The 69,518-nt window shown below is 42.9% G+C and overlaps 6 protein-coding genes and 1 long non-coding RNA gene across 14 annotated transcripts; 6 read left to right on the top strand and 1 right to left on the bottom strand.

Annotated features, from left to right (window-relative positions):
- The first annotated feature begins 11,562 nt into the window (after nucleotides 1-11,562).
- On the top strand, nucleotides 11,563-15,077 carry LOC117842098 (probable folate-biopterin transporter 9, chloroplastic). The gene is made up of 2 exons (XM_034722449.2): nucleotides 11,563-12,235; nucleotides 13,740-15,077. Exons 1-2 carry the CDS (start codon nucleotides 11,680-11,682, stop codon nucleotides 14,798-14,800), a joined length of 1,617 nt encoding a protein of 538 aa, XP_034578340.1. The 5' UTR covers nucleotides 11,563-11,679; the 3' UTR covers nucleotides 14,801-15,077.
- Nucleotides 15,078-20,612: 5,535 nt separating this feature from the next.
- LOC117845060 (WAT1-related protein At5g64700) lies at nucleotides 20,613-23,107 on the top strand. Its single transcript, XM_034725940.2, has 7 exons — nucleotides 20,613-20,947; nucleotides 21,056-21,118; nucleotides 21,343-21,459; nucleotides 21,550-21,793; nucleotides 21,903-22,061; nucleotides 22,397-22,548; nucleotides 22,664-23,107. Exons 1-7 carry the CDS (start codon nucleotides 20,649-20,651, stop codon nucleotides 22,869-22,871), a joined length of 1,242 nt encoding a protein of 413 aa, XP_034581831.1. The 5' UTR covers nucleotides 20,613-20,648; the 3' UTR covers nucleotides 22,872-23,107.
- A 4,299-nt stretch (nucleotides 23,108-27,406) lies between these two features.
- Nucleotides 27,407-30,754, top strand: LOC117845059 (uncharacterized). Of its 2 annotated transcripts, XM_034725938.2 has the most exons (4): nucleotides 27,407-27,813; nucleotides 27,895-29,527; nucleotides 29,628-30,583; nucleotides 30,681-30,754. In XM_034725938.2, the coding sequence occupies exons 2-3, from the start codon at nucleotides 27,956-27,958 to the stop codon at nucleotides 30,555-30,557; spliced, it is 2,502 nt and encodes an 833-aa protein (XP_034581829.1). In that variant the 5' UTR covers nucleotides 27,407-27,813; nucleotides 27,895-27,955; the 3' UTR covers nucleotides 30,558-30,583; nucleotides 30,681-30,754. The 2 variants fall into 2 exon arrangements, with proteins under 2 accessions (XP_034581829.1, XP_034581830.1); XM_034725939.2 differs by lacking the exon at nucleotides 30,681-30,754 and having other exon boundaries at nucleotides 29,628-30,661.
- A 109-nt stretch (nucleotides 30,755-30,863) lies between these two features.
- Nucleotides 30,864-34,544, top strand: LOC117845064 (uncharacterized). Its single transcript, XR_011897485.1, has 4 exons — nucleotides 30,864-33,907; nucleotides 33,996-34,071; nucleotides 34,149-34,259; nucleotides 34,342-34,544. It is a non-coding gene; the product is annotated as an uncharacterized lncRNA (long non-coding RNA).
- An 11,110-nt stretch (nucleotides 34,545-45,654) lies between these two features.
- Nucleotides 45,655-46,122, bottom strand: LOC140221826 (uncharacterized). Its single transcript, XM_072291797.1, has one exon. The coding sequence runs from the start codon at nucleotides 46,120-46,122 to the stop codon at nucleotides 45,655-45,657; it is 468 nt and encodes a 155-aa protein (XP_072147898.1).
- A 4,152-nt stretch (nucleotides 46,123-50,274) lies between these two features.
- On the top strand, nucleotides 50,275-53,679 carry LOC117845061 (WAT1-related protein At5g64700). Of its 6 annotated transcripts, XR_004637996.2 has the most exons (8): nucleotides 50,281-50,669; nucleotides 50,827-50,889; nucleotides 51,234-51,350; nucleotides 51,428-51,671; nucleotides 51,776-51,934; nucleotides 52,192-52,343; nucleotides 52,459-52,710; nucleotides 52,819-53,679. XR_004637996.2 is itself a non-coding variant. In XM_034725945.2 (7 exons), the coding sequence occupies exons 1-7, from the start codon at nucleotides 50,485-50,487 to the stop codon at nucleotides 52,510-52,512; spliced, it is 966 nt and encodes a 321-aa protein (XP_034581836.1). In that variant the 5' UTR covers nucleotides 50,278-50,484; the 3' UTR covers nucleotides 52,513-52,756. The 6 variants fall into 6 exon arrangements, 5 of the variants coding, with proteins under 5 accessions (XP_034581834.1, XP_034581836.1, XP_034581835.1 ...); XM_034725945.2 differs by lacking the exon at nucleotides 52,819-53,679 and having other exon boundaries at nucleotides 50,278-50,669; nucleotides 52,467-52,756; XM_034725942.2 differs by having other exon boundaries at nucleotides 50,282-50,669; nucleotides 52,459-53,679.
- Nucleotides 53,680-53,834: 155 nt separating this feature from the next.
- On the top strand, nucleotides 53,835-58,498 carry LOC117845063 (WAT1-related protein At5g64700). 2 transcript variants are annotated; one of them, XM_034725949.1, is made up of 7 exons: nucleotides 53,835-56,633; nucleotides 56,753-56,815; nucleotides 57,005-57,121; nucleotides 57,211-57,451; nucleotides 57,535-57,693; nucleotides 57,900-58,051; nucleotides 58,157-58,498. In XM_034725949.1, exons 1-7 carry the CDS (start codon nucleotides 56,449-56,451, stop codon nucleotides 58,338-58,340), a joined length of 1,101 nt encoding a protein of 366 aa, XP_034581840.1. In that variant the 5' UTR covers nucleotides 53,835-56,448; the 3' UTR covers nucleotides 58,341-58,498. The 2 variants fall into 2 exon arrangements, with proteins under 2 accessions (XP_034581840.1, XP_034581839.1); XM_034725948.1 differs by having other exon boundaries at nucleotides 58,154-58,498.
- The last annotated feature ends 11,020 nt before the right edge of the window (nucleotides 58,499-69,518 follow it).

Here is a 69,518-nt window from a genome sequence, read left to right as displayed (position 1 = left end):
CAATTTGCTTCTTTAATTAGTAGAATAATGTATTAAGTGGGATGGCCTCATCCTGGATGAGTTGGTCCAATTCACCCAAACAAACAAAAGGATCATTATTATTTTGAATCATTTCATACATGAATCAAATGATACAACCAACCAAACACACCCTTATTTTTTAGGACCAGCCCCAAACCAGCAGCGTAACTGCCCTGTTCTGGAGAAAATCTGGCAGTCAGGGAGTGGTAAGTTCGATCAGCGGTATATGTTTCACCGAGAGAGAGTTCATATTGCAAAATTGAAGTTAATTGATTTAAGCTCCCTACCTCTGCCATGAAGTCTTGGGTATGTAGTGGATCGTTCTGTATGGGCATGCTCAAGTGTGGTACGCTGGTCTCTAGTGGATCCTTCTGTATTTTTTCACTTCATTTTGAAACACTGGAGAATTGGGAAGCAAACCATGCATAAAAGAAGTCGAGACCTGTGGTCACAACTCACAACTCTTTCAGCGTGTCAACTTGGTCCACAAGTATTCCTCATATCCTGCCTTACCTTCTTGAGAAAAATGAAAAAACAAAGGACCTGATCGACCAGCCCGTTTGCTACCGAGAACAAGAAGTCAGATGACGCGAGCCGGCTATCTTATCGATGCAAATACCATTCGAATTACTCGCACTTCTTTTCTTTCTCTGTACAATCTTTCCATCAAAGTTTTTGAACCATTCCCCTCCCGACGACTCCTCGGCGCGCCTCTTGCCTCTCTCGCCTGCTGCCAAAACCCACCCGACGGCGTAGCTCGCTCCTGCGCCTCTCGTCTCCTGACACGTGTGGTGCAAGCACCAGCAGCGAAGTACTCCTACATGACGGTACCAGCGGATGGTGGACAGGGCCTTCCGGCTGCGCTGCGCACAATCCGTGCCCGCACACGGAACCGGATCCGACGTTCGGCGTCGGCGCGCTCTCGCTCGCTCGCCTGGACCCAGCAGGAAGAAACGGGGGCCCGCGCGACGGGCCAAAGAAATGCTCCGTACTACATGTCTTCTCCAGGCGAACGCGCCACTTTCTTCCACACGAAACCTCGAGAGCGGCCAAAAGCACGGGTTTTCTTTTGCATGGCATTGCCTGCCTCACCTGCAGGGCAACGGCTGGGTCCAATTTCAGGCGGGACTTGTTTGCTTGAGATCCTGACAAAGTTGCTCAGCTCTGGCAACCATCTCAGACGTTGAATTTCAACAGCCTGAAGATGGATGGTGCTGCGGCCTTGCTGGTAGCAACCCAACAAGCCTCTAGTCCTAGTGCCCAGGAGTAGTCCGTAGCTACTAGATTTGGGCATATGCATGATTTCTTGGCTAAAATTAAACTGTTAGCATGAGTTTGATTTTGGGACCATGTGGGTTGGGTTAGAGCCAACCCACTTTTCTAGGTTGGAGCTAACCCATCTCTTGTTTGATTGCAGGGATGGGTTGGATCCAGTTTTTTGTTTGGTTAAGGGGGTTGAGAGGATTGGGATGGATGTCCATTTAACACCGTTAGTTGTAGGCCCCACCTATCAGCTGCAGGGCCCACATGTCATCCTCTTCTTTTCTTTTCTTTTTTTCCCTCCATTCCTTATCTTCTTCGGTCCTCCTCTCCACGGACTGCTGCGGCCGGCGGCGAAGCTCCCCCGAGCGGCCCACGAGCTCACCCGGCTAGCCCCGGCGAGGGAGCAGCCCGGTGAGCCGGTGAGGAGGCGGGGCGGAGGTCAGGGGCGGCTTAGGTGAGGGGCGCCGGCAGAGGTCAGGGGCACGGCAGAGGTCAGGGGCACGGCAGAGGTCAGGGCCGCCGGCGGAGGTCAGGGGCGCTGCGGATCTGAGCGGCGGTAGAGGTCAGAGACGGCGGAGGGTACGGTGGCGGCGGACTTCAGAGGCGACGGCGGCGAGATCCACCCGGGAAACTTGGCGGCTGGGAAAAGCTGTGGCCGGGAGAGGGACGGCGGATGGGACCGGCGGTGGCGGAGGTCAGGGGCAGCTGCGACGGAGGTCAGGAGGCGGCGTTGTGCGCCTGGCGTCGGGGTGACGGAGCGGTGGCGGAGTAACGCGAAGAGAAGTGGGTTAGGATGATCCCTCCGATTTGGTGGAATGAGATGAACCCGGATCAACTAGGAATATTCCCATCTGGGTCGGATCCAACCCAAATAGGAATTCAACCAAATATGGGTCGAAGTGGGTCAAACCCATTCCAACCCACTTCGACTCAGTAACCAAACACACAGTTAGTAGACCAGTGAAATTCTGAAATACGGGCGGAAGAAACATCAGGCTAACACAAAGCAGCGTCGTCCGTTCCATCTAACTTATCTATCACGACTCTTCTGTCCAATCTGTGTTGTCATCCCGTTTTTGTATATATCTATCACCTCAAGTCAAAGCACGTCCAATATTTTAGCAAAGGAGAATATATAGAAAGGTTGACAGTATGGATAAATATTGTTTACTTGTGTAGGACTAACAAAATAAGCATATATGTTGCGGCTATATAACTATTTTATTGCACTAAAATGTGTATGTGCGTCGTTAAATGTGATTTTAAAAATTAAGAAAAAAATAGTTGTACAATTATTTTAACTTCAGGAGATACACTACTGGAAAACTTGGCATTCGTCTCGAGACTCAGTACCGGTTGATTTTTGACCCGGAACTAATATGAGCATTAGTACCGGGTCTAACGGCTAGTTCCCCAGGAGCCCCCTGACCCCTTTAATACCAGTTGGGGGCTCCAACCGGTACTAAAGGTCACCCATTAGTACCGGGTGGAGGCACTAATATGCCTGAGGGATATTTAACATAATGACGCATTGTAATGATATGTAATGTATTGTGGTCAAGTGATAAAGTTTTGTGGTGAAGTGACAAAGTAATATAATAACGTTCTATGGAGTTAAACGAGAACTAATTTTTGCATGGTTAAAATATTAATTATTTTTATTTTTTAGCACCATTAAGTATTAAGCGATAAATTTAGATACAATTAAACAAGTACATAACTAAGTCATGGTAAACATTTTAATAACACTACAAGCACTATTTTTCTAGATTTTTGCATGATCAAAAAATTACTTTTTCTAATTTTTAAGTTAACATAAGTATTATGACCATTTATAACCTATTACTAACTTAATATTACTGATTTTACTATGTTTGATATTTAACTGCACCTAATATTTTTATTGTGTAGATCTAATCAACATCAAGATAATAAACTTCTTTTTGCAATTTTATGAATATTATTTGATTTACTACGTAATAAATAAATATAATAGCAATTTTAAAAGAAAGAAAATAAAAAATTGTTCTCGGTGGGAACTAAAATAGTGGGCTACAACCCCTTTAGTACCGGGTGATAGCTACACCCGGTACTAAAGGGGTGCGCCACCCGGTACTAAACGGGTGGCCTTTAGTACCGGTGGTAACCACCACATGGTACTAAAGGACATTAGTACCGGGTGGAGGTTACCACCGGTACTAAAGGGGGATAAAAATCCCATCCCCTTCCTCCCCAACACTTAGCCGCAATTGTCGTCCCCTTCCTCACCGAATCCTCCGCCACCGCCCCTCCTCTACGCCGCGCGCTGTCATCGTGTCGCGCCCTCGACGCCTTCTCCGACGCCGCGCGCCCCCATCACCCTCGTCACCGTCGTTGCCCCCGTCGCGCGCACACCTCCGTCGCTGGCACTACCCCTCCTCGACCAACGCCGCCTCCACTCCGCCGCCGCCGGCCGCCCGCCCGACACAGGCGCCGCCCCAACCCGGCCGCCAGCACCTCCCACGCTGCACCGCCCCTCCTCCACTGCCGCCGCCCCTCCTCCACTCCACACTAGCCTGCTCCCCGTCGACACGCCGCCGGCCGGCCTCCTCGACACCGGCACCGCCCCCGATCCGACCGCCCGTGCCTCCCCCACTCCGCCGCCCCGACACCGTTGGCGCCGCCCCCGACCCGTCCTCCACGAAGCGCAACCGGCCGGCCGCGGCCTTCGCCTTCTCTGCTAACGTAACCCTGCGGCCGGCTGACATCATTTTTTTTCTTTTTTATTTCTAGAAATATTGAATTAGCTAGAAAATATAGAAATAATGTTGAAATAGCTAGAAAATATAGAAAAATGAATTAGCTAGAAATCCTATTAATTGTAAATTGTACAACATGCCATGTTAGAAAATTGTATTAATTGTTAGAAATGTTTAGAAATACAAGAAAATTGCTTTGATACTTTTAGAAATTACCAAATTATTTTAGAAATTGTGTTAATTTTTGTAGTCAATTATTGTTACAAAATGTAGTCATTCATTCCATAATAAATTATTGTTACAAAATGTATAAATATTAGTCGCCGTAGTCAATTATTGTTACAAGATGTATAAGTTTTATCTACTCATTCCTTTTTTGTCATTTACTAGCAATTCACAGTAAATATTGTTATAGTCATTTATTGTAGAAATTGTATAAGTGTTTAATTCTTTTTTTTTGTCATTTATTAGCAATTCACAGTAAATATTGTTGTAGTCATTTATTGCAACAAATTGTATAAGTGTTTCATTCTTTTTTTAGTCATTTATTTTTTGAAAATTTGTATAAGTTTTAGTCATTCTTAGAAGAATTCTTTTTATATTATATTAGTTACAATGGTACGATCAGAGGACGAGCAGGCACGATTGGACGAGGAATACCTAATGGACATGATTGCTCAAGGTCGCACGAACGATTCGCCAAACGAAGAGGTCGATCACAACCAGATTGACATCTACCTTCAACATATCTGGTGATGGCAATGAGGAGAAACCAATTGTCGGGGGAGGCAATGATGGACAACAAGGCAAGGTATAGCAATTATTATACGTAAACATGATTTGAATTCTCTACTTATCAAGATTATTGAGAATTAATAGTTCTTTCATTTTTCAGCCATTTGGATCGAGCAGGCCTAAATGGAAATGAGGCCCGAATAAGAAGTTAGGGGGTCGTATCATCATCACGGAACTTAATAAAGAGGCTGAACCAACTGCTCGAAACTATGCTAAGATCAAATTGGTGAATCAAATTAGGTTTCTTGTTAGGGATAACATCCCAATAAGCTTTCAGAATTGGAAAAGCCCTGAAATCAATGAGAGCGTGGTCCCCACAAGCATGGTCCCCATAAGCACAGTCCCCGAGCAAGAGAAGGAAATGATATGGGAGCAGATAAAAGAAAACTTCACATTCAAAGGTATAGATGAAGAAAAAGTGAATATTGGGGCTTTCGGAAGGGTGCAATTACTTTTGAGATGTACAAGAAGAACTTGAACAAAACCTACATCAAGAAGAGCCTTACACCAGATTTCACGAAGCACCTGAAGTTAAGAGATCACTGAGATTCATTTGTGCAGTTCAAGTAGTCGCAAAAGAGCGCTAAGGCAACTAAAACCAACACCGACAATGCTCGTAAGAAGAAATACTTTCATCGTCTTGGACTAGGAGGTTACAAGAAGGGATCATCAAATGGCAGAGGATGGAAGATGACATAATTGCTAAAGGAATAGTACCGGCGACTCTCGAATGGCCGGAGTGAGCAAAGCATTGGTATTATGCTCATGGCAGCACGTTCAATCCCGAAGATGGATCATTTGTCAAGAATTAAGAGAAGCGGCTACGAGGTTTGTTGAGTTAATAAAGGCTACAGTCGAAAGATCTTTCATACCTGATCGAGAGAAGGACAAGCTGACTATGGCACTAGGTAATCTAGAACACCCTGGACTTTGCCGAGATAAAGGAGTAATTTCATGGAAGTTTGCCTTTCGTGAGCACATTGATTCCTACAGAAGTCGCCAAAGAAGTAAGGCCGAACACGCACGACAGCTGCGAGAGTTGCAAGAACATGTAGCTTTGACAGAGGCAAGAATGGAGCAAGCAATCGACCGGCGTGTGGCTCTACCTCTTAGCAAACAAGCCGGTGAACAAGCAGTTGCATCATCAGGGGCTAATGTCGACGTAAGCCCCTCTCAGCGTTGAAGCAGCGTCGCTTCCACGAAAGCCCCAGCTGGAGGATCTTCTGACATGGTTGAGGACAACCAACGCCACCCCGTAGACGACATCACTAGGAGGTCCCCTGTGAGCTTGTTACTCTTGTGAAAAACAAGCTCATCGTGGTAGCTTTGTATGTCCCAAGCGTATAACTGACCATGAGTTTAAAGTACGTATACAAATTTCTTAACAATAAATTAGTTCTAATTGTGCAGATCCATTGATCTAATATAAAGACCTTTACTAATGATATAGATTATGCACATGAAGGAAGAACTCCTCGAGATGGAAAAAATCAGGGCAATTCAAGAACAACTCAGGGGATTTCTTCTAAACGAGGTAGTAAATCCAGCGGGAGAGTTTTATAATGATGGATCAAATCTGCATCACCGTCAGGACTCGGGTTCAGAATAGTTGATCCAAAATATTGAACTTGGAGAGTTGATGCAATGTAATATTATTCATGTATGTGTATGCACAATATGTCTATGTATAATATTATCTCAAATGTAATATTATAGAACAAATACAACTTTATATATATTGCGTATTAGAACTAGTATACGTAAAGGAAACAAATACAAAATACTACTATAGAATAAAGAAATAGAAAAGAAAATGAGAAAAGAAACAAAAGGAAAAAATTTAGTACCGGTTGGGAGACCCACCGGTACTAAATTGGCCTCAGCCACGCGCGACATGGTCACCAATTTAGTAGGGGTTGGTCTCCCCAACCGGTACTAAAAGATCCCCTTTTAGCAATACCGGTTACATAACGAGTACTAAAGGGGGATTTGGATCTGATACTGAAGACGTTTTCCCAGCAACCCTTAGCTGCCCCTGTCCACATCGTAGGGCAAAACTCATGCTGAAATCTTCTCTCTCTTCTTGGAGCATCAAGGCAAGCCATTGCAACAAGGTTGCGATGCCGAGATGAAAAAACCAAGCTTTCGGATCATGCACATGCACCGATGTTTGGTGGGTACAAAATTGCACGAGAGGGGGGGGGGGGGGGGGGGGGGGGGGGGGGGAATTGTTTCTATGACCAAGAAAGCAACTCGCCAGCAATGGTTCCGACAAAAGTAGGCTCAGATGAGTTTGGGCATCGGTGCTGTACGCTGCTGCTGCCTATAAAGAAATGAGCATTGATAGGTTGCAGATGAAAATTTTGAGGTATCGTCCAACGCTGTGGGCAGTCTAATGTTTCCATCCTAGCTTCATCCCTGGCTATACCTGGCTCCTCCTCTGCTCTAGTTTGCAACCTGACGACCCTCCCTCGAAGCCAAACGTGCTAGAATTAATCATGCACCTGTGTTCTTTCAAAAATCTTCACATCGAGTAACGGTTAAGAATATTAAGTAGCGGCGACTGAGAAATACTAGATACGAAAGAAGAGCGAAATCTCTTACGACTGTTTTGGCCTATCCCAACACTCAATTTCCTTTGTGCCTGGTTTGCATCGAGTAACGGTTACGTATGCTGCATGCGTCGCTGTGGCACAAAGTTACGAGGGAAGAAGATGAGGCCAGGGGTGGCAGGAACCTGAACGGACAGCGTTCCATCCCCCCAGCAGTTCTACTGCTACAAGCGGTCTGTAATTTTTGGACCGTTATTCCTTTTCCCACTCCCTGCCTGCGCCGCTAGTCACCTGACGTGTGTCCTCTGTGGGTGCCGTCCAGCTGTGCAATGAAACGGAAAAGGACCCGCGACGGAACGGTACGAGCCAGCGGACAAAGGGCCGGATCCTTCTCGCGGCGCACAACGCGTGCCGGCCCAGATTCGGATTCGCGAGCCGTCCAGGTCGGGACCCCACACCCGCACCCGCGCCACCTGTCCTGGACCGAGCAGAGCTCACGCTCGGTCGCTCAACTACCGGTCTCACTGGGGACTGGGGAGAGAGCGCCAGAAAGCAACAGCGACGGGCCAAAGCAGACACACGAAAGCAGCCAAACTCGCGGGTTTTGCCTGGCCTACCTTTCCGTCCCCCGCAGGGATGCGTCAATGGGAATGCTCATGGCTACTCCTGTACGCTCGAGAGCGGCCATGAAGGAAGGGTTTTGCTACGCTGCTAAAATTCGGCGTGCACAGATTCGTTGCAGAAACCACCGGTGGAGCTTCATCCAAATATTGAGGAGGAGCCAACACACAGTACACACGGTAAATAATACAAGGAAATTAAAGGGAATCGATTCGGGTATAAAAGACGCCGTAGGCGCCGGGTCCAAGTTCCGGTCATGATCGAGCACATGTATTCTGGCTCTCATTTGTGGTCGGAGGCCAAGGTTTGACTATGCCAAGCAAATTTTGGCAGCACAAGTAAGAACGAAGCCAAATGCTGGTGACCCTGGTTTAGCTTTGTCTACGCTGTTCGTTCGATTAAAAACTTGACAGGGAAGGGCAGACCGTCCTCATTTTGTTTTAAGAAGAAGCATGGCTTGAACCCGGTCTCCAGACTGAGAGCGAGCTCCGGTAACCAGTCGCCCGCGAGAGCACCTACACGGTTCCTTGGTAGGTTTTAGTTTTAGGTGCACACAAGCTAAAAAATGGCAATATTTTTCAAACTATTTATCAAATTTAAGATTCATTCGAACCATTACACAATCTACACATTAACTCTATATATACAGTTCAGGATCCATGCAGATATACTTTGACATAATAAAAATATATGGCACACAAGGCCTACTGCCATACTAACAATTATTTTTTTAAAAAAAATCATTGATTGGCTGAAACCTCAACATCATCGATCGTGTGATCGCCTCTTACAAATATTGCTTGACTACAAGGTGAACGGAATTTTGCTATTGTCCGGACTTGGCCATGGGCATGGGCAATATTCTTGTAAAGCTTGCTAATAAGGGCTCCATTAAACAGGCCATGAAATGCACACCCCCTGATAATGTACTCTATTCCTGGAATTAGCCATCCCCTTCTTTGACTATTCGACCTGCTCCTCGAAGCAAGGAAGGGAATTCAGATAGCATTGGATGTGTCCCTATCGCATTGGCCGTGCTTGTCTCCTCCGCTAGTCCATTTTACAGTCGTTCTTTAGTCCAAAGTTTAGTTATACATCGAATGTTTAGATACTAATTAGTAGTATTACATATATGTTAATTATAAAACTAATTGCATAGATGGAGGCTAATTTGCGAGATGAATCTATTAAGCCTAATTAGTTCATGATTTGACAATGTGGTGCTACAGTAAATGTGTGCTAATCATGGATTAATTAGGTTTAATAGATTCGTCTTGCGAATTAGCCTCTAGTTGTGCAATTGGTTTTGTAATTAGTCTATGTCTAATACTCCTAATTAGTATCTAAATATTCGATGTGACAGGGACTAAACTTTAGTCCGTGGAACCAAACACCTCTGTACATCCCAATGACCTCTTTGCCTCCTTAGCAGAAACCCGCCGGCAACAATAAACACACCGTGCTCTTCACCTCACATTTCACAAATGTTGACACCGATATACCTATATATAAGTGATAATGAAGGAGTATGGTTTTAGATAAATAATAAATATTTATTAGAATCAAGACAATTATATCAGATTGATTCATTGATATAACTATTGTAATATCATTTTCAGCTTCAACATGATCTAAGATACACAGAGCACACATAAGTTTTGACGGATCACTATAACTATCAATCTCTCTTGAAATATAAGGGACTCTGAGATATCCATGTTGAAATATGAAGAATTATGAGCTAGCATAACTATATCTATCAAAACTTATGTGAATTTAAAATATAAGTAATGTGTTATCAATCTTCAAATGTAAAGGATTTTAAATTATCATAAATCAAACAATTCTAATTTTAACTGCGAAACGGTAAATATATTATTCGTCCTAACAATGTACGGAGTACACGACATAACCAATAACCAACGTTGTGAAATTGAAATCTTGCATCCCATGGTACGAGAGAGATGCCAAAGCACCCCAAGATGACACGAGTACAGATGGATGGCTAGGCAGGCCGCCCGACCCTAGCATGAAATAGCCCAGCATGGGGCCCGATCCACCTCGGATCGGGATAGGCTAGGGTCGGGCTTTTTAGGCTGTGTCCCGGCCGCCCATCGTGCCTGGCCCATCTAGCCGTCTATGGACACCAGCATCCTCGTGATCGTGCCCAGTAGCACGGCATGGTCACCAACGACGAGACCACCGAAGCAACACGGCCGCTCTCGGGTGTCCTTACAGAAGTGTCTCCGCCTCTCCCGCCCGCCCGACCCCGTCGCGCCCCATGCGCTTCTTCCACTCCCTCTCCCTCCTCCAAAGCCCAGCCAAAGATTCATTTGAACCATTAAAATCTACACATTTAACTCTACATACAATTCAAGATCGATGTTGATATATTTTACATAATAGAAATTATGACATATAAGGTCTACGTGTCATACTCGCAATCTTTTGTTTTTTTTAAAAAAATCTTCGGATTGGCTTTAACCAGAACATCACCATGTCTTTAAAATTTGCTTGACTACAAAACAAACATAATTTTGTAGCCAAATTTTGGTATTGTCATGACTTGGACATGGGCAATATTCTTATCAAGCTCGCTAAGGGCTCCGTTAAAACAGGCCATGCATGCCACCCCGGTTTCCTTCGCTAGTCCATTTTACATCACAGTGACCTCTTTGCCTCCTTAGCGGTCAGTGGCAGGAACCCGTCGGCAACAATAACCACACTGTGCTCTTCGCGTCACCTTTCAAAAATGTTGACACCGATATACGTATATATGTAAGTGATAATGACCGAGAAGTACGTTTTTAGATAAATAATAAAGATTTATTAGAATCAAAACAATTACTCCTCCGTATCGATATATTTGTCGTTGTTATATTTGTCGTTGTTGACTTTTTTTCACAACATTTGATTATTCTTCTTATTCAAAAATCTATTGCAAACATATAAAAAAATAAGTCATTGTTAAAATACCTTTGATGATAAAGTACGTCATAAATAAATTAAATGATATTTATATAATTTTTTGAATAAGATGAATGAGTCAAAAGTCAACGGTGATAAATATTTTGATACGGAGGTAATATACAACTATTTTAATATCACTTTCAACTTTAGTATGATCTAATATAGACACAGCACACATAAGTTTCGACCGGCCACTATAACCATCAATCTGTCCGTCTTGAAAATAGCTAGCGTATCCATATATATGAAGGCGTATGTGAATTCGAAATAAAAGTAATGTGAACTATTGTAATTTAACAGCGAAACGGTAAATATATTATTCCATCGTAACGATGGACGGAGTCCGCGACATAACCAACGTTGTGAAGTTGTAGGGACAGTGATGACAAAGCTTCCCTTCCCAAGAATCAAGACGATACGAGCCGGGCAGCCGGCATCCCCGTGACCGGGGTCCAGCAGCACGGCACGGTCACCACCAAGGCAACGACGAGACCACCGAAGCAGCGCGGCCGCTCTCGTCTCGGGTTCCAGAAGTGTCTCCGCCTCTCCCGCCCGCCCGACCCCCGCCGCGCCCCGCGCGCTTCTTCCACTCCCTCCTCCAAAGCCCAGCCAGCCACACCACCACCTTCACCTCGCCACCACACGCACCCCCTCCGCGCTCCTCGCCTCCCTCCGCATTCCCCCTCCGCCCGCCCGCCCGGACCGCGGGAGCCGGCAGAATGCTCTGCCTCTCGCCGTGCGCGCCGCACCTCCACCACCACCACCATCACCGCCTCCCGCCCGCGCGACACGCCGCCACCTCCACCTCCTCCAGGACCCCGCGGGGCCTCGGCGTGACGCTATGCCTCCGGACGCCGACGACGCCCGAGGACCGGCGGCAGAGGCGCCGAGTCGCCAGGCTCCAGGACGCCTCCTCCTCCTCCTCCGCGCCTGCCGCGCCGCCGGCACTGAAGCCGCCGGAGACCGCGCCGGCTCAGGCGCTCGTTCCGGCGGCGCGCCCGGCGACGCCCGCGGCGGAGCGGCGCGGCCGGCTGCGGGAGATGCGGCGGGTGTGGTGGCTGTGCGGGGTCGGCTACTGGGTGCAGGGGTTCCGCTGCTTCCCGTGGCTGGCGCTCAACTTCCACCTCGCCCGGGGGCTCGGCCTCAGCCCCGCCGCGCTGCAGCTCGTGCAGAACGCTGGGACGCTCCCGCTCGTCGCCAAGCCGCTCTTCGGGGTCCTCTCCGACGCTGTCTACGTCGGACGCGCGCACCGCCTCCCCTACATCTCCATTGGAGGTACGCAGCCTTTTTTCCCCTGTTCCGCCCTTCATTTCGTTTCAGCCAATTTCCATTGCTCATGTTCTTGCGGGTCCAACGACGTGGGTGCCTTTGCTCATAATTCTGCCATCTTTTATGGTAATTATGCCTTCTTGTGTTCATTATTTCGAGTTGTCTATGAATTCAATGGAATTGTCTGCGTCTCCGTCAGGGGGAAGATCTTCTCAATTGAGAAAAAAAAAGAAATCTCATTTGTCAATGTTCAAAATTAATTCAGTGTTGCGGAAGGGGAGGAAAATGCAGTTGCTTTCCTCGGATCTTCATCTCGCGTCATAATCGATATGTCATGAGAAAATAAGATTGAAATTTAACCAATTAGCTATGGAAAATTCTGAGTCACTGAATACACTGAAAGGGACAGCTATTTCACGTCTCTTTCTGCAATTGCAAACGCTCTGGTCATTGGAGCTCAACAACTGCAGTGAATTTGCCATTACAATGCTGCTTTGGTTTTAACCATCTGACTGTCAGATGAAAAACGTGATAAAGCACTTGAAAGCTACTGCTGTTTAATACACCTTAGTGTTTTGTACATGAACATGGTGCCTTGCTCCATTGGCAATGGTATCATGCCCAGCACCTTTGCTTGCTGTTGCACCTATTCAGTAAAAGATGCGTTTTAGAAAAGGACATGTGTGCCCTTCAGCCCGTGGGATCGAACAGTACTCTTTCCTTGCTGACGCATGCTTCGATTTTGTTGCTAGTCACACTTTTTTTTTTGAAGTGGACTAGTCACACATTTCAAGCCTTGCCAGTTGCCAAGTTGGTTAATCCAACAGGTTACCCTTATTCCTGTGGTGCTTGAATCTTGATGCAGAGACGTGCAATATACTTGCACTACTAGTCACACAATTTGAGCTTGGTAAGCTGGTATTCTGATAATGCCCCCCAATTCTGTGGTGTCTATGAGACTATGCAGGTGGGACTGTATCTTCAGGACCACAAGTCCACAAACCACTGAAAGCTACTAACCTTAGATTTACCTAGGCTGTCCCATCAACGCTACCCAACTCATTCAGCATTTGTGCGTCACAATATTATCGTTGCCATGCTATGATATGGACGGCTTCTTGAGATGCATCCCCCAGCACAAAAGATTAGAATCCAAGTGAAATACTGTTATGATTTTTGCTCATATTATTTATACTTTCTGGGCACATCCTTCATTTGCTTTACTCTTCTCTCTTCTATTTTTGAGAAATTAATGAGTGGTACAATCAATATATGCCCATATTAAGAAAGTGCAAGCCAGCTGCTTTAGGAGCTCTGCAACAAAAGAAAAATCCTGTTAGTATAATAAGGACAAAGCCATTCAGTGGTAATTATAATAGAAAAAAATATTTAGCGAATTATTTTACAATATTTTTGTTGATTTCTGTAGTTTGTATTGTTGAAGTGATTGAGTGTCAAAGGCAAAGAGATATGTTGCTCGATTAACTTGAATAACTTTGTCTACTTTCAGCATTACTGCAGCTTATTGCTTGGGGAACACTTGCGATCATTCCAGTCACAGGCGACACATTTCCAACCCAAATGGCCTGCATTCTCATTGGGAATCTTGGAGCATCTGTCACAGAAGTTGTAAGTGATGCTGTTGTCACGGAGTTCAGTAGAACTCAGAAGGCTGGTGTACTACAGTCATATGCATTCATAGCCCTGGCTGCAGGATCTCTACTAGGGAACTTGTCTGGTGGTTATGTTCTGCTGAAAACACAGGAACCAAAGATCATGTTCACGGCTTTCTCAGTTCTTCTTGGTTTCCAACTGGCACTGTCCCTCAGTACAAAAGAGACATTGCCAAGTACTCCACGAAACACCAGAAGTCGTCGTGTCAGAAGCTCATTGGCAGTCAATCTTCGCAAGCAATTCTCAAACTTGATGATGGTAATCAGGGAGGAGAGGATCTTCTACCCTCTTACATGGATCATGACATCGTTCGCTGTTGTGCCTATTCTTTCTGGAACGATGTTCTGCTTTCAGACACAGTATCTGAAGCTTGATCCATCAATTATCGGTCTATCAAAAGTCGTGGGACAAATCATGGTTCTATCTCTAACTGTCCTCTACAATCGATATCTTAAAACAATCCCTTTGAGGCACCTTATCGCTGGAGTTCAGATGCTATATGCCGTGGCAGTTCTGTCGGATTTGGTCCTCGTGAAACAAATAAACCTAATGCTAGGGATACCAAATGAGATCCATGTGCTTTGTTTCTCAGCTCTTGCTGAAGCAATTGCTCAGTTCAAGGTGCTGCCTTTCTCTGTTTTGCTGTCAAGTCTCTGCCCACCTGGCTGCGAAGGTTCTCTATTCGCCTTCTTCACATCTGGACTGGTATTTTCAGCAATAGTAAGTGGAGTATTCGGCGTTGGATTGTCCACTCTAATTGGTGTGTCCTCTGTGGACTACTCAAACCTGCCTCTGGGTATTTTGCTGCAAAGTTTGGCTGCACTGCTTCCATTGGGATGGATATCCTTTGTACCTGAAAAATGGAATGCTGATGAGAAGGTTGTGATGCAAAGATGATCAAAGTGGTGTTTTGACCATAGAAAGCACAAGGCAAGGTTCTTTAGTCCTGTTAGATAATGACACGATATAGAGGAATGTCGCTCACCCAGTCAACACTGAGTGAGGTTAGATGTATATAGTATAGGTATCTAGATTCCCTTCAATCGGAATAGTTCTTCTGATTACTGTACATCTGTAATACGGAATAGCGCTTATGCTTCCTGCGGATTATAACGCAAGGTTGCATTGAATTAGTCATGTCGTGAAAGGAAATTTGATAAGCAAATTCCTCCCATCACTCGACTGAAGATTTTGATCATTCAAATTCATGTGCTCCCATACAATTGGATTCTAAGTGGACGCCCGGATAGAGCCTTCCTCCCCTAAAAGATAAATATGTAGCCTGTCCACTACAGAGCAAGCTCTTCATGCCATTCTAAACTGATTAAAGCGCCAAAATTCATATTCTGTATTGCAAACAATTTTTTTTGTCCGTTTGCCTGCTGAGCAAATGAAATTTGGGAATTTGTATCTCATTGTTCTTAATTTGCATGAACACGTTCAGCTCATTTTGAAAAAAATTACCATGTCTGATTGGAATTGAATGGAAGTCGTTCCATCGGAAACAGAGAAGTCACAGGAAAACAGAGGGAGGGGGTCGCGCTGGGCCGGACTTGGCTTCGGCCTAGTTTGGTCCGGTTGTTGTATTAGATGGGGATTAAGGTTAGAGGTTCGTTGGGCTGGGTTAGGTTTTGGCCCAGGTCAGGTTTAGGAATTCAGAAATAGGTTTTTTACTTTGTTCGATCTCGTATTAGAATTAAATTTGAACCTCACTAAGAAGTTCAAATAAAATCCAACTCAACCATGCAAGGTCCTCTTCTGTAGAGGAATGTCGTTCACCCAGGCAACATTGAGGGAGGTTACTTGTGTTATTTGTAGGTATCAAGATCCCCTTTATGCTTCCTACTGAATATAACGCCCGGTTTCATCGAATTAGTTGTCTCCTGAAAGGAAAACTGAAGAAAATTCTTCCCATCACTAGACTAAGATTTTGATGCTTTCACTTTGCATGTGTTTCCATGCGTCTGGATTCTAAACGGTAGCTCAGATACAGCCTCTCTCTCCCGAAAGATAAATACACAGCCACTCTCCACCGCAGAGGCTGCTCTCCATCCCAATCTGAAATGATTAAAACTCCACTAATTCATATTTTGGATTGCGATTATTTTCGTCCGTTTGCCTGTGGAACAAATCAAATTAATGAATTTGTATCTCATTCTTCTGACTTTTGCATGAACTCGTTAAAGTCATTCTGGAAACTTTTACCATGTCTGATGGAAATTGAATGGAAGTTCCCAGAACAAATGATGAAATATCAAATTCCCCAGTCGCTCGAAAACAGAGAAGACACAGGAAGGCCTGGGCTCAGTTCGGTCAGCTCGTTAGGTGGGCTTCGGCCCAGGTTATGTCTAGGAATTCAGAAAAAAGTTTTTATTTGTATAAATAGATATAATTCAAGTTCGAACTAGATTCCAATTCAAATATATATTTAAAAATTTAAATAAAATCCAAATGAACCATGCATCATTTTCTAAACTTATGCACATCTTGTATTTATTAAATTTGAAATAGGGTGAAACATGAGAAAGTTCGACTTAGGTTTGTCAGAATTTACTAGTACAATAATAGAATGTTAATGCAAGGCAGATATATGTATGGGCCGAACTGGGTGGCAATGTGGCCGTGCGGTGCGGCATCGCACATCGAAGCAGCGTGGCGCAGCGGAACTGGAGCAAATAAAATCCCAGCGATTCTCTGCAAAGCTAGAAGGGTGTTCATCGAGGCGGATATCCCGCGCCCTTGGTAGTAGCAGGCTAGCAGCCACCGCAAGACTAAAGCCTGGCCATGATGCAGGATGTTTGCTGGTGGCAGTCTCATGTTTATGCATTTTTTTTGTCAAATAAGACTTCAAGCCTAAATAATGAAGGGAAGATTAGGCTGACGAAATGAAACTGCCGTTGTTACTTGTGAGCCATGGAACATATATATTATATGTAATACTAGGCAACTGATCAATCACGCAAGTTGCGACCGAACCAACCGATCCGATTGTTTTGAAGGAAAGGTACGTGGATCATGATGCCTGCATCACCACTGAAATGCAAGCTCTGATGTGTCACGACGAAGCAGAAGCCACCAGACCGATATGTTTAAGCAAAACTAATAAGACTCTATATATGCTTAAGTAAAACTAAGATTCTATATATGCTCAAGTAAAACTAAGACTCCATACACTTGCAAAAACAAAAACTAAGACTATTTCCAAAAACAAACTTATATATTAAGTAATAATTGAGTGTCAAATTACAATAAGTTAAAATTCGTATTCCATGGCAGATAAATTAATAGAAATTCAAATTAATAAAAAAGGAATTGCGCCCATACCCAATTAATTAGGTATCTTGTGGTGGAACCAGTCATTTTGGCAGTGCATCGATGGTGGCCAAATTTAGTTAGCAATTACTCTATACACTTTCCAATCCAAGTTTATAGTTTTTTTTCCTCACTTTTCATTACACTCTCATATTTATTTGACATGTGATTAATTGAACCATTGGTTGGAGCTACATACACTGCCGGTCAGTAACCCTCTCTAGTACCGAGCATCCGCCCGGTACCGCTTGTTCAGTACTAAATGCCACGTCATTTTGTACTGGTTAGCTCAACTGTACTAAATGCGCCATTTAATACCGGTCGGTGACACCAATCGGTACCAAAATACGAGCCGTGTCGCGCTGTTGCGGATGGCAGTTTATTAGTATGGGTTGGTTTTACTAACCGGTACTCAATGTTATTCCTTTTTCTTTTTTTCGCTTTTGTTTTCCTATTGTTTTATAATTCGTATTCGTATCGTTTTATAATTCGTATTCGTATCCGTTGGAGCTTTTACTAATAATATTACGTTAATATATCAACCCATTCAAATCCAAGTCTCACAAGTATCGACCCATTCAAATTATTAACACTCAGAAAAGATTGTATATGCAATGAAATATATACATTAATACTTAACACTCAGAGAAGATTGTATATGCAATGAAATATATACATCAATACTTAAAGTCTCAGAGAGAACAAGTTCAAATCCATAAGAAAAGGGTAGGGTACATCCATCCATTAACTCATATTTCATACTACTCTTCTTCGCTTCCTTAGATATGAAACATAGTTAAAATCTCTAATCGTAAAGCCTAGAACTTTATCATTATAAGCTAGAGCATGGATGAGTGCACTTTCTTTCGCTTCACATGGACGGTCACATACACTACCATAAATCTTGGATAATGGAGAGGTAAACTAATGTGTCCTGTAGAAATTGAGATGAGCCTAAAGGTTGAAATCTCAGTTGCGTAGGGAAAAATAGAGTAAATGTGTTTATAATATTTAGTCTTTGCAATAAAACTCTCCATTCTCCTCATTCTAAAATATGTACCCTCCATTCTCCTTATTCTAAAAAAATTAACAAGTACTCCATTTGTAACATAAAAATCATTCTAAAAAACGCTCCATTCTCCTCATTCTAAAATACTCTCCATTATCTCATTCTAAAAAATCAACAAATACTCCATTTGTAACATAAAACTCATTCTAAATAACTCTCCATTCCCATCATTCTAAAAAACTCTCCATTCTCTTCATTCTAAAAAATCAACAAGTACTCCATTTTTAACATAAAACTCATTCTAAAAAACTCTCCATTCTCTCCTCATTCTAGCAAAAATACTCTCCATTCTAGCTACAAAACATAAAACATAGAATACTAACCATGAGAGGAGGGAGTTGCTAACCTTTACCTCCCCTAAGTTGAGTGAAGAAGAAGCTCGAGCTCTTGGTCGAATGGTTGAGCTCAGGCTCGGGGATGAAGAAGCAGCTCATTTTATAGGGTTATCTTTAGTATCGACTGGTGGGTTGAGCCGGTACTAAATGGTTTCAATTTGTACCGGTTAAAGATACCAACCAGTACTAACATCCATGAACACCATTTAGTACCAGTTCCACCCACTAGCCAGTACTAAATGGCTTCCTAGGGAATCTAGCCGTTGGCCATGCGGTACATGTGCTGCCATTTAGTACCGGCTGAGACTCCAAACCGGTACTACCGGGGCTCCGGTGGCACTGTGCGTGACGATCGGTACTAACACTGCGCGTTAGTATCGGATGCAAAACCGTCCGGTACTAACGCGTTCGACAAATGCTCAGTTTTCCAGTAGTGATATTTAATATGATTTTTTAATCATTTCCTCCGTACATTTAGTCATGGTCTACATGGTGACACACATTATGATGTTTACATTAACAATAATAACATAATTACATAAATAAGTAATGACTATATATGTAATTTATATGTAGAATAAGGATTTTATATGTCATTTTTAAATAAATGTAGATGTTGGCATTTTAGATTTTATGTAGCATATGTGGGCAATTTGTATGTAGATTAGGAGGTTACTTATATTACTTTTCATAATGCGATGTGTGGATAACAGATTTTGGAGTTACTTTACATTATTCTCATAAGGGCAAACTGGCAATTTTTAGAAAATATTATAACAGATCCATTGACCATGATTAGAGTATACCATATAGATGGCTAGGTGTTTTAAATTTTTGTGAGAATTTTTAGGTTTATCTTTTTTTTCTAGTAATTCTCCTGAGAATTAATATGGAAATGCAAAAGGAACCTTGCATTAGTAATAATAAGATTATAATTTTTGGTAGAAGGCTTAACTAGAAAATCTTTGGACACGATGAGTAATACATGAGCATGTTGACTCGTATGAGTTGAACACGTACTATCGGATCGATCTACAGATTTCCTTGTTAGTAGTTAAAAACTAGAGGGCGGCGATGTTTCGTTCATGCACTTGGCGAGCATACTTTTTGTTCACAGTGTACTCAGGAATCTCTCGTTTTTCGTTCCTCATCAAAACAAATAATTAGTATAAAGTAGAGCTGCAGTAAAGTTCAGTAAACTATGCTCTCGGTGAGATGCCTAGGCTGACTGGCTGAAGTAGTTGACAACCCAACTATTTATTCCTAAGAATATGGTTTCTAAAACACTACTTTAGCTGGTACTTGTTCACATAACATATTTATAAAACATGGAAATTTATAGTCTTTTTGTGAAACAACTTCTTAAAACAAATACTCTACTTGTATCATATTCGTACCCAAAACTTTTTGTACGACCAAATGTGAAACGGTTGACAATTTTTTGTACTCCACACCATTTTTTTTTGTTAAGGGATGGAGTACATAATTTAGTACTCCTATACTAAACTATAAGAAATCCTACCACAGAGCAATTTTGCATGCATGGCCGGCGGGTGGTGCGAACTTGGTTGCGCGGTTAGCGGGCTAATTAATAAAGCTCACATGCTTCGTCCATCAGATGTGGGAACACCATCGGTTCTGAATACAATAGTACATTTCTGAGATGCGGATGTTGCATGATTCGACCAGTGCAGAGTTGACTCCGCTATTCTTATGCCTTTCACACCTTCTGTGCATTCAGATGCATAGCAGCCCACCAGATGGACACGTGGATTCGGATAAACACAATTTTGACCTGCACTACTCTCTTTCCTCTCTGTTCTACTACTCTCTCTCTCTCTCTCTCTCTCTCTCTCTCTCTCTCTCTCTCTGTGTGTGTGTGTGTGTGTGTAAATATTTTCTGTATATGTCTTAGTGTACTAAAAGTTGAGGCCTAGAGTTTCTTCCTACACATTGGCAGCAACTCACTGCCCTGATTAAGTTCCCTATTTCTCCAGTAACTCCGTTTCTAGGTAACCAAACATCATCGATGGTCTCCAGCGCAGCTGAATATTCCCTCTGCTTTCTTTCACCTTCCTTCCCTCCTCTTCGTTCCCACATATATACCCCCTCCCATTCTCCTTCATGTTCCTCCACAGGCTACAACATGAATGAGATGGACGCCAAGAAGCCTTACGTAGTAGCAATCATCATACAAGTCATTTACACCGGTATGTTCGTCATCCTCAAGGCGGCCTTCAACCAGGGGTTTAACACCTTCGTCTTCACCTTCTACTGCCAGTTAGCGGCAACAGTCTTGCTTCTGCCTATTGCCATTTTTCGTGAAAGGTAACCAACTCACTAATAACTCGTAATTAAATTGGGTGCAAGGAAACTAGTGACTTGATCTCCTGGTTTCAGATCCGCACACTGAAGTTTCTTCTGTTCAATTTGCAGGAAAAATATGTGTTCTATGTCGTTTGGATTGCTCTTGAAGCTTTTCTTATGTGCCTTAATCGGGTATGACCATAATGCTGGACTACCATCTTCAGGCTCAAACTAACCGTTTTCCATTGCAAAGATGGTACATGTATATATGTACATGATTGTGCATATATTTAGTTGTGTACTGTATTTATATTTTAATCAACTCAACAAAGTGATATATTGTAGAAAGATTACTCCTTTGGGTGGTATATTGTTTTAAGATGTATATATATAACTAATGGTGTGTTCATTTGCAGAAACACATGTGCCATAAATCTATTGAATTTAGCACTAAGGTTCACATCAGCAACTGTGCAAACAGCAATTAGCAACTCCAAACCTGTCACCATCTTCTGCTTAGCCTTGTTGTTAAGGTACACTGCTACTATAAGACCTATTGATTTAATTCAATTGCATTGACCTACCAGTTACAAATGCTTGTTTGTTAATTGAATTATGTGCAGGATGGAGGTGGTAAAACTGAAAAGCGCATATGGAATAGCCAAGTTAACCGGTGTAGCGCTCTGCCTGGCAGGAATTTTCCTCATCGCCTTCTTTGCTGGGCCATCATTAAGCCCTGTAAACCATCACCATGCATTCCACAGTGGTCAGACTTCCTCAGTTCCTGCGGGGCAGGTGACATGGATCAAAGGGACATTCCTCAAGCTCCTGGGTGACATGATATGGTCTCTGTGGATCATCTTGCAGGTCTGTTCATGGTCGTGAATCCATGCATTAGATTATTGGTGGAAGAATTGCAAGCAAACAAGTTATTCTGTATTACAAACATAATGATGTATTCGTGCATTGTATGCAGACTGCCCTGTTGAAGGAGTACCCGAACAAGATGCTTGTAACTGTAACACAGTCCGTTTTCAGCACAGTGCAGTTGTTCGTAGTGGCAGCCGTGGCCGAAAGGGACATCTCACAGTGGAAGCTCGGGCTAGACATCAGCTTGCTCGCCGTTCTATACACTGTAATAATGATATATTGCTTCCTCCTTCTATTGTTCTTATTGAGTTGCATGCATGTTCAATTCAAAATATTGAACTAATATAAAAGATGGAAAATTCACTTCAATAATTCTCACTAAACTATTTAATTTAGTATGTTAGTACAAAAGCTTTGTCAGTATAGAGACTAAAAGTTCACCGTACCTTTTCCATCTAAAAAAAGAACAGTTTCCAGTGCAACAACTATATGTTATGGAATGAATAAACAAAAAACAGGTAAACTTTGGTAACATGGAGTAAATAAGAAAATTAACGTTTTGCTTTTCTTCTTTCATGGGCGGTTCAATCGATGGCCCAGGGATTTGTAGTTGCTGGGGTGTGCAACTACCTCCAAGTATGGTGCGTGGAAATGAAAGGTCCCGTCTTCCTCGCGATGTGGTTTCCCCTCTGCTTCGTCTTGACAATCTTCTGCTCCTCATTCTTCCTGGGGGAGATTGTTCATCTTGGAAGGTAAGTAGTAATATTTTTATACTAATAGAGGGGACGAGTTTGCATCGATTCTTCATGAATGAATGCATCCGGAGCTGCTGATAATCTTCGTGTTGTATTTTTTACTCACTGGCAGCATTTTGGGCGGAATCCTCCTTATTGGAGGACTTTACAGTGTGTTGTGGGCTAAAAGCAAGGAGGCTATGATTGAATCATGTAGCGAGGTTAACCCGATGGAGAACGCGAAAGACGAGAAAGAGCAGAAGAAACCTGAGGTACATCAGGAGGATGGTAGAGAAAAACATGATGAAGAAACATCAGCATATAAGGTTGAACAAGTGTGATCCATTGGTCCGCTCATCAAGGCTAGCTTGTGCTCTTGCACATTAGACCAGACATGGATCAACGTATATAACTCGTGTCCTGGTCAGGAGACTCTCGGAATGTTGCTTATTTAGCAAAGACTTGTGCTACTTGTTAGTTAACTAATTAGAAGGCTTAACATTTCCTTGTTGCACTCCAAGTCCTTATGTGTACGCATGTGCTACGTTTTTATCAAGATGGCAATAGTTTTTACTAATTATTTTTCTGTTAGAAAAAAAATAGCAACAAACCTCCGTGAACATAAGCTGTCGTATTGTTATGTACGGAGAAATACACGTACGCTCCTTGTTCTGGGCAGACCAAGTTGGACATAAAAACAACAGAAATAATTGTGCAGGGAATATCAGGTAAATTTGAGTTTGTTGCTTAATAGATGCACAAACTCAATCTCATGCATTACTCCTGAATGGCCCAAGTTGTGAGTTCTCCCACATTCCTCTTACTTGTGATTGAACCATCATACAGTTTAGTAAATCAAGTTGGGCCTAAGTTAGATATAAAAAAAAGTAATGATGGAACTCCTGTCTCCCGCTTGGGCCGTTCTCGGTTTTGTTGTCAAGCCTGTGTCAGACAGGCTGCGAAGGTTCTCTGTTCTGTTCGCCTTTCACTCACATCTGGACCTGTGTTTTAGAGTATTTTTGGAGGCGGATTGCCCATCCCTGATTGGGTATTTTGCTGCAAAAGGTGGCTGCATTATATTGCTACCGTTGGAGTGGATATCTTTTGTACATGAGAAATGGACTGCCGATGAGAATGTTGAGATACAAAGATGATAAAAATGGTGTTTCACCATATAAAACACAAGTCAAGATCCTTTTAGTTTTTCTTTGGGAAAAAGACCCAGTTAGTTAATGACACAATGTAGAGGAACGTCGTTCATCTAGACAATACAAAGTGACGTTACATGTAGATGCGCATCCAGATTCTTTTCTATCGGAATAGTTCTCTGATTTTTGTACATTTGTAACATGCACACAGTTGCATGGAATTAGTTCTTGTGAAAGGAAATTTGATAAGAAAATTTCTTCCCATCAGTAAAACTTAAGATTTGTGAATGGACATTCCTTTAATTCCCCTTCTTTACTGAAAGAGCCAGCTCCTGCATCCCAATCTGAACTGATTAAAACGCCAGCAATTCGTATTTTGGGATTCCGACTTTCTTTTGTTTGTTCGCCAGCAGAACTAACGAAATTTGTGAACTCGCATCTTACTCTTCTCACTTTTGCATGAATTCATTTGGCTATTTAGAAAAATTACCATGTCTGACGGAAATGGAATGGGAGTTGACTGAACAAATGATGAATTCCGTTGACATAGTGTCACCTTCCAGTGGCCGAAAACAGAGAAGACACAGGAAAACAGAGGAAAGAAAAGGCATGCATGGAAGATCGCATGACACTGAAGAGCCTTGTACTCATTAACAAGGATAGAAAACTAATAACGCCACCATAAATCTTTCTGTTATTTCTTAGAAGACTGAAGTTTTATGCTTGATGGAGCATGACGAAGGAAGAAAAATGCACCCTATCATAAACGGCATGATGTCCCTTCTGTTTGTCAGAAGTTGTTTCAACTTACAAGTCCTAGAAGGCTTGGTCCTTTAGAGTTTAGAAAACGGGTGGTTATGCGACATATCACATTGCTTGTAAATCTATTGTGCCTACCACGGGACAAACTAGCAATGGTTTTGTGTGCTAACAATCATACTTCATAAGAAGTATAGACTCACAAGTTGGGAACTTGGAATATAGTTCGCCACCAAAGAACCTATGCAGACTAGATATTACCAATCTTGCGGTCAAGAATATGTCTCCTAAGCAAATGGCGAAATGCAAGTATGCTCTCCACTTGTCTCAGCACACTTCAAAAGGTTGGCCAATCGTGCTAGCCATAACTTGACAGTAGAAGCCTCCTCCCTCAAGGGACGCACCACTCCCTCCAAATGAACAACATTTAAGTGCGGAACTCTTGTCGCAATGACTCCATCAAAGGTGTGATCACAGACTGGATGCTCAATTCGATTCTTGATTATGTGATTGATATGAGTTATCATATAGTTCAGAAGCTTTTAGCACTACCATTTTCTAAACCTTTCATTGATGTGATGATGTCATAATCAATAATTGCCGTATGTATTGGATGATGCAAAAGGCCCGAACTTTATCCTTTCTCTAAAAATTCTTAATACTCAACCCGTGAGCTGCATCCTAAGTTCGCCCACTGCAATGACTAGATTGTTCTATGAAGAGGTGGAGCTAGGATTTGGACATGGGCACGGGCGAATCTAGAGTCAGACTGCAGGAGGGTGCTGAGCCTCTATTACTTATGCTAACTTACGTTTTTAGATGAACTTGAGAACTTGAAGACTAAATTTACGTGGACATACATGGGCTGAGTTATGTATACCAGTTGCATCCTAATTATGTACCTAATTACTTATGCTAACTTAAGTTTTATAGATGAACTTGAGAACTTGAAGACTAAATTTCCAGTTATCTTCCAACTAATTAGGATGCAACTGGTATACATAACTAAGCATTGCCATATATGTTTGGCTGATAACTGAGTTTTAGTGAATCAGTTGGAAGAGGAAATACAAATCTACGGACTTTTCAGTTTGGATAGCAAAGTGCACCTAATTAATGCTTTTGACAAACTGAAATCAGGATTATAACAAACACCAAAGCTACAAATCAAGGACATGGTAGACAAGCTATATTTATGAAGAAACTGAAGGAATTATTGCTACAAATTCGGTACTAGCTTTAACTTGAACCCCCATCACATCACTGAGGTTGTTGCTATTATGCTGACTTCATCTTTGCTAAGCAATTAAAGTGTACTAAAATTACAAACAAGATATGGATAGACAAATTAGATCCTCACTGTTGTGCAATTGATATATGAGACAAAATATTCAGGTTTTTTCAAATGTGGGTAATTATAAACTATGTTTTGTTGTCTTGCCATTTCAAAGGACCACAAGGGTGTTTCCAAAAAGTACAGTAGAGGCTGATACAAAAGGAGGATGATGTAGCAAGATAAAATCAATCAAAGTCCTTGATATGTAGCATTTAGCTTGGAAGATAGTCGGGATATATTTAGGAAGTTGAGGATTTCGAGCAGTTGTATGGGTATGGAGAACTACAATGACCAAATAAAAGTGACAAACCATGGTACGCGGCCCATGAGTTATGGTTTTGGGACCATGTGACCTGTTCTGGTGGAATTTATCCCACTTTGGTAGTCCAAAATAAGGTTGCAGTTTATAAGCCTTCGTATTTCAAACATATATACCGCCTCTGTGTAAGAGATGCGCTATGCAAATGTAGACCCATTCCATGTGCAAGCTAGACTATAAACAGAGTTTGGAGGTGTGGTGTTAGACGTAGTATCAGAGCCAGTACTCTTGCTAAATGAGCGCATGGATGTTGGCCTGTAGAGGGGACATGGCATGGCTGTGACAATGAGGGGAGATTCTGAGTGTTTGTCTGCTGTGAATGCAGTAAGTTGATGTTAGCCTTGAAGGGGAGGGAATGTAATGCCCCAGTCTATTAGTATTCTGATTTCAGCCCCTAGTGGCCAACATGTTTTGTTCTAGTGGAATTATTCCCACCTTGGTAGTTCAATTAGGTCCAAACCAGCTTATAAATCTTCATGTTCTGAACATAGCATCTCAGTGTTAACCCTTTTATACAATGTCAGGAGAAAGGTGTGGGAGCTGGACCATAGTCAGATTTTGAATCGCGGGGTGTCACATAAACAAGTGCCAATCAGAGAGCTGTTAATCTGGCAAAGACTTGCAACTAAATCAATCAGAGGTTCGGCGTTTCTTTCTTGCACTCTGCCGTCATCTGTCTTTGTTTACTTCTTATGATTGTAAAGTACTTAGGTCGATTTCGTTTCACAACAGATCAACACAGATAAATTAGGCACTGCTTTGTATTATATTTTCCTCCGTCCATGACATTAGCGGGTCGTTCTATTTGTTATCTTGATTAAGAAATCTTGCTAATTAGTTTTCCGCTTCAATACATGTAGCTCTTGTGTTCACCACTAAACTATCGACTGGGAGAGATGCATATCATCCAAAGCCCAACTGCTCATTTCTCGCAACCAATACAGTGTCCATTATATTTTAACAAACAATAGTGGAACGATTATAGGTCTTGGGGAGTAATTCCAGAGAAGTAGAGAACTATACATAATATTGGTATAAACCATTGCAGAACTATATGCTTTTCAGGAGCGGTTTGACTTGTCAAGTTGGTGATGGCAGACTTGATTGCATTAGTTGTTAGGTAGCTAATTTATTTAGGCTAACACGCTTCGCCAAGAAATGAGCACACCATATGCACCAATTCTGACCCCAAGACAATATATTTTGGGATAGGACTGATGATGACTCAGACTTCTCAATGTCAATGTATATGGAGAGAAAGACGATTCCTCTGTCTGCAGGCCTCTCTCTCGTGTGCATTGAAGATATATAGCAAACCAACTAGCTATCAGGCCCGAGCGCATGGGCGTGCAGCCGGTACGCCGGTACAGGGCCCCCAATTTCCAGGGGCCCAAAATATTTTCTACGCAGACACGCAGGCCTGCAGCCCATCAGGCACCCGGAAGCAAAACAGGTTAATTTAGCTTGCCTGCAGCCCATCAGGCACCCGGAAGCAAAACAAGTCAATTTAGCTCGGTCAGTCTCCGCAAGGCCCTAACTCCGCCGTCTCGCATGCCTCCGCGTCTTGTCTCCCATCCACGCGATCGCTTTTTGGTTTTCTCATCCGTCCGCCGACCAGCGCAGGCAGCAACCAGTAGACGTCACCGCGTGATTAATTTGCCGTTGCTGCCGGCCGATTAATTTGTGAATTGGGATCGATCGTCGAGTCTCCACGAGTCCAGGTACCTAATCTGGTTCAGTTAATTTTTAATATGTTAATAAATGTTAATTAGTGATGATTAATATTATATTGATCCATCTAGGTGTTCGGTTATCTTTGTTCCGGTTCTGAATTATCTAGTGTTTCAATTTGAGGTTGTAGTCATGTCTTCTGCAAATCGGTCTAGAAAGTATGAATCTGGTTACCAAAAGCGTAAGAAAAAACAAAGAATAGAGGATTTAACTCAATCTCAAAAGGGTGCTATGGATAAATTTGTTAGAAAAGAGTCCACCGATAATCAATCACTTGGTCAAGGACAGGGAGCTGCACTTGATAATAATGATGACAATGATCCTACAGATGGTCAGATAGAGACAGAAAATATTGTTGGGGTTGAGGAAGTTAATGATGACAATATTGTTGCAGATGTTAATGATTCCTTTCAGCCTGATATATTTGATCCTAGATATTGGGATTCCCTTGATCATAAACAAATTGATATTTTAGCAGAAAAGGGCCCTACAAGAGATTTATCAATTACAAAAGGTCCTAAGGATAGATATTCCAGAAGGTTTTCTGCACTATTCTATACAAGAATTTTATCAAATGGGGAGCATTGTGATAGAGATTGGCTTGTCTATTCTAAGGAACTCGACAAGGTCTTTTGCTTTGGTTGTAAATTATTTACAAAAGGCCATCGAAAAGGTCAGTTGGCAAATGAGGGGTTTAATGACTGGATACATCTTGGTATTAGACTTAAAGAGCATGAGACAAGTCCAAATCATGTTTTGAGTATGACAACTTGGTATGAGTTGCGTAGTAGATTGCAAAAGGATCAAACTATTGATAAAGATGCTCAACGACAACTCGAGAAAGAAAAGGACCATTGGAGAAAAGTTTTGTTCAGAATTGTTTGCATTGTTAAATTTCTTGCCAAGCATAATCTAGCTTTTCGTGGGACTAATAGCAAAATGTATGAAGATAGCAATGGGAATTTCTTGGGATTGGTAGAGATGTTGGCTGAATTTGACCCAATTATTCAAGAACATGTTCGTCGTATTACAAGTGAGGAAACTCAAGCTCATTATCTTGATTTTAAGATTCAGAATGAGTTGATACATTTGCTTGCTTCTGCTATTAAGTCTGAAATTATTAAGAAAATAAAGAGTGCAAAGTACTTCTCTGTCATACTTGATTGTACTCCTGATGCAAGCCACCAAGAACAAATGTCTTTAATTATAAGATATGTTGACTCATCTTCAAGTGATGTTCGCGTAGAAGAATCCTTTATAGGATTTTTGGATGTCAATGATACAACTGGGCAAGGAATTTTTGACGTGCTAGAGAATGAACTAAAGCTCCTTGGTCTTGATATAGATGATGTGAGAGGACAAGGTTATGATAATGGGTCAAATATGAAAGGGAAACATAAAGGGGTAAAAAAGAAACTTTTGGATGTAAATCCTCGTGCTTTCTATTCTGCTTGTGGTTGCCATAGCCTTAATTTAACACTTTGTGATATGGCTAAGACTTGTGGTAAAGCTAAGGATTTCTTTGGAATCATCCAGCGCATCTATACAACTTTTGCTAATTCTACCAAGAAATGGCAGATTCTGAAAGATAACATATCAGGATTGACTCTTAAGTCAGTATCAGCTACACGTTGGGAGAGTCGTGTTGAAAGTGTTAAAGCTATAAGATTTCAGTGCACAGACATTCGAGAGGCTCTACTTCAGGTACCCAATATTATTGTACACTTGTACTGATATTTGATAATGATGTACTTATTTTGGCAATCTCCAACTATAACACATATTTTCTTCCTTTCAATTTCAGGTATCTGATGTTGATAATGATCCAAAAACAAGCAGTGAGGCTAAGGGCTTGGCAAACAATGAACTTGGAGAATATGAATTTATATTGTCAATCGTCATTTGGTATGAGGTATTATATGCCGTTAATTTAGTAAGCAAACACTTGCAAGCAAAAGATATGCTTATTGATGTTGCCATTGAGAAAGTGGAAGGGTTGATTTCTTTCTTCAAGGGTTATAGGGAAACTGGTTTCTCAGAAGCATTAGAGATTGCCAAAGGGATTGCACTTGAGATGGATATTGGTACAACGTTTCGTAAAAGAAGAGAAATTAAAAGAAAGAAACAATTTGATGAGAACCTAGATGACACAAATGCTACTACACAATCTGCCGAGGAGCTATTTAGAATAAGCTATTTTTTACCTATTGTTGATCAAGCAATTTCCTCACTCACAACAAGATTTGAACAGTACCAGAGTTACCAACAAAATTTTGGTTTCCTATTTACCTCTGAAACATTACAATCATTGGATGACACGAGTTTGAAATCTTCTTGTGATAATCTTGGGGCTGTCCTTACAAAAGACGGAAAATCTGATGTTGATGCCAATGATTTGTATGTGGAGTTAAAGTTTCTTCAACATTTCATTCCTAAAGAAAATATGGGTCCTATTGAAATTCTAAAGTTCCTAAAGCGGCATGACTGTTTTCCCAATGCAAGTATTGCATATAGAATTCTGTTGACCATTCCTGTGACCGTTGCATCAGCAGAGCGAAGCTTTTCAAAATTGAAACTATTGAAGTCATATTTACGTTCGACAATGACACAACAAAGACTTAATGATTTGGCTACAATAGCACTTGAAAGTGGATTACTGGAGAAGATTGATTATGAGCATATTATTGAAGATTTCATTTCAAGGAATACTAAAAGAATGAAGTACTTCAATTAAAGATTATGAAAGCAAAAGTTGAATAGGTACGATTTTTGATATATCTTATTGTGATATATATCATATATCTTATTTAAAGTTCTATTTTTTTTAAGGTAGATCTCATTTTAAAGTTTGGTACAGGGCCTCGATTTTTGCCGGCTCGGCCCTGCTAGCTATACTTGGATACGCAAGTTTACACCTTCTAACAGGTTATTATCTGTCCATCCTTCTTTCTATTCGTACGTTTTTCTGTGTCTTTAATTGAAGCTAGTTTCTTATATACTCCCTCCATTCTAAATTGTAGGTAATTTCAGCTTTTCTAGGTTCATATTTTTTTATGTACCTAGAAATTCTTTATATATGGATCTACAATTTGAAAGAGGGAGTATATACTTGCACTGGCCTTCCTACATGCGCTCAGGCTTCATCTACAATGTTCGTGTCATTGGGTGTATACGTGAAAGTGAATAAATTAAACTTGGGGCCTAGGGGTTACCTTTAGATGCTACCAGTAACTCACTGCCCTGAAGTAACTTCTCTACACTAAGCTCCCATGGCCCGGTTATGGGCGAATAAACGAGGATGGGTACTTCCTCCAACTGCAAGGCAGGCTGCAATCCTCTCCCTTCTTTCCCATCCCCACCTTTCTTTCGCACGTCTTCCTTGCTTGTGTATTTGGGTCTGTGTTTCTTTTATTTTTTTTTGAGAGAAACTACGGCAGCCTTGGAGGCTGCCTGAACTTTATTTCATGGGTAAAATAACACTTTTACATTGGGTAATTACAGGCCCCGTGGGCAGGTTGGTAGAGCAGGAGGAGAAAGAAGTTTTACAAAACAGAACTAGACTAAAAGGAGAAATTAAAGAATTAGACCACAGAAGAAGTTTTTCCTTATCAGCTAAGCTGCCACATCTATTTGACCAGAGGAGGAGATCGTCCTGACATCTTCTAGCAATCTGTAGGTTAGCTTCATCTTCGTGTCTGAAAACTTTTGCATCTCAACATTTCCATATATTCCAGAGGATGCACATGAGAAGCATACTTTTGATCCGAGAATTCTATTCTTGCAAGAGATTAAGAATTCAGAGAGCTTCGACACTACCAGAGGATGCAAGTGAATTCAAGTCAAAACTAATGAAGAACAAGAAGCTTGAGCTCCGCTGACATTTGACGAAAAGGTGTGTGCAGCCTCTCGTTACTGGAGAATCGACCTTTAGTTCCGGTTTAGTTCCGGAGAATCGACCTTTAGTTCCGGTTTAGTTCTGGTCAGTAACCCTCTTTAGTACCGAGCACCTGACCAGTATTGCTTGTTCGATACTAAATGCCACTCTATTTAGTACCGGCCAAAATGCTCGGTACTCAATGTGCCATTTAGTATCGTTTGGTTTTATCTTTAAACGATTAACCGGTTGGTGACGGTAACACCCACCGGTGCTAAACGGATTTGCATCCAAAAAATAAATAAGAAAATGACGAACAACCGGGAGGCCTCCGCACACACGCATCATCGCAGTCACTCGTCACGTCGCCGGGAGGCTCTAATAATTTTATTCGTGTGTATCAATGTGCAGTGAGTATATACTACTTCATTAATTGCAGCAGCATAAGCCAGAGAGGCAGCGCTGCTCGATCTTACCTTTGGGTACGCAGCGCAGCAGCAGCCGGTAGGCGAACAACAATAATAATGAATGGAGTCTCTGGGTGCAGCTGCATATACCGATCGGCAACCTCAGCATTAAGGTATGTATATATACATAATATTTATGCACCGGAGCCTCGGGAGTGCCTTGGCAATTTGAAGTTTAAGAACTTCATTTCTTTTATATATCCAGGTGGGGTACGGGAGTGCCTTGCCAATTCTGCCAAATCATATATGCCATGGCATGGATATTCCACCTGGCTATGCCAGTGTTGGCGTAGAGAGAATCGCTGATAGCCAATTTGAAGGCCTAGAGCTCGACTTCCCGGCAGGAGACGGGTCAACAACACTAGGAGAAGTGGTTCACGGGGTCATTCTATGGCGCAAATGCTACATCATCATCCCCGGCGTGGAGGCACCTCCTCAGAGCTCAAGACCACTCTCTGCAAATCCACAACAGCGACCATCTCCCCAAACATCCAGACCATCATCTCCACCACAACCTGCTCTACGATCGGCATCACCACCGGGACCGTCGCTTCGATCAAGGTCTCCATCTCCACCACATCCTGGTGGTTGGAGTGACGACGACAACAACAACACCCCTCCTCGATCACCTCCGCGGGGACTAAGAGCACCATTTAAGAAGTCGCGACTACCACCTCCCAAGCCAAGATAGCGTAAGAAGAAAATGAAGGAGTCTGAGGTGACTTCTGAGGAACACTGGGAGGCAATGACTCATGAAAAACGCTGGACCGAAACCCAAGTGCAAGCTAGTGAGTGGTTGAGGAAACAGAGGGAATTAAGAAAAGCAAGGGAGATGGAGCCACCGCTAGTAGATCGAAGAGAATTATATAAATTCATCAAGACACAAGAAAAAAAGGAAAAAAAGGAAAAAAAGAGTTAACCACTACTATCAAACTATGAACGGGCGTTAGTCAAGGTTGATGAGAAGAAAAAAAAGGAAAAAAGTCGAGCTGCCAGCTGCACCGCCAAGTGAACCGAAATGGACCTTTGAGCTAGGCAAGCCTATGGTTAGCCCTGATTCGCTAAAGAAGCTATCAACGAAGATGTACGAATTCCATCAATGGTACATGAAGTTGTCTGCCGATGAGAGGGAGATGTTGGCCCTTAAGATAAAACCGATAGATTTTCACGGTGAAGGCGAGGCAGTCCTATGGCTACGATTCAAGGATATATACGAAGTGTACCATGATGGTGCCCTAGACATCTCTCTGATAAGCGTCTGGACTCTATAAGTATCCGTTTATATCTACATGTAAAATTTGGCTCATATCATTTTTTTGTGCATGCGTCACCGTATTAATTAACTTCATCTTCCATTTTATGTAGGATGCTAATTCGGACGTGCCGACATGAAGCATACCTCCATGTTGGCTTCATGGATCCATCCATAGTGAACCAAGCCCAGGTATGAGATTTTTTAGACAAAATGTTGCTGGTAGTATACAATTCCCTAGACAGACAAAAATTAAAGGATCACATACTACTTCCATACAACTTCAAGTAAGTGTGTGTATACCGTCTATTTTTGTTTTCTTTTTCCTTACCTGATTAATGTTAGTTACCTCTAATATATATGAATATTTACGTACGCAGCTCCCACTGGATCCTCATTATTATTGACATTGATCGAAGTCATGTCACTGTCTTCGATTCGTTGAGGACAGATCCGAAGGAGTACCAAGACGTGCAAGAAACGCTAGACATGTAATAATTTTGGACCTCTATATCTATACAAAATTTTGTTTCCTAAATTTTCACCTAACACTATATCATTCATTATTTTAATCCGCAGAGCATGGAGAGAATTCATCAGGGTAGATAGATCAAGTCAATTCAAAGAAAAACTTACATGGAGGACAGACTTCCCGGTACGTATAAAGTCTGCACATTTTGTACATTCTATAGCGCAAATATTTAATAACTTAATTGTTTTTTCCTACTAAAGTGCTTAAGACAGGAACCTGGGAATGATAATCTATGTGGCTACTATGTCTGTCAGCACATGCACAATTTATTGGGACCCAAGACCATCAAGGCCACGGAGCACGAATTTAAAGTATGTAAAATAAAACTATTAATAGTTATTTATTTTCTACAATTGTTCATGTAAAATTCACATATATGTATCCAAATTACAGATGTGGAATATTCAATGGGGACTCTTGAAGAAGGAAAGAGTAGCGGCAATATGTGAAGGTCTCATTGGATTCCTTGTGGACGAGGTAGTAAATTCACAAGGAGACTTTCCATTACGATGGACGAAAATTAGATGCTCCCATCACCTCGACGGGAAGATCATCGTAGATATATATAGTTTGATTTAGTTTGTATATATATGTAATACGTACTCTAATTAGATTTGTATATATATATATTACCCTAAGAATTGTATAGTATTTGTATAAATACTTGTTTGATTCGTTTAAATACTAGTTTGATTGATTTCATTATAAAAAAAAGCTTCTCAACTACTAAAGGTTAACTAAAGGGGTACGTGATATGCACGAAATTATAGGTTGCATGCAGACGCCTGCATGGTGCTGTATGCACGCACTTTAGTCCCGGTTCGTTTTACAAACCGTGACTAAAGAGGCGACCTTTAGTCCCAGTTTGTAACACCAACCAGGACTAAAGGGGTCTATCCAGCGCCTGGCGTGGCAGCCCCGTTAGTCCCGGTTGATTTTACAAACCGGGACTAAAAGGAGATCTTATATCCCGGTTGAGGGACCCATGATAAAAGACCCCCATTTATCTCGATGGATTAATCCCGGATGCATTTTCAAGAGATATGCACCCTACAAACCGGTACTAATACCGAGTTCTCTAGTAGTGGTTCCATAGTCAGCAATAGCCAAACTTAACATCATGTTCTCGTACTCAGGGTTTTTAGATTAATGTGACCATGATATCATATATCATAAGTTAAAATTATCACTTTGAACACGGTTCTCAAGATGATCAAGGATTGGACCTCGCCTTAATCAACAAAGCTGCAGGAGTGCTGGATATGTGAGACTGGATAGTTGCTCTAGGACTCCACAACAAGTATGATTCGACTCAAGTGATTTGATGAAACCATATTGTTCCCAACTTCCCATAAGGCACTACTCAAAGATCTTAGGTGAACTAGCACATATGAGACTTATGTCTTGATTCAAAACCCATGAACTATAAACCCTGTATTACTTACTACTCCGTCCATCCCAAATTACTATTTGTTTTAGCTTTTCTAGGTACATAATTTTTTATATGCATCTAGATATATAATATGTCTAGATACATAGCAAAATGTATGTATCTAGAAAAGCCAAAACAAATAGTAATTTGGGACGGAGGGAGTATCGCAACAACAATTCCTAATGTATGCTTTCACCGAAGTCGAGATAATCTCGAGACCTCCACGGTCAAATTAATCCTCACCCTTTCTCAAGTAAGTTAAGAATATAAAATATCCTCTCATAGGAAATTAGCATTACCCTGTTTATGTCATGCTAGCTAACACTTAATTATATATAACAAGACATTAGCCTCTCGCAAGGTCTGGTAATTTTTTATTGAGTAAAATGCATGGCTGGTCCTTCAACTTGTCTGGTTGTGTCACTTAGGTCCCCACACTTTTAAAATGCATATATAGCTCCCTAAACTTGGGCGCAGGTGTCACTTAGGTCCCTATACTCTCAAAATGCATATCTTACTCCCTAAACTTAGCTTCAGGTGTCATATAGGTCCCTAAACTCTTGAAATGCAGTGTCATCCTACTGATACAACATGATAAGATCAAAGTTTATGCTTGCAAGCAAGCCATTACTTTCATTGGTGTTGGGTCGTAACTCCTTGCGAAATTAATACTCAATGAGATTAACAAAGGAATAAGAACACAAATCGTCACTTCATTAAATATGTAGCGTTGTCTTACAATGGGAGCAGGCCCCCCTTTTATAGTGCTCGGAATGCCTGTGCACTTTACACAGTTACCCTCACTCAACTGCTACATTTTCAGGATATTCCTTACATTTAGGTCATCCGTGCGTCACATTTTTAGAGCTACTCTAACAGTCCCGTGATTTCCGCTCTCACAAGGCTCCGTGATTTGCACCCCTTTTGTTGCTCATGCCATCATGCTTCCAAGCTTTGCACCCGAGGCCCAGCCTGACCTCGTACGCGTTGGCCTTCTCGTCGGTGATTTTTCTCCCGAGGCTAGCGGCCTAAGCGAGCTTTGGGCATCGCGTTGTCCTCAACCACTCACCCCAAGCTCGCTCAACCTCGGTCGTGCTTGTCTTCCTTCCTGCACACTGACGCTAAGGCAGGATTATCAGGTTAGGAAGAATGTCGATTCACCTTACCTTCGGCTCCAAGCCTCAGATGGCACCTGAAACTGGGAAGTTATTCCCAAAGCTGTGAGCTTTGCGAGGACCCATGGTGTTGCTTGGTTCGACCGACCTCGAGGGTGGCCATGCTTTTGGGCGATCCCCAACAATAGCCCCTCGTTGGTGAGGTTAGGCACCGGTGACCGAACCCACGAAGTTAGGGATATTTGGCCCAAAAAACGTCACCCTCGAGCATCGGTGAGAATCAAGCCAATGGTTTGCTTTTTCGAGCTAACGTGGTGGTTTCTTATTGCACGTCCTTTTACCTTCGTCACGCAGTTACAGGCGTTGTTTTGCGCCTTTTACCGTGCCTATAAAAGGAGAGAGGGCAGTCATTTTTTAGCCGCGTGCTCAAGGTTAACTCATGCTTCTTTTGCGATCAGCCTGTGCTTGTTTCTTGTCTCGAAGCTCTGCCGTTTTTTGAGCTCTAACCTCGTTTGTTTTCGTGTGCTTGGAGGTAACGTGTCTTGCTCATTTTTTTGCTGCACTGAAAGAAATGTGGTCTTTTGCTTTTGCAAAGCTGGCTCACATCATGCAGGCTGCACGACCGAAGACTGCTGAAGAGCATGCTACAGAAATAGCTCCTCGTGTTGGGGAGGGTCCCTCTAACCCAACCGGGGACGTCGATATCGAAGGGATGTCCGAGGAGGGCGAAGTGGAGGTCCTCTTCTGGAGCCGTGGATTTGTGTGCCGGTGATGGGGGCTCATCAAGTGGTTGCCTGTCAGGTTTCAGTTCGGATGCTGACAAAGCTGAAGGCGGGGATGAGGGTGCAGGTGATAGTGGCGAGGATCTTGGAGGTGTTGCCATGGACGTGAGTGAGCTTGTGCCTGGCACGACGGTGTGCATTCCCACGATGCACTTCGGGCGGTCCCTGGTGACCGACAAGTGTATAAGATTGTACGTTGATAAAGGGTTCTTCCCGGAGGGGGTAGGAAGAGCGCTCGAGGATGAGGCTACTCCGACTCTGAAGTTTGGCGAAGCTGTTGCGTTTAGGGATTTTTTTACTGCTGGATTAAGGTTCCCCTGCGATCCAGCTCTGCCGGATATTTTGGATCATTACAAAGCTAAGCTTCACCATCTGACCCCTAACTCCTTCGTTGCTTTGTCAAAGTTCTTCTGGGTTCAGCATACCTTTGGCGGCGTTATCGATGTAGATGGCTTTGTGCGTCTGTTTGAGCTGCACATTCAAAAGAAGAGGGTGGTTTTTGACAATATAGATGGGACTTTTGAGAACCATTTTTGTTGTTGCACAATCCAGACCCGAAGGAAGAACGAGAAACAAGGTCTCGAGAGGATTCAACTGTCTTTTGCTCAGAAGAATGGGTGGGAAGATGACTGGCCAAATTATTGGTTTTATGTTAGGGTCGAGATGAAAGACGGGGGCGGTCAGGCAATCTATCCCTTTCATACTACGATAATCCCTATGGATGTTGCTACGACTCCGCCGGTTGCGAGGTCGAAGATGATGAAGAAGTGTGAAGGTGCCTTTGTAGCGGCTTCGGGCTCCGTGTCTGGTAGGAACTTGGTGCAAGAGTTTGTTGTGGCTCACAGGTGGCCACTTACTCCTGGCTAGGGGCCTCTCGATGTGGAACTTAGGGTGGTGTCATAGAAAAGTAGTCCCCTGCTCCACCCTGTTATTGGCGCCAGCCAGTTGCCGAACATTTCACCCCAAACGCGTATGTTGAGGACGTCGAGAGGCGGGCTATTGACATTATTGGGCCTATCTCTAAGGCTGAGTTTAAATTGTTCAAGCTGGTGGTTAAACACGGTCTTTGCGTTAACCAAGTTTTGGAGAGTCTCGGGATTGAGCTGCCTGCGTGACCGTTGCTTCGGGGGAAGAAAGCCCGTGGCCTAGGTGGCAGTGGGAACAGAAAAGGAAGAGGGGAGAGAGCTCTTCCCGGAGCGTTGCGCGATCTGATGCAACCTGGAGGCTGCTAAAGCAAGGATGAAAATGAGTGCCCTTGAGGCACAGAAGAAGAAGGATAAGGTTTCTCAAGCGTCTTTCCTTAGTGGGGAAAAAATGGTGAAGCCAAAATCTTCGAGGCTGCCCCCAACTAAAATCGCTGCCGAAGTTGGGAAAGGTGTTGTTGTTAAGGCTGCGAGACCTTTGAAGAAGCCTCGCTTCTCCCGGGTTCTGGATGAGGATGACATGGTTGTGGTGGATGCAGCAGCCCTTGCCGCTACCAGGGCTAAGCGCGACTGGAAAAGATCTAAATTGTTCTCTGGCGCAGCAGAGCCGACAGGTTTTGCCAAGGTTAGCAATGTACAAGCTAGGCTAGGGGATCCAAAGGATAAAAGGTGAGGGACCAGAGATGCGCACTGTTGGGAGCCAGGCAGTGACGGCGCCTCTACTGGTTGAGCACAAGACTGAGAAAGAGAGGATTATGGAAGAGCTTGCTGCTGCCAGGAGGAAGGAGGTGGATAAAATTGCCGAGGCTATCAAGGATCCATCTTCGCAGGCGGCGCAGTCAGGTAATGATGTTGTTGTGCGCTTGCCCAAGTTGAGATTTTTAGGTACACCGGAGGCTCGGAGAGATTCTTACTGGATTTGGAGAATACCATGGCTTCTCCTGGGGAGTTGTATAGAGAATCTCACGTGAGACTAATGGTGAGGCGTTATTTTGCAGATGCAAGGTTGTTCCCATCCTTGATGAGTTTTAACAAGGCCTTTGGCACGAATGTGAGGAGAGAGGTTGTTGCAGCTGGTGCACCTCGGTTAGGTGAGGGTTACAACCCTTTGAATTTACGCTTGCCGTGGATGGATCGATCTGAAAGGGTACGGCGCAACACATGTGCAGCGGTTGGAGGTAGCATCGAGAGCGGTAGGCCGGAAGTGAGGGAGAAGGGCGAAGCTGAATCAGTTGTGGTGGCTGACAAAAGCATGTCTTACTATACAAATGTTGGTGACTATGAGCCATTTAGTCCCGAAGGTAAGATTTATCTTTGTTGTTCCTTATTACGTATCACACGTTGTTATTGCAGCTTTGACCGTTTAATGATCGTGCAGTGTTTAAAAAAGTTGTTAAGCGGTTGCGCGACGAGGAGCTGGCGCGGATGTTTGCTACCCTCGGGCAGAAGGTTTGGGCTTGGAGTCTTTCTTAATTTATTTTATTATTATTATTTATTTATTTTTTAATTAACTGACATGGTTTTTGTTTCGTGCAGTGCGTGATAGTTGGGGCAGAGGCAAAAGAGAGGATAGAGGCCAAGGCGAAGGACCTGCTTGGTCGGGCGAAGAGGGTGTCGCTTCTTGAAGCTAAAGTTGCTGACCTAACGGAGGAGAACAAGGGGTTGTCCAATCTTAATGGTGAACTGACGGTTTTGAATGAAGAGTTGACAAGGCACAAGAACGTGCTGTTGAAGAATTTTGAGGAGGCAGCTAAGGCTAAAGAGAATCTTGTCTCGGAAAGAGATGAGCTTCGCAATGAGATTGAGAAACTTAGACGGGATCAGGCGGATAATGTTGGTATTATAGAAAAACTTTGCCGGAATAGTGAGAAAGACACCACGACTATTGCGGAGCAAGCGAAAGGAATAGCTCTTATGGGCGCCGAGCTTGAGGAGAAGACCAAATTCATTGACGAAACTCAGGCAATTTTGAAAGGGAAGTTTGATGAAATCTATGAGGCATACAAAGCGGCGCTTCGCCCTTTTGGTGCCGAGCCCTATCCCTTGCCGGCTGATAGCGATGTCACAAATGTTTGTGAGTGGATGAAGAATGGGTTCGTAAGCCTGCCCGAAGTCATAACTGGTCTTAATGATTATGCTGCAAATTTTTGCTTGGAAAGTACTCTTCAACTCCTGGAGGCTGAGGATTGCGATCACTTCTTGACGCTTGGAGAGGAGTACAAATTCCCACTGGCTTCGGAGTTAGGTGCCCAAGAGAAAACTAGGAATGTGAGAGCGGTGAAGCGGAGTATTTTCAGGCAACTCTGGGCTACATCTGGTGTAGAGTACATTCAGCAGCTTGCGAAGGAAAGGCTAGAGCAGGAGAAGGAAGCGGTGGCCAAGCTCGAAGCTGAGGAGAAAGGTGATAACAAAGCTGGTGCACCTTCAACTTGGTAGGGTGCTGGGGGCTGAGGGATTCTTGTAAAAACTTTTTTGAAAAGGACATCTATTTGTCTTGTAATAGTGTTATAGCCACGGTGCTTGTTGACGCTTGAATTGTGGCCGGAGCGGTTTGACATTTATTTTTGGGGATGTGTAAATGCATTTTTGCTTATTTGTGAAGTGTTGTACTTACTTCTTTTTTTTTTAGGTTTCCTGCATACTTGTGCCTTTTGTTTTGCGGGGGCTTCAAGGTTTTCTTTTGAAACATCACTCCCCGGGATCTGTGGGAGGTGAGAGGGAGAGACAGGCTGAAGCAGGGGTCCTGTTTGATAAGGAATTTGGGCAGATTGTAACTCGGGATGTTTCCCGTCATTATGGTGCGTTACATTATCATCCGGGGGATGGAAAAGAGTAGTTGGCAAGGAGAAGAAAGGTTATGACCCAAGGTGGAAACTTTGTAATATTTTGATTATTTTTTGGAAAGGAAAAAATGGCTAGAGCGCGCTTTATGCTACAAAGTAGATAAGTCAGTATAAAACTCGAAACTAGGTTTTGCTGACTTAGAAGACAACGAGAGTTTGGTTGATATCGCAACTTAGGGTTGCTTCAACTTGAGTTTGTGTTGTGACTTTTCTTGGTGTAAAGTGTTTTGCTAGAGCTTCGTGAATAGGGTGGCAAGTTGAAGCTTCAAGTAGTCCTCACGGGGGGCGGAGGGAGCATTGATTTTGCCAAAAGGAATTGCCCCCCCTTTAGGTTTGTTTCGCCTAGCCGAAGTTGCGGGTCATCCTTGCAAAAGGTTGAGGAAAAGCTAGCATGTCTCTTTTTTTTTTGAAAAAATGTCACCCTCCCCCCTTTAGGTTTGTTGAGCTGAAGCTGTGATCCTTTCTCGTAAAAGGCAGGCAAGGGTAGTCCTTTATGAAAAATGTCACCCCTCTCAGGCTTTCGCGAGAAAAGAGAGCACACTGAGGTGGGGCTGTCTTTGAGAATGGTTGCTTCGGGCAAAGCGGGATTGGTGAAAAGCTTTTGCTAAGGGCGTTGCCGGTGTGGAGAGTAGGCTAGCTTACCCAAGTGGGGGGAGAGAAGTTTATAACACTTAATTTGCGCATCTAGCACATTTTATAACAATACAAGGCACGAGGTTACGCAACTTGTTTTTGCTCTCTGAATGGAAAACGTACTTTTCTCCTCTGCGTGAGAGTGCGAAGTCACGCAGCTTGTTGTTGCTCTGTGAATGGAAAACATACTTTTCTCCTCCACGTGAAAGCGCGAGGTCACGCAACTTGTTGTTGCTTTATGAATGGAAAACGTACTTTCCTCCACATGAAAGCGCGAGGTCACGCAACTTATTGTTACTCTATGAAAGCGATTTTAGGGGGGACTTTACTTTATTACATCGGGAATTTTTACATGGATCTGCCTCGTTAAAAACCTTGCCTCCAGAATGGAGCCCCCCTAGCAAGGAAAAGAGTACAGTCCAAACTCTATGACATGAAAAGTAAATGCAAAAAAGAAAGTAAAGTTGTCGCCTTCGGCATTGTTTATAGTTCCACAAGCCAAAGGTGACGGACCTCTACAGATAGTATTTTCACAGACTCTCTATGTTCCAAGAATGTGGCAACTCCGTGCCGAGTTGGTCCGCCAAATGAAAAGAACCTAGCCTGTTACTTTTTGTAACAATGTACGGTCCTTGCCATGCTTCCTGCAGTTTGCCAAGGTTTTCCCAACGTCTTTCTTTTTGTGACGAGGTCACCGATTTTGATTTCTCTGTGCAACACTTTCTTGTCTCTCCATCTCCTAGTTTCTTTTTGGAATTAATCAATGTTGTCCAAAGCTTGAATGATGTCAAGCTCGATCATGTCCTTTTCGATCTTGATGACATCCTGGATGTCCTTAGTGCACACAACTCGCAGGCTGTTATTTTTGATTTCTTCTGGTGTTACGGCTTCAGAGCTGAAAAGTAGCCTGAATGGTGTGAAGCCTGTACCTCGGGACTGGGTAGTGTTGTGCGACCAAATTACCTTCGGTAGCTCATCGACCCATTTTCCCTTCTTCTGGTCGAATAGACATTTCTTGATTGCAGCGAAGATTAAGCCATTAGCTCTTTCTACCACGCTGTTTGATTGCGGGTGGTAAACCAAGGAGAATTTGACCTTTGTCTTGAGGCTGGCACAATATTCTTTGAAATCGATGCAATCGAACTGTTTGCCATTATCGACGGTTAACTCCCTTGGTACTACGAATCTGCAGATGATGTTTTGCCAAAAGAACTTTTGTACCGAAGCTGAGGTTATCGTTGTGAGGGGCTTGGCCTCGATCCATTTTGTGAAGTAATCTGCGGCAACAACTGCGAATTTGCAATTACCCTGAGCTATTGGCAGCGGGCCGACCAGGTCTATTCCCCACCTTTGTAATGGCCATGATGGTGGAATGAGTTGTATTGAGAGAGATGGTGAATGTCTCTGGTTTGCTATCTTTTGGCAGGCTTCGCAGTTTCGGACAAGGTTTTGGGCGTCATGTACGGTCGAAGGCCAATAGAATCCTTGCCTGATAGCCTTGCTTACGAGAGCCCTGGAGCCAATGTGAGATCCACAAAAACCCTTGTGAATGTCGGCCAGCAGATCTTTGCCTATTTTGGCATCGACGCAACAAAGCCAGGGCGTTGAGATTCCAGCCTTGTAAAGCTCTCCATCAATGATTGCATATCCTCTTACTTTTTGCTTGAGCCTAGTGAGCTTGACTTCGTCGCATGGCTCAAAGTGACCTCTCATGTATGCCATTATCTCGGCTCGCCAGTCAAAGCGCTGGATCGCATATACATACTTCAAAGTTGGCTCTTTGGTGGATGGGGTCTTGATGACTTTGTAGAACGTGTCAGGAGGAATTGGTTCATTCTGGGTTGTTGCTTTTGCGAGTTTGTCCACCTCCTCATTTTCTGCCCTCAGGATATGCTTGATGGTGAATCCCCTGAAATGTTTTTCCATTGTTCTGACCGCTGTGAGATACTTCACTAGCTCTAGCTCTTTAGCCTCGCTGTCTTTCTCGATGTGCTCTTTGATCAATTTAGAGTTTGTTTTCACTATGAAGGCCTGTTGCCCTAGAGCTTTCATCTTTCTTAATGCCATAAGAAATGCCTCGTACTCGGTCGTATTGTTTGTTGATCTTGTTCCTTCGGGGAATTTTAGCCTCGCGGCGTACCTTATTTTTACGCCAGTTGGCGAAGTTACAATTGCTGCTATTCCAGCCCCTTTGTCGCACCAGGCGCCGTCGCAATAAAAGACCCAAGGTGTTTCAACGTCGTCGCAATGGGCTTTTGGACATGTCCAGTCAACGATGAAATCAGCCAGGACTTGGGACTTTATGGTGGTTCTTCTTTCAAAATCAACCACGAACTCTGATAGTTTAGACGCCCACTTAGCAATTCTGCCCGAAGCTTCCCTATTGGAGAAATGATCGTGGAGAGGTTGGTTTGTGACAGCCACAATCCTTTGTCCCTCGAAGTAATGACGCAGTTTGAGTGCTGCCATCACCACTGCATAAGCAATTTTCTCCAACTTTGAATAGTGTATCTTCGAGCCACTAAGGGCCTCAGATGCGAAGTAAACTGGAATTTGCTTTAGTTTGCCGTTGATTTCCTTCTCCTGAATCAGGGCGGCGCTTACTGCCGTGCCCGAAGCTGAGACGTAGAGCAGTAGTGGTGACTTGGGCTCGGGGGGGCATAGCTTTGTCATAGACTGCAGGTAGTCTTTGAGTTCTTAGAATGCTTGGTGCTGCTCTTCCTCCCACTGAAAGGTTTTGGAGCTTCGTAAGACCTTGAAGAAAGGTAGGCTTCGCTCTGCAGCACGGGGGATAAATTTGTTGAGGGCGGCCACTCTTCCAGTCAACCACTAAATGTCCTTGACCAAAGTTGGTTCCCTCATATTGAGGAGTGCCTGAATTTTGTCGAGGTTGGCCTCGATGCCCTTGGTGGTGACCAGACAGCCCAGTACCTTGCCTCGCTGAACTCCAAATACACACATCTTAGGGTTTAGTCTCAGATTTGCTGCCCTCAGGTTGGCGAAGGTTTCGGCAAGGTCATGGATGTGATCGGCCCTTTTGTCGCTTTTGACGACTATGTCGTCGATGTAAGCAAGAATGTTCCTGCGAAGCTGGTTTCCTAGTACGATTGCGGTCATTCTAGAGAATGTTTGTCCTGCATTTTTGAGTCCCTCCGGCATTCGCACAAAGCGGAGTGTTCCGAATGGTGTCACGAAGCCTATTTTTCCTTCATCTTCCTTTTTTATTCTAATTTGGTGATAGCCCGATAATAAGTCCAATAGCGAGAGCATTTCGCTGTTGGCAGCATCATCCACAACTTTGTCAACCCTTTCAAACGGGTAATCGTCTTTGGGGCAAGCTTTGTTCAAATCTGTGAAATTGATACACATTCTCCATCTGCCATTCTTTTTCCTGACAGGTACAGTGTTGGCAAGCCATTATGGATAGAGGATGGGTCTGATCAAATTTGCCTCGAGTAGTCTATCCACTTCTGCTTTTGCTGCGTGGACCTTCTCATCAGACATTTTTCTTAGCTTTTGCTTTTTTAGCTTTGCCCCTAATCTAATGTTGAGGCTGTGCTCAATAATCTCTCTTTCTACCCCTTGGAGATCGCTTGCGGACCAGGCGAAGACATCTTTGTTCTTGTTCAGAAATGCAATCAGCTCATGCTCTTCTCTGGGTTCGAGGTTAGCTCCAATAGTGACGTACCTGTCGGCGATGTAACCGTCCAAGAGGACTCTTTTGCTTTCGCCGTCCACACTTATCTTTATTTTCTCTCTGTCTCTCTTGGGCTCGACATAGGGATTCTTCGTTTCGTGCTCTTCAGCTTCACTTGCAACTGCGAGATGGTGGACATTCTTTTGTCTCGGGGTTGAACCCCTCTCAATGTTTCTTGCCGTTTGCTGATCTCCATACATAGTGATCACTCCTTTGACGGCTGGCAGTTTCATACAGAGGAAGAGCTGTCTGATGGTTGCATCAATTTTGTTTATGAAACCTCACCCGAGGATGGCAAAGTAGGGGTAGCACATTTCGACCACATCGAAAGTGATGTGCTCTGTTCTCGCGTTGTCGAGGTTTCCAAACGACACTGGCAGGGAAATTTTTCCAAGAGCTTTAACTAGTCTACCATCAAAACCAAGCAATGGGACTTCGACTGGCTCGAGGAGGTGAGGGTTAATCTTCATCTCTCTGAAGGTATTGGTGAATATGATATCTGTAGAGCTGCCTGTATCAACCAAGACTTTCCCTATCTTCCAATTTGCAATAATTGTCTGTATCACCATCGCATCGTTATGCGAGACTGTTTTCAATGTGAAATCCTTCTTTGTGAAGGTGATTGGCATGTGCGTCCATTCTGGCTTCACTGGGGAGCCATTGAGGCTGATGGTGTTTACTTGCCTGAAGTAGTCTCGCTTCTGCCTTTTGTTTTCAAACTCGAGGGTGGATCCACCAGTGATTGGCATTATCGTGCCGGAGGTTGGTATGGGGTTGGAGTTTTCTTCGCAAAAGTTAGATTGTGAAGACCCTCTGGAGATAGGTATTATCGTGCCGTAAGTTGGTATTGCATTAGGACTGCTGCTTGGTGGGTTTGGTTTAGCTTTTAGGATTTTGTTTGGCAAGTTTGGTGGTGGTAGCGTTATCTCGTGGCGAGGTTGAGGTGGTATGTTTGTGTTTTGTGGTTGGAAGGTGTGCGAAGGTTGCCAATTTATCGATGATTGGAAGTTTGCGAGGCTAGCTGGGCTTGGGTAATATGTTGGATGTGGGTAGAAGGTTGTGTGATGGATGGTTTTTGGTGCTTTTGCGACTTCTTCAGCTGCTTTCTTTTCCACCTCTCTTTTTGCGGCTTCCAGAGTTATGGGACACCAATCAGTTGCATGATTGAACTGCTTTCCATGGAATATGTAATGAAATGGCCTTTGTTGTTTGGGCTGATTATTTGGCTTCGGAGGGTCATTGCTTCGGCCTCTTCCTCTGCCGTTGTGTCCGCCTCTGTGGTTGTTGGTGAAGTTGTTATGGTTTTGGTGGTGCTAGTTTTGAGCTTGGTTGTGGTTGTGATTTTGGGTTTGGTGCGAGGGCTGATTGCCTTCGATTGTCATCACGCGGTGGGGTTGATTCTGTGTGTGGTTATACGGCGAAGCCTGCCAATTTCTACTTTTTTCTGTTTGCCTGTGACTGTTCCTTTCGGCCACCCTTCGTCTGTGGTCTTCATCTGACCTGATGTATTTCTCCAGCTCCGCGAATAGTGCTTCCATTGTTTTTGGTTTCTTTCTTGTTAGCTTTGAAGCTGTTGGTTCTAGGTTGAGCCCCACGATGCATGCTGAAATCGCGACACAATGAGCCACATGTGGCATATGCGACCGAAGCTGTACAAATCTCTTGACATAGCTGGCGAGGGGATCTTTATCTTTTTGTTTGCAATGGAAAAGGTCAGCTTTGTCAGTCATGGTTTGATGGAAGCCTTGGAAGTTCTGAGTTAACTTTGTTTTCAAATCTACCCAACTGCATACTGAGTGTGGAGGTAGCAGTGAGTACCAGTTTAGTTGCCCCTTCGCAAGCTATGATAAATGATTTTGCTAGCACGACATCGTCCCCCCCAGCCGAGGCTACAACAGCTTTGTAGCTCATTAGAAATTGGCGCGGATCTGTCTAGCCATTGAACTTAGGCAAGGCAATTGACTTGTTGGTGGTAGGCCATGGGGCAGTTTGAAGTCTGATTGACGGTGGGGAGCTCTTGTCAAAGACTCCATATGTATTCAATGCAGGTGGAGGGTCGTGCGGACTAAAGTTGGGGTTGGTGTATATGATCCGTGTAGAACCAGTGTTGAAGGCTTGGGTAGATGGCGATGTTGGTTGTTGTTGTGTGCTTTGAAGGTACTCGAGTTCCTTTAATTCTCGTTGTAACTCTTCTAACTGCTTTTTGGCCTCGTTCAACATTGCTGCCCTGTTGGCTGCTTCTCCTTGAGCTTGCAGTTGCTGTCCGAACCTTTCCTTCTGCCTTTCCATTTCTTTGAGGTGCCTCAAGACCAAAGCTAGTTCATCCTCTGGGTTGCTTGGGGTTTCATCTTTTGCATCTATTCGCGGCTGATCTTCGTTGTAGGTGTCCTTACATTTAGGTCATTCATGCATCACGTTTTAAGAGCTACTCTGACAGTCCCGTGATTTCCGCTCTCACAAGGCTCCGTGATTTGTGCTCCTTTTGTTGCTCACGCCATCATGCTTCCCAGCTTCGCACCGGACGCCCAGCCTGACCTCGGGCACTTTGGCCTTCTTGCCGGTGATTTTCCTCCCGAGGCTAGCGGCCTAAGCAAGCTACAGGCGTTTTGTTGTCCTCAACCACTCGCCCCAAACTCGCTCAACCTCGGTCGTGCTTGTCTTCCTTCCTGCACACTGATGCTAAGGCAGGATTATCAGGTTAGGAAGAATGTCGATTCACCTTACCTTCGGCTCCGAGCCTCACATGGCACCCGAAACCGGGAAGTTATTCCCGAAGTTGTGAGCTTTGCAAGGACCCGTGCTGTTGCTTGGTTCGACCGACCTCGAGGGTGGCCATGCTTTTGGGCGATCCCCAACAATTGGCACATTTTCTTTTGTTTTTTTGCCCCTTCAGCTTCTCCTAATATTCATCTAGTAATTTATCTTATAAACCACTAATTTTAGTTAATTTTAGTTTAGTAAGTGCAACTACAAGTTATTCAAATTTGAACGATCTTCCAAGAATAATAGAGCACGCTTGTCATGCGCATCTAGCAAGTTAAGATATTGCCTCCAAAGTAAAATATCATCAATCTTTCAAGATTCAGCACACAATATTCTCCACACATGTTAAGTTGAAATTCACTTTATTTGACTATAATTAAATTATATCGATGTAAAAATAAGTTTTTTTCAATTTAATTGAGATGATGGTTGCTTTTAGAGAGTATATGAATCTAGATGACACCCGAAGCTAAGTTTAGGTTGCTAGATCTGCATTCTGAGAGCATATGGATCTAAATAACACTCGAGCCTAAATTTAGGAAGCTAGATATGCATTTTGAGAATAGGGGGCTAAGACACATCCGGAAGTTACCGGCAATGCACTTTACTCTTTTTTATTTGTGCTGATCCACGCTTTGCTAGCTGTATTTGCTATGTGTGTGGGGCACATGGGCTGTTGGCTGTTGCAATGCGCCATTCCAAGGCCCAAGTAGGCAAGAGACAAAAATTAACTATGGGCCTGCTAGCTACTAGCTGAAGGGCAACTGAATGCTAGAGCATTCAAGAAGGTAATGACCAATGTCAATTGTCAATTGAATTGCCCCTTTTCGCTGCAGCTGTTGGCAGCACTCGAACCGTGCATCGAGCATTGAACTGCTGCCCATTGAGACGTTGAGGACAGAAGGAAGTATGCAACGTCAACGTTGGCCAGCGGCATATGACAGGTCCGCTGTTGAAGTCCGAATGCTGGTAAGATTGTAATTTTTGACGCTCCATCTTTCTCCCTCTTGGTGTTGTCTCTCCTATAATTATTGAAATTTCTGTACTGTGTGTATTTGGATTGTTTGGCCACCTCCTACATCGTATTCCTGGCTCCAATGTTGCAGAAGTCCTTATATTTGTTTACAGAGGGAATATAAGCATATGCTAGGAAATATTATAATCTTGAATGACAAATTGGAAAGTTCTGGGAATATGAGCAAGCAATTTGACCAATTGTATGACTAGAAGATTTCAGGATCAATCAATAGACTTGCTACTTTACCTAATACGGAGTAGTAGACTAAGGATTGCACATACTCTGCCAACATATACTTTTGTTTATTGATTTATGTAATAGTAAGGCATCTTTAGTTTTTCCATTCCCCGTTGGCAACAGTAAATTTAAAGTATCCATGTGCTTTGTGAAAGCTATACTTTTCTTGATGTTTGACTAAAGGGGGTCTTTCTGTTTTTCTTTTGACAGCAATAATGATACTTCCTCCGTTTTTTAAAGGCGAGTAGGACAAATCATCTTTTGCTGCTTCACTACATTATACTGCCATGTTCAATAGAATATATATGCTCTGCAAGAGATGCGTACGGTGGCGTCCCAAAGTTGACTGCCAGCTAATTTATTCACGAGAACTATACTTAATGACTTAATGAGCATTTTGGCTAAGGCCTGGTGAGTTATGGAAAATTTTATTGGATTTTACTGAAGTATGGTGCCCGCAAGCTTATTCCATGAAATGGCCAAATAGTCCAAATATATTTTCGAGATGCCAATGATCGCTGAAACTTATAAAGGGCGTTGTGGACTGTGGAGAGAGAGAGGGAGAGAGAGGGAGGGTGTATCTGAGCGTCCGTTTAGAATCCAAAGGCATGGAACACTTGCAAGTGAAGCATCAAAGTCTTAGTCTAGTGATGGGAATAATTTTCTTATCAATTTTCCTTTCACGAGACAAACAATTAGGGACCTTGTGTGAATTGAAGTTAATAGAAATAGGTCGGCTATGCATATTTTTTCCATCTCTGTGTCTTTATAGCTCCTCATGTTCCTAATAAACCTGGATTAGTCATTTCTACCCATGCTCTGTTCTACTATGTTTTGCGTGTGTATGTATCTTTTCAAAAAATAATGTTTGTATTTATACCTCAGTGTAGTAACACTTGAAGCCTAGAGTTGCCTACACGCTGGCAGCAACTCACGAACCTATTTTTCACTAGCTGCTTTGCTAAAGAACCAATGCGTTGGCGGTCTCCATACAGCTGGGTACTTTATATCTCCTTCACCTTCTTTCCCCTTCCTCTCATATCTTCCTTTCCCACATACCTCCCTTGAATCTCCTTTGTGTCCCAACAAGAACATGCATATTCAAATGAAGAGCACGAAGCCTTACGTGGTAGCAATCATCATACAAGTCATCTATACCGGCATGTTCGTAATCCTCAAGGCAGCCTTCAACCAGGGGTTCAGTACCTATGTCTTCAATTTCTACTGCCAGGCAGCAGCATCTGTGTTGTTGCTGCCTATTGCATTTCTTCGTGAAAGGTAAGCAGGTAAAGCAATTCATTCATAACCCATTATAAGTTGCATTGGGTGCAAAGGAATTAATCACATGGCCACCAGCCATGCATAACTAATTTCCACAGCTAGTCCCCGATCCTTATGCCTGCTGAATTTATTTCTGATTCTCTGTATCTCACAGGAAAAATGTGAGTTCTATGACGTTTGGGCTGCTGATGAAGCTTTTATTATGTGCCTTAATTGGGTATGAATGTCACTTCTCTATCATCTTCAGGTTTAGATTAACCATTTCTGGTTCAAAGATGGAAATAATTTTGATGGTATACATATGACTTTCGTGTCTGTGCAAATAAGTTGTTATGTACTGCCGTTTAAGCTTTAGTCAATGCAATAATTTTTTAAATTGTAGAAAAACCTTCCTTTGGGTGATATGTTTCGATGCAATATCGATATAAATTCATGTAGATAAATGATTGGCATAAATGAAGATTTGAATCAACAAAGATATATAATTCGGAAAAAGGTCCCTTGGATTGTATGTATTTTGAAGATGTATATATAGTTAATTATATCTTTTGGTTTTTGCAGAAATACATTTTGCATAAATCTGATAAATGTAGCACTGAGGTTGACATCAGCTACTGTGCAATCCGCGATAGGCAATTCCAAACCTGTCATCACTTTCTGCTTTGCCTTGCTATTAAGGTACACAACTACCATAACACCGATTTATATAAATTCCCAAATATATATTCTTTGGTGGTTAATTGCATGGTGTGTAGGATGGAGTCTGTAAAGCTAAGCAATCCATATAGCATAGCCAAGGTAACTGGTGTAGTGATATGCCTTGCTGGAGTTTTTGTGATCGCATTCTATGCTGGGCCGGCTTTAAGCCCTGTAAACCATCACCGTGCCTTCCATGCTAGTCAAACTTCCTCAAATCCCATGAGGAGGGTGACATGGATCAAAGGGACGTTTCTTAAGCTCCTCGGTGACATCATATGGTGTCTGTGGATCATCGCTCAGGTCTGCTCATGGCCGATTTTGCATCAGCCTAGTACAAGCAACAATTGCAAGCAAAACAATTATAGAACTATTATGAACTTAATGATCTTTTGGTCCGTTGGCAGGCTGCGCTGTTGAAAGAGTTCCCAAACAAGATGCTTGTGACTGTAACACAGTGTGTTTTTAGCACAGTGCAGTCCTTAGTCGTGGCAGCTGTGGCCGAGAGGGACTCCTCAAGGTGGAAACTAGGGCTAGATGTCAGCTTGCTCGCCATCATATATACGGTAATAAGGACTGGTATTTCCTTTAAATGTCTCCACTAAATTAAGTAGTTTTAGCCCAGTTGTTATTGAGGCTAGCTAGAAGTTGTACCGTCTTCATCTATAATTTCTTTCAGTTCCAGCAACTGTTTCTGAAAGGAAGGACCTTGTTCAGAACAATAGGAAAACTGCAGGCTAGTAACTTTGATTACCTGAGATAAAATTAGGAAATTAATGATCTTCTCCTCTTGCTGCTTGGGTGAATCAAACCAATTGGTCAGGGATTCATAGTCACTGGGGTTTGCAACTACCTACAAGTGTGGTGCCTGGAGATGAAAGGCCCTGTCTTTGTCAATACCTGGTTCCCTCTCTGCTTTGTCTTGACAATGTTCTGCTCCTCATTCTTCCTTGGGGAGATTGTTCACCTGGGAAGGTAACTTGGAACGATTATTAGATTGGAACCACATGCACTTCATCTATCATTAATGAATCCTTCTGGTTGGAGGAACTTCCAATAATATTCCCTTCTTTTCTTTTTCTTACCGAAGCATTTTAGGTGGAATCCTTCTGATTGGAGGACTTTACAGTGTTCTGTGGGCTAAAAGTAAGGAAACAGTGATTGAACCATGCGGCGATGCGGATATGACATTTAGTGCACAAGATGAGATAGAAGAGAGGAAATCTGAGGAGAATATGAAGGGTAGGGAAGAGCACAAGGAAGTATCAGCATATGCTGTTTAACAAGTGTGATCGATTGGTCTGACCAAGGCTAGCTCTTGCTCCTGCATATTCTAGCATATGTATGTATATAGACCATTTTAATATTGAAATTTCAAACCTTAGCTACAGGTATTGCCTACTCTCAAAAAATTACAACATTATCACATATTATTCATGCTAAACTTCAGAGGTGATTTGGGAGAATTCGTCTAGAATGGTGATACTTCATATTCTGCAAGAACATGCTTATTTCTAATAGCTCCTAATAGCTATGAGGTAAAGGGAAAGCACTAGCTTGGGTGCAAAGTACAATGCAGTGGTGAAGGGGATTAGAAATCTTGATGCCAACAAAGCATGTGGTGGTGAAGAGTAAGTATAGGCTTCGCACCAAAGGATCATCCGATCCGTGTGGAATCGTAGGCAATCCATATCGCTCACACGAAGAGTGCAAGATACATGAGAAGAACAGGATGATAAAGACTATGTCGGCCAAGTCAAGGATGAGACGATTTGAAAGCATGAGTCAGTGGTCAAACAAAGGAAGTGTAAAAGATTTGAAGGCATCAGGGCCTAGGAGGAGGTTTCACATGCGTCAGTACTACTAAGTAAAACCACACAGGACATACAAGAGACCCTGACAATTAGGACCTCAAAACCAAATGTTGTCTTTGCTGGTTGAGGCCTACAAACCAAGTGGAGGCGAGTAGTAGGACGCATGGCATCATTCGGAAGCTTGCATAGAGGTGAAGCGAAATCGTGAAGGTATTAGTTTTTTCCAATGTAGCGATAAAAAAGATGAACGATCTTACCCTTGGGAGTATTTAGATTGTGTACTTCATGTATGGGTGTTTTTTGTCTTTGTCTAGGTTCCTAGACATATTTGGAGTGGTTGGGTTGTGTTGTTAGTATTGGCTAGGGTTGGATAGAGAGACGGAGAGAAGATAGCATCTTTGTTCTTGAGCATTTTGTCATCCAATGCTTTAAGTGGTGCTAGGAGTGGCTTGTTATCTTAAATTTTGAAATAATCAAATGATCCAATTTTCTCTCAATATTCCTCACCTTCTAAATCTCTAATTTTGTTAGTTTCCCTATATCGGGAGCTTTTTTGGGGTGAATGACTAATATCTTGTTTAGCTGCATTTTAAGGAAACATTCTTGGGGAAGAATGATGCTAGGACATGTGCAAGAACATCTAGGGCGATCCCCTGTCCAATCCAAGAACGACCGTTGGATTTTGAGTTTTCCCCGTACCCTCTTTTCTTGTATTCTTCGACAAATTCATAGATTTGTGGTGAAGTTTAAAATTCATGAGACGCTACATCTAAAATTTCATGAACTTTGGAGATTGTTTGATGGAGTGTACCTTTTGCCAAAGATATTGCACCATGTCTTGAGAAATTGAAGGGGGCTAGTTCTCTCAAACCTATCTTTTTGAATATCTATCGGGAGAAGTTTCTTCTTGTTTATGAGAAGCTATGGTTGAAAGCTTTGGAATTTTGTATGTTATTTATCTTGTTTTGCATTTCCCCCCTAAAGATAGTGTGGCAATGTTGGGAAGAAACCAGAGGGTCCAATTTTCAAACAGTGTGGGGAAGCTGGGAAGAAACCAGAGAGGGTCCAATTTTCAAAACCATAGGATCTAATTTTTCAAAGCCGGAGGGTCTGGTTTTGAAACCATGAGCTCCATTTTTTCCGGAGGCTGTTTGGTTTTGGTTTGACTCTTATCTTGCCCCTTTCGAGTTTGATAATTGCTAGAAAAGAGGTGTTTTGTGTCAAAACAGGGATATAAGCCAAGTTTCTCAGTCGGTGACAAATTTTATTGACTCCCATACACATCCCTTATTGTTGCCATTCTAGTCCTTCAAGTTGAAACCTTAGCTTGAGCCATGCGTTTTGACATGGCAATGGATATTCTCATCATTTCCTGCATATGTGCATATGCTGTCTTCATGGTGAGACACATTATGCATTTATGGTACATTGAAATAATTTAATTAGATGCAGATATAGGTGTTACTCTAGATTGTTATAGCATAGTAAGTAATTCATTTAGATATAAATTTAGAGGGTTTCTTTATATTATTTTTTAATAATGGTATAGGTAAGTAATTCTAATGAGGATTAGGGGGTACTATAGATTAATTTGTAATGATAGATGCAGCCTTTTTTAGAAAATTGATAAATATCCAGCCTCTGCGACTGCACACAGGCAAATTTTACAGTATTCTCAGCACATCAGGTGATCACGCAAATAAGGAAAACAGTATGCAAACGACAGGAAGAAATTAAAAGCAAATGATAGAGGCAGATAATTTAGATGTAGATGTAGTGGTCACATTAGACTATTTTCATAATGGATAGATAGATAATTTTGTGGACACAACATATTCAATGGCTATTATTGATGATGATAATTAGTCTACCGAAATAAAAGCGTGATGTTTATAATTTTTGTGAGAATTTCTAGGCTTCATCTTTATTTAGCATGTCTCTGCGTGGAACTGCGGATTAACATAGAGGCTGTAAATGGTATCTCCCATTAGTAACAGTAAGATGCATATTTCGAGAAATTTTCTTTTCTCTCCATAAGCTGGCCTTTCGTTTTGTTCATAAGTTAAAAGAGGTTTTCAAATTATTTTGCTATTGGATAGAATAACTAGCAGTCACATGCTTAGTGAGGGGGCGACAAGCGCATTATTTATTACTCAACTTGTCACCTTGTGAAGTAAGCCAGCTCACATATATAAACAAAATACAAACCTCTCGTGGAAACAACTATAGTACTATATAGTAAGTGTATGAGCTAGCATCCTGACCAATCACATGCGCAGATTTCAGGATCGGTCAATAATGAAGTTGCTTCATATATACAATGAGCGATGAGATATCTTTCTTGCACTTTGTGAACATGTATTTTTGTATACTGCTCAATGTACTTTGTGAAACTACATGTTGCTTTTTAAAGTATATCTTGGGAACATAATCAGGAAGAATCAATTGGTCATCTTTCGTTTTCGATCCCCATCAAATTAAGATACAGATTCAAAGTATGCATGTCATTTGTGAAAGCTATAACTTTATTGATGTGTGACATAAGAGGGTCTTTCTGTTTGCTTTGTAGATGGCGATAATGATTCAAAACCATCTTCCTACTTAACGCATAGCTGACTGGCCAACTACTTATTTCTCACTACTATACATAATGAACACTTTGGCAAGGCTGGCAGGTTGTGGCAAACTTGATTGCATTATGAACTAATTAATTAAGAAAGCTACTAGGATTTTAATGTGAAAATAGGAGTCATTTGCAATATTTTTATTTAATTACTCTTGTTAAGATTTGAACTCCAGATCTCGTGCCATGATTAACATGATCAACATCATCTTGGATGAGCTGAAGATATAGATAGTAAAAACGACCGGCTATACACTATAGTAGGGTACACCCTCTGGCTGGTTATCTATCTATATCTTTCTATCTTCCTCTACGTGTGTTTACACCTCCTGATATTCATTTGTTGTTCTTCCTACCCAGGGAACTTTTCTACAATGTTTGTGTACACATGTCGTCGCAAAAAAAGTGTTTGTGTAATCGTGTATCTGCTCTCAGTTTACCTAAACTTGAAGCCTATATAATTGCATACATGCTGGCAACAACTCATTATGCTTTAGTTTCCTTATCTTGCCTAGCTGCTTTGCTTGGCAACTAAAAGTAGTTGGTGTTCTCCAGTACAGCAGGGTACTCTCTCCTTTGTAGCACTAGTCAAACCTTCCTCCCTTATCCTTCCTGGCTTCCTGCCTCCTCCCAAGACAAGAACATGTATGTTCAGATGGACACCAAGAAACCTTATGTTGTAGCAATCCTCATACAAGTCATCTACACCGGTATGTTTGTCGTCCTGAAGGCGACCTTCAACCAGGGGTTTAATACCTTTGTCTTCACCTTCTACTGCCAGGCAGCAGCATCTGTTCTGCTGGTCCCTATTGCGTTTCTTCGTGAAAGGTAAGTAATTCACTAATTACCCATTACATGTCGAGTGCAAGGAAACTAATCATATGATCACTAGTCATGTTCCTCTAAGGTCCTCATGCTTGCTCGATCAATTTGTACATAATCTGCAGGAAAAGTGTCCGTTCTTTGTCATTTGGGATGCTGTCGAAGCTTTTCTTATGTGCCTTAATCGGGTACGAGTGTCACATTTCTCTACCCTCTTCAGGTTCAGATTAAACATTTTTCTCTGCAAGGATGAAATTAATTGTGATGGTATATGTATGTATATCCTTGTGCATATAGATCTTGTCGTATGATGCTGCATCTGTGCTGTAATATACATTATTTCAAGATGTACTAATTATATCATTTACTTATTGTAGAAATACATTTGCGATAAATATGTTAAATGTAGCGCTGAGGTTCACATCAGCAACCGTGCAATCTGCAATAAGCAATTCCAAAGCTGTGTCCACCTTCTGCTTGGCCCTACTATTAAGGTATACACTAGCTACTACGACAAGTCTATTGATATAATTTCACCAGCCTATACTAACTAGGAGCAAATCAACTGCATATGCTTGGGCAGGATGGAGGTGGTAAATCTGAAAAGCCCATACGGCGTGGCCAAGGTAACCGGCGTAGTGCTCTGCCTTGCAGGAGTTCTGGTCATCGCCTTCTTTACTGGGCCACCTTTCAGCCCTGTAAACCATCACCGTGCCTTCCAAACTGGTCGCGCTTACTCTTCTACAGGGCATGCGGCATGGATCAAAGGGACATTCCTCAAGCTCTCCGGCGACTTGGCATGGTCCCTGTGGATCGTCTTTCAGGTCTGTTCATGGTCGATGTATACATCAGATAAAGTCTTCATGTATGTTCTGAACTTCATGATGTATTGATCAATTATATTCAGGCTGCGCTGCTGAAGGAGTTCCCAAACAAGATGCTAGTGACTGTGATACAGTGCGTTTTCAGCACGGTACAGGCGTTGGTTGTGGCAGCTGTGGCCGAGAGGGACATCACAAGGTGGAAGCTCAGGCCAGACATCAGCTTGCTCGCCATCATATACACAGTAACAACTATGATCAGCTTCTTCCTTCAACTGTTGCTCAATTTTCACTAGTCGCAATAACTAGCATGTCTTAATTTGTTTCTGGAGCAAAAGAAACAGCAGGTTATTAATAACTTAGTAGCTTTGATACAGTTTCAAAAATTGATCATAAAAATTGACGAACTAATGATGTTCTTCCTTCCGGGCTGATCAAAACGATTGGTCAGGGATTTGTAGTTTCCGGGTTATCCTACTTTTTGCAAGTATGGTGCATGGAGATGAAAGGTCCCGTCTTCTTCGCTGTATGGATGCCGCTCGGCTTTATCTTCACAATGTTCTGTTCTTCCTTCTTCTTGGGAGAGATTATCCACCTTGGAAGGTAACTAGAACGCAATATTAGAATGCAAGGATCGGAGTTGCATTAATTGTCCATGAATGAATAGGTGGAACCATAAAAATTAATCTTCTTTTTTCTTAACAGCAGCATCTTGGGCGGAATTCTTCTGATTGGAGGGCTTTACAGTGTGCTTTGGGCTAAAAGCAAGGAGACTACGATTGAACCAGCATGTAGTGTGGAAAGTGCTCAAGATAGTAAAGAGCATATGAAACCTGTGGGGAATCAGGAGAAGGAACAGGGAAGGGCACGAGGAGGAAACATCAGTATATGAAATTCAACAAGTGTGATGTATTGGTCTGACCAAGGATAGCTCGTCATGTATATGTATATGAATTTTATTGCCAACACCATCCTGAAAACCAATGTAATATTTAAATTCCTACTTAGCGGCTCTCTGTTCCTAATTAAAGCTGCTGTTTAATCTGTTCACCCATTAGTGGCAACATCGACATGGTCATGGAAACCCAGCCAAACGAAACGTTGTCGGCCTGTCGACCATTACACCCGGTCGATTGCTGCTTTGGCGTTGATGCATTGCATCACGATCTTCTTGCTGGAGACCAGCTACATTGATCTCCGTGGGCTGCCGCTGTGACGATGTCTGACAATCATCTTGCTAGACGCCAGCTAAATCGCTATATTAGATTTCCAATTTTCAGGAGTTGTCAAGCAACCAGCTGCTTGAGGGTAAAGTCAGTTTTCCTTTCTTTTTTCTCCACAGTGACATCCTCAACAAAGATATCATATCACAGATTACAAGAGTAGATTTTTAATAACTTGGGCCGTGTGGCTCTTGTCGTGGCCTAAGTTTTCACTGTACGTCTTCTTAATGATTAGTGGCCCAGCTTATTATTCCATGGGCCCCCAGATGTCAACCCCAAGCACAACCCATAGGCCAAGGCCTGGTGTAAACCATCTACCCCGTGCAACCTTAGAAACTATGAATCAAGGTCAGAAGATGCTAATCCAATGGATAGGGTTAGTGGTGGAATTATTTTGCAGTTAAGCCCCCCACCCGCCGGCCACTTTTGATGCAGCACCTTTTCCATGATATGTAAAAGTGGCAAGTGGCCGACGGGTGGGGGACTTAACTACAAAATAATCCCACCACTAACCCTATCTATTGGATTAGCATCTTATGGTCTTGATTCATAGTTTCCAAGCTTACATGGGGTAGATAATTTGCACCATATACGTTCCCTGGCGTCATCTCTCGAGGATTTTTTTTTATTTTCACATTTTCTATTTTAATGTTTTGTAAAATATATGTTCGAATAAAAAAATTACAAATATGTACCTACATAGCCATTTGGATTGGTGGAATGTCTCTCTTCCAGCCACCTTACCACCAATTCAGTTGGCGATATGTTCCCTCTCTACGTAGCATATTTTTAAAAACCGTAAATTTTTCATATCAACTCGGATGGAGATAAAATTAATATAAAAATTGTATATCTTGATGAGATCTAGAACATTGTAATTCAAAATATTTTGATTTGAATCAATCTTGGTACCAAAATAATCAATACAATGTTAATATCTGAAGTTCTAGATCTGAACATTGTATTGATAACTTTGGCACAAGATGGCTTCAAATCAAAATATTTTGAATTATAAAGTTGTAGATCTTGTCAATATATATAGGAGCTAATCACGTGCATGCAATCAGAGCACTAGGAGAAGCACACCCCGCGCGCAGAGAGCAAATTGTGTGCATGCAAGAAGAGTTGTAGGAGTAGCATACTGACTTCTTATCGTCACATGGAGCAAATCATGCCATCTCAGTTACTTTGTTCAGTTTTCTTTGAGTGATGATAACTTCCTCACTAAGTTTCAGATTTCGAATCCATTTCCACATTTATGTTCCTTACGATTTTATCTACGAAATACGACCCACTTTCGAGCATCATAAACCGCGACGAGTGACGTTCCTTATTTCGGTGCGTCACTAAGATAATGACGAATGAAAATTCATCCCACATGTCGTCATAAACTGGCTCCTGCGTAGCATGCCACATCGGACCACAGTTTGATGTGGCATGATGGTTGTGACGAACTGTTTCATCATAGATTTAATTACATCCGGTTCTTATTAGACTGAGCCCAATAATTGCTATCGTCATAGATTGATTTAGGCCCAACTTGTTGTGCCGAGCCCAATAATTGTTATCATCATAGATTGATTTAGGCCCAAATTGTAATAACCCTAGTTTTTAGGGAACCTTGCAAAAGGTTAATTAGAGAAATTAAGGGTACAAATCACACTTAACACTCTAGACCTTGCCATGTTTGAATTTCATAGGCACTTAACACTTGAAATCTCACAAAAGGGGCAAATCAAAGTCAAACTAAGTCAAATAAGGAACTAAGTGTGAAAAACAAGCAAACTAGGTTGGGAAGGTAGAAAAACATTCGAAACACCAAATCCCAACTTTTGGAAACTTTTCAAATTTTCAAATGTCCAAAAAATGCCTTAAAAAGTTCTTTTGGGGGGTAGTTGTTAAATTCAAATTTTATATAACAACTCAACTTTTTGCTAATATAAAAGTTGTACAACTTTTCAAAACAAACAACTTTTGCTATTTGATCTTTCACTAGTTTAGAGTGGAAGCTATTCAAATTTTAGGTCAAAGTTCAGCCAAAATTCAAACTTCATTCAAGTTTCAACCTATCTCTTTAAACCCGCGTTCTTCCGAAGTTCACACTCTTTTATCTTCCAATCTAGCCAAGTTTTGCACCTGTAAGCTTTTGTAGAGTTTGTAGCCTGAAGTTTCAACAACAACTTCTAGTTTTGAAAATTTTGAAGTTTGGTTTCAAATTTCAGCGCAAACTGGCTTCAAACACACTTTCCCTGCACGCCACCGCGTCGCACCCCATATGCAAAGCGCGATCACCGTGCCCCGGCGCGTTGTGCCACGCCATGCGGCGCCTCAGCGTTCGCGCAGGCCGCCGGCCAACCCTCACTGGTGACACGACCCGATGGCCCCGGCACTCGCCCAGTCGCCGGCCGATGCCATCTTCCTCCGCCCAAGGCAAAGATCTCCTCCGGCCACTCCTCACGCGCGCCTCTGTCCGCGCCTGCGCCCGGGGGGCCAAGTCTCGGCGCGCCATCGGCTCCACTGTCGGCCAATGCTGCCGGTGATGGGACAAAACGAGCACCCCTCCCCCGACCAATCCTTGCGCGCGACCAAGAGATCCTCTCCGCCCGCATATCCTGCCCCGCCAACCCCCGGAGCTCGCCCACGCATGCCATGCCATCTTCGGCCAATCACCAAGCCCGCCGCGCCTACGCCAGTCGCCCACCACCCTCTTTCCCTCCCCCGGTCGTCGTCGAGCACCGAGGCATCCTTAAGTTCCCTCGCCCTCGGCCCGCTATAAAAGGTGCCCCAAGCCTCACTGGTGCCCCATCGTGCCACCTCTCCTGCCGCCAACAGAACCAGAGCGCCACCACGCACCTCACCACCGAGCTCCACCCTCCGGCCATCCCCGCCACCCACTGAGCCCGCAGGTTCTCCACGCACACTCCACTCGAGCCTCTCGAGCCACCCTTTGGCCACCCGTGCCTCTGCCGTTGCTGGAGAAGAAGCTCCTCTACCGCGCTAGAGACCTCGCTGTGAACTGCCGTCGTCGAGCCACCTCCACCCCTGAGCCCCTTAGCGCATCTCTTCGCGGTGAGCCCCTAAGCACCCCCGTGCCCTTCCCTAACCCTAGCAGCGCCACCGCTCGCTGGATTGATGCTGGCAAGCCGCCGGTTGAGCCCCAGGGGTGACATTGCAAGTCCCCAAATCTTTTCAGGGGCCTGAGCGTGAAATATTTATATTTTCTATTTTTCTTTTGATTTAAAAAGGCTGAAACTTTGGAAATGCATAAGTAAATGTAGAAAAATGCTTTGGAAATGCATAAGTAAATGTAGAAAAATGCGAAAAATACAAATCTAACATTGTTAGACTCCTAGTGATGAGTAGTTTTACAGAAAAATGGTTTTGGACATGTTATTGTTGTGTTTTTCCCTTAGGATTTTATTTTTGTGTTTAAACTAATCAATGCTTTATAAATCATGGAAAAATGAGAAAAATATGAATCCACCTTGGTGGATTTAATTTTGGCATGCTTGTTTTGAATAGAAATTTTGCAACACTAGTTTAGTTGTGAAACTCACTGAGTTGAGTTAAATGCTTGAATGCTAGGTGTGATCTTGTTATATGCTCTATAAATGGAAGGAAATAGATAAAAATGCAAGATCACTTTTGTTAGGTTCTTGATGCCTCTTTTTATCTAGGAAAAATACTAGCTTCTAGTTGCTACATGTTTTAACTTGCTTAATTAAATGCATGTGAGTAATACACTTAATATGGTAAATGTTACATTAAGTTGTTTAAGAATTCAGAAACATGATAGCTTTCCAAATGAATGTTAAGCAACCCCAAAATAACCCCCACCTTTCTTTGCGAAGTCTAAGATGTTAAAACCTTATATGTGTACGCAATCACCATCAAATCAAACCTGGGGTTTAAAACACGAAAGCACTTTACCTTACAAAGAACTTAAGTTTAAATCTTGTCTAGGTGCATGTGGTCATTGTAAGCTTTACACTTCTGCAATAATATCTTTTGAAATGCATCTTGCATATGAAATCGTGAAATCTTGAATTGTTGCATATGCATCTTGTGTAGAAGCGAATATTGCAGATGGAACTTATGAGCTGCTTCAGATGACCGAGGAGGCACCTGCAGAGCTGCATTAAGTCAAGGCTGAGCAACCCAGGCTTCCAACGAGCTTCCCACTAACCTAGATCAGGAAGGCAAGCCCTGGAGCATAACCCTGATTTAAAGTTCATGCAATATCTATGCTCCTTGTGTTTGTGTATTTAAGTTCATAGGAGTTGATTGAAAACTTAGCTGTATGATCTCAGGTACTTATGTTTGAACACTAGTATGATAGGTCGAGTAGCTGCAATGCTAAATAGGACTCGGTAAAAGTTGAGTGATTTCCTATCACTCGCGAGTTATAGGAATTGCTGGCTTACTTATGCTACAACCATAAGGATGACGGGCGGGGCCGGGCTTTTGGTCTGAATTGGTGGATTGCCCCGTCTATCTAGCAATAAAAATGCTAAGGCTGAAATGTGTCAGTGTTCGTGGTCAAGTGTTTGAAAGTACTAATCTCATACCTAGTATGGGATAGGAAAGCCTTGTACCTGATTGAACCGGGGCGTGGCTTTATCCCTACTGTCTCTGGAACGGAGTTTCCCCTGGTGCATCATGTGGGTACAAGTGCAGTCACGATACAGCAATGTTCCGGGACCGTGGGGCCTTGTATCCAAGGGAAGTAGGCCTTGTCCACATGCTCGAGGATTGATGGGGACGGCTGACATATGTGGACTCGTCGTGGTACGCAATGTCGTGGGGTTAGGTTCACCTTCCAAGGTTTGAAAACTCGATTCGAATCATCTGCCTCTCACAGGTTGAGACTGCTTGCTCACTGTGCTGCACTGAGTAAAAAGTGGAACAGAGAATGATTATCTTAATGATGATGCTTGGAATAAAATGTCTTGAACAACATGCTTGCTTAGAATAGGTGCCTACCTAGATTGGTTAATTAACTAGAACCTCATGCTAAAATTTGAAAGTAAGGACCTATCTTAGCTGCTTTTGGCAAAAAATAAACCTCTCAACCAAAAAGCCTTGTATGTCTAGAAGTTGGTGGAGTAGCTACCACCCGACAGTTAAGCCTTGCTGAGTATTAGTATACTCAGCCTTGCTTGTGGCTTGTTTTTCAGGTAATGTTGTAGATGTTGTTGTTTGTGCTGCTAGCTTGACTTGGCCGACCCAGCTCCCTCCGGGTTGGACGGTCGAGTCGGACCCATCCTCGGTCGGCGAGGATCGTGGTAACTAATGACATGGCAGGCTTCACCATGACATCACTGCTCCGACGTCTAGTTGTCGCTTTATTTCCACTGCTTAAACTCTGAACAAGTTTACTTTATGCACTTTTGAACTGTTGTGGTGTAATAATTAAAGTGGGATCTATGTTTTAATCTACTAAACTGTTGTAATCTCTAGACTCGCCTTCGTGTGAGTATGCTTTGTTTCGATCCGAGACAACTGGTCTATCGGGTGAAACCCGACGGACTACCAGATTGACTTGATTAAAGTGTCGGTTCGCATGTGAGGTGACGTTGAGTACACTTTAGCCAGGTTAATTTGGGTGGTTCTGCAACACAAATCTTCTTGGACCAAGCCCAACAATTACCAACGTCATAACTTGATTTAGGCCCAATTCTTATTGGATCAAGCGCAACATATGTTGACGTCATAAGTTTGTTTAGGTCCATTCTTAATGGATTTAGCCAAACATTTGCTGGTGTTAATAACTTTGTTTAGGCCCACGAAATAATGGGCTGAGGGGGCGAGCCCATAAAATTTTGGGCCCAGTTATTTTCGGGTGTAGCCTAGGTAACGCTTAATTAAAAAAATAATCTAATTTAATATTACATAAAAATCAATGTGGTAATTGATAGCACAAATAATCTTTCCATACCACACATACAAATAAATGTTTCTCATCACACTTCACACATTATTATTCATGATCAAAGAACAAGCACAAGCATATTGTCCCTAAGAGATCACAAACCACTACACATGATATCTCTCTGACCAAGAACAAAGCTAGCCAAGAAACACATTGAGCACAAACCACAGTACTCACAAACCAGCACAAGTAGCTGGGAGGACATGAGCAGATGTCTAAGAAACACATTGACCTTACCCTCTGAAGTTTAGGAGTTGACGAAGGAGGTACGTAGTTTCTCTTACTACTTTCTTCAAACTCTCAATCTCCTCAGATTGCATTTTCATTGCTGCATCTGAAGCTTGTGCCTTCACCTTCAAGTCGCTCAACATTTACTCATGTTCAACAACTTGTTGTCTTAGTTCTGCAACATTTGTTCCTGTTTCACAACTTGTTGCTTAGTTCTACAGCTTCTTGTAGCCCTTCCAAAGAAATATTAGATCTTGAGCTTGTAGCTGAGGCTGGCTGCATCGGCCACATAATTAAGGAAGGAACTTAACTGTAAATCATGAGGACCAGAATTTGGTACTACAACCTCAAGGATTTTTTTCAATATTTCAGCCTACAAATGAAAGGAGCAGAAGTCAAACTCCAATCTTAAACAAAGCAACTAAATAAAGTAAAGAATACACGAGTAGGATAGTCACTTGTTTAGTTACATACAACGACATGTGATTGAATTTTAGCAATGTAGGAACGTGATACTAGGCCCTGCACAATAAGTATTTGGTCAATTATCTTAGATATAAGAATAGAATATACCATGACCATAGAAATGCAGATGTTGGCCTTGCAGATAGATCTAGAGCATCCAATGTAAGAGAAGGATCCCAAATCTAACACAATACACTGAGAAATTTACTTTTCGCTAAAGAAATACTCCAGCAGTATGGGGTAGGCGTAACTAGGCTCTACTCCAGACAGAAATAAACTTGAGCAGAGTGCTCTCTGATGAAGTAGATGTAGATCCAGAAAATTGGAGGGGACTACATAGAAAAGAAATGAGATTCTCTCTTGTGGAGCTCGAAGATGCAGTGGTGCATGGTTGGACGGGACAGCCGATGCTTGCGCGACATCCTCGCTCAACTGCTCAACTGCGCAAGCATGGGCGCAGCCGCTGCAAGGATGCTGAGATGTTCCTCCAAGAGTGCCGCCACCCATGCCGCACCTTGATACGTGCCACCCATGGAGCTTGCCACCGCTTCTGAGGTACCCCTCGACCGTCGAGGTCATCTGCCACTGCAGATCTAGTTCGGCTTTACAATAGAGAGGAGAGTGCTGATTTTGAAAATACAAGGTGGGAGTTTGAAAGGGCACTGCAGTAGCCATGTTTTTACTATTTGGGGGGAGGCGAGGGAATACAAAATTTGAATATCCCGCTTTCAAGTTCCTAGGCGCGAAATGAAAATTTGGTAAGCTGCACTTGTTGCGAGGTCACTAATAAGATTGTGCGCTCTTATTGGACCCATTTGTTAGTGAAGCTGAGTGCATTTCATCTTTGCATACAACATAGGTGGAAGACAAATATCTAGAAGAGGCCCACACTTCAGTGAACCTGGGTGCGTTTCCAGTCGCTGACCACAAAGGGAAACAGCTGCTTTCTCCAACTATAATGCCTACGCATCTATTTTGTAACTCATGTGGATGTCAAGATTTTCCTTCTTTTTATCCTAACTCATGTACCCGCTGAATATTTTGCATGCCTACCCGTGAATGAAAGCCTGCATATTTTGCCCTATACTTGTGGTAGGATTCCTGATCAATGTAGGTCTGCATATTCCGAGCATACCATGTATTTTCATGGCTACTGTAATCCCGTGAGGCATCAGCTGGGGAGAAGGTGCACTGTGTTATTGATAGGTCATGGTGCTCCAATAAATAGGCGTGCTCCTAAGGCCTTTGATCATCGGCTCTTCATTTTACATGCATTGTTAGTGGTTGTGCTAGGCAACATACTTGGTTCTGCGCCCTGTGAGAGGTGAGCTTATAGCTTCTGCATCTTGTTTACAGGTTATCATCATTGCTTGTGGTCATTGCTTATCATTTTTAGTTCTGTTGGTAAGTATCTGTAGGATGATGGCTGGTCAAGCGAACAGAGCAAGCGAACGGAGTAGGCAACTTTGACAGTGTGCCACCTCCGCAGTAGCCAGGCTTCATTGATCCATATGATCTGTACGACATGGAAGAAGCAGACGAGGATGAAACAGAGGAGCTGAAGAAATCTGAGTTCGCTTGGCCGCAGGACCACAGTTACACTCGTGTGCTTCGTAATGATCGCTTTTGTGTGCCCTTGCTGCTTTCTTACCCACCAGACGTGGCATATTCGTGACATCCTGCAGCATGCTAGTGGCATTGGTCACTCGGGTCGTGTTACCCTGGACCCAAAGGCTAGGCATCGTGCATTGGATGACTATCTCCGCAGCAACCCTCATTTTGCTGCATTCTATGCTGCAGCAGGTATGCCGGAATAAGCTTATGCCATATCCATCTCCATGACCGTGTCTATTGTCTCCTCGTTGCCATGTTCGTGTCTGATGCATTGCTTTTGTGTGTTGTGACACTTTCGTGTAATAGAGATGGCTTTATTTGTATCGTCTGGATCAGTAGTTTTAGCCTGTTGGTGCCTGGTGACAGTGCACTAGTTTAGTATTTCAAATGTGTATGGTTTCGTTGTTGTGTGTGTGTGCGCCTGTACCACTGTATGAGTGTGGATCTATGGGGATGTATCATATATGTGTACTTAAAAATGCGATCTAAAAAGAACAGTCATGGTTTGTTCATTTCTATTTCAAAATAGAGGAACTTACATTGTGTATCTTCTTATATAAGGTGATAGTCCTCTATACTCTGCTACCTATTTAAGGCACAAAAGAAATCCCATGTTATTCATTGCCTCTGCTCTCCTCCCCGCATCTTTCCAATCTCCGCCGCCCGACGAGCTGCTCGTCCTTATGACCAAATCCACCAGCATGGCTCAGAGCCAGACAAGCTTCTCAGAGCGCACCAACACACTCTTCTCCATGGCAAAAGACCTCTCCCAGGAGTTCGGTGCCCACGTCACCGTCATCGCGTTCTCCCCTACCGGTGAGCCCAAAGCCTACGGAGCACCCATCGCCAACTCCATCCTCCGCACCTACCTCCCTGAGATCCATAGCTCACCATCTCCAGCTTGTTCTGAAACGGCGGAGGAGGCTGCCGCTAGGGTTGACAGAATGAAGTGGGAGGTGGAGGAGACCGCTTTCCTAGCTGAGGCAGAAAGGGTGCGTCAGGCTGTCGCATGGTCGAAGATCCTAACGGCTTAGACAAGCGCAGTGAAACAAAACAGGTGGGAGGTGGACATGGAAGCTCTAGGGGCAGACGAGCTGCTGGTGTTTGTCAAGGCATTGGAGGTGCTAAGGACCGACGTCCAATGCCACCTCGATGCAATGGAATCATCCCAAAAGGAGAAGATGCAGCCTTAATCCTTTTTTGTTAGTGCTCTCACTGCAAGATAAATCATGAAGATGTTATGTGAACTTTTATGCTACCTTAATCCTTTTGTAATCAATGCAAGAAAAATTTTATGGTCTTCTTATGCATTATATTAACATCAATCAGGCGTATGGTTCGTTGTCAGAAAATTGAATAGGCTGGACTACCATTTGCGATCCTTTATTGGGAAAAAGATGCTTGGTTTGAATTTTGGCAAGGTGAGCAAGGATTTCCTTGCTTTTGATAGAGAGCCAAATAGGATCACAATATTTGTTAATAATCATCCCATATTGATTTTCAACCTCTCAACAAATAGATGCACTATTCCAATTACATTCTCATTAAATGAAACATAAAATTTGATCCATCTTGGTTTCTCGGGGCATGCGAGTAGGAGAACGACCCATTAAGAATTAAATGAGGGAATAGCATAAATTGGTGTCAAGTAACCATGCCTACACGAGAACCAAGGACGACCGGCTGCATGGACATGGAGGATGTGACATTACATGGAGCTGGAACGTGGACGGTTGCCACGTTAATCCTCAGGTACAAATTAGAATTCATTACAATTTTTGGGAAAAATATGTACAGGCGTATGATCCGTTATAAGAAAAGTGAATAGGACGGATCAAAATGTTGGATCCTTTGTTGGAAAAATGGTTTGAATTGTGGCAAGGTGAGTAAGGATTTCCTTGATTTTGAGAGAGAGCCAAATAGGATTACATTATTTATTAATGTTCGTCTCATATTGGATTTCAACCTTAAAAAAAATTGATGCACTATTCCAACTACAATCACATTAAGGGTGAGGGAGAGGAAACAGAGCAAACAAAGCATGAAGACAGGGCAAACAGAGCAGGAAAATAGGAAACAGTCCATTGATCTTACAAACAAAATATAACAGCATAGAAAAAGATGGCTAGTGTTCCAACAAAATCTAAAGTTACTAATTAATAGCATAGCAAAGATAACAGCATTGATCTTCCACCGGTGTGGCTCGCTCACACCATCCACCCCTCGTTCTGGGCCATGACGCGATGGCAGCTCTACTTTTTCTTGTTCTCGCCCCTCAAGGGCGCGGACTTTGCCATCCCTAGGACATGGTCCTTGACTTCATTTAGGATCCTCGACCGATGCCTCGTGCTGCGGCAGATGGGTACGCGAAGGTGTTGTCAGCGCGACGGAAGACGCACAGAGCGTCGCCCTGGGGGGAGGGCGTCTGGTAGCCGCGGCGACAATCGTCAAACGAGTTCATCTCAGTCTAGGAGTCGGAGTCGGAGTCGAAAGCATCAGCTGGAAGGGTCACCGTCAAGGTCAACTTCCAAGGTGGCGACGAGGGCGCGGGGGTGGAGGAAGCTACCCCCACTGCAGGAGGAGGCTGGGAACACGTTGGGGAGCCCCC

The sequence above is a fragment of the Setaria viridis genome, chromosome 2 (genome assembly GCF_005286985.2).
Source record: "Setaria viridis chromosome 2, Setaria_viridis_v4.0, whole genome shotgun sequence".
NCBI lineage: Eukaryota > Viridiplantae > Streptophyta > Magnoliopsida > Poales > Poaceae > Setaria > Setaria viridis.
Note: the sequence above shows the minus strand (reverse complement) of the source record. Positions and strands in the feature narration are given on the sequence as shown.

What these genes read in the sequence shown, in the direction of transcription:
- LOC117845061 (XM_034725942.2), top strand. Translation starts at nt 50,485, where the DNA reads ATGCATATTCAAATGAAGAGCACGAAGCCTTACGTGGTAGCAATCATC. An exon ending in ATTGCATTTCTTCGTGAAAG is followed by an intron (nt 50,670 to 50,826) that starts GTAAGCAGGTAA and finishes TGTATCTCACAG; the next exon opens with GAAAAATGTGAGTTCTATGA. An exon ending in TGCTTTGCCTTGCTATTAAG is followed by an intron (nt 51,351 to 51,427) that starts GTACACAACTAC and finishes CATGGTGTGTAG; the next exon opens with GATGGAGTCTGTAAAGCTAA.
- LOC117845059 (XM_034725938.2), top strand. Translation starts at nt 27,956, where the DNA reads ATGTCTTCTGCAAATCGGTCTAGAAAGTATGAATCTGGTTACCAAAAG. An exon ending in TTCGAGAGGCTCTACTTCAG is followed by an intron (nt 29,528 to 29,627) that starts GTACCCAATATT and finishes TTTCAATTTCAG; the next exon opens with GTATCTGATGTTGATAATGA.
- LOC140221826 (XM_072291797.1), bottom strand. Translation starts at nt 46,122, where the DNA reads ATGCCAATCACTGGTGGATCCACCCTCGAGTTTGAAAACAAAAGGCAG.
- LOC117842098 (XM_034722449.2), top strand. Translation starts at nt 11,680, where the DNA reads ATGCTCTGCCTCTCGCCGTGCGCGCCGCACCTCCACCACCACCACCAT. An exon ending in CCCCTACATCTCCATTGGAG is followed by an intron (nt 12,236 to 13,739) that starts GTACGCAGCCTT and finishes GTCTACTTTCAG; the next exon opens with CATTACTGCAGCTTATTGCT.
- LOC117845060 (XM_034725940.2), top strand. Translation starts at nt 20,649, where the DNA reads ATGGTCTCCAGCGCAGCTGAATATTCCCTCTGCTTTCTTTCACCTTCC. An exon ending in TTCTTATGTGCCTTAATCGG is followed by an intron (nt 21,119 to 21,342) that starts GTATGACCATAA and finishes GTTCATTTGCAG; the next exon opens with AAACACATGTGCCATAAATC. An exon ending in TGCTTAGCCTTGTTGTTAAG is followed by an intron (nt 21,460 to 21,549) that starts GTACACTGCTAC and finishes AATTATGTGCAG; the next exon opens with GATGGAGGTGGTAAAACTGA.
- LOC117845063 (XM_034725948.1), top strand. Translation starts at nt 56,449, where the DNA reads ATGTATGTTCAGATGGACACCAAGAAACCTTATGTTGTAGCAATCCTC. An exon ending in CCCTGTGGATCGTCTTTCAG is followed by an intron (nt 57,452 to 57,534) that starts GTCTGTTCATGG and finishes AATTATATTCAG; the next exon opens with GCTGCGCTGCTGAAGGAGTT. An exon ending in GAGATTATCCACCTTGGAAG is followed by an intron (nt 58,052 to 58,153) that starts GTAACTAGAACG and finishes TTTTCTTAACAG; the next exon opens with CAGCATCTTGGGCGGAATTC.